This window comes from Oncorhynchus kisutch, linkage group LG3 (genome assembly GCF_002021735.2).
Source record: "Oncorhynchus kisutch isolate 150728-3 linkage group LG3, Okis_V2, whole genome shotgun sequence".
NCBI lineage: Eukaryota > Metazoa > Chordata > Actinopteri > Salmoniformes > Salmonidae > Oncorhynchus > Oncorhynchus kisutch.
This window is the reverse complement of record NC_034176.2, coordinates 63,537,379-63,598,326: the sequence shown is the minus strand read 5'-3', so window position 1 is coordinate 63,598,326 and position 60,948 is coordinate 63,537,379. Positions and strand designations below refer to the sequence as shown.

Here is a 60,948-nt window from a genome sequence, read left to right as displayed (position 1 = left end):
AATGTATTGCATGATATAAAAGTAAGAGAAAAGGTTAGAGGGAAACTATCAAAGGTTTGTGCTGGGGGAAGGAATATTCAATTGTAGTTTAGCCACAGCAAGCTAAACCTCAGCTAATATTTTCTTGATAATGAACACTAGAGGGAGCTGTTGATTATACATGATCTCATCCTCAACTGTCACAGTACACCAAAGATACTGTCTCCTAACTGTGGTTATACTTGTGCTGATGACAGACCCCTCTGATTTCTCTAAATGAAAAAGTGAACTGTTAAAGTGACATGTTGTGGAACTGCCTTGCATGATCAGTAGTATCGTGATGGTAACTACAATTATGTAAAATATCGTCATCATCATCAGATACTATGTGTTTGGGTGAGATGAGTGGAGATTGGAAAGGGTTGAAGCACTGATTTGTTTGAGTGCGTGAGACACGATCATTTTCTGACACATTTGTTACTTACGCAATAATATAACCTTTCAGTCATGGGCATCCCATGAGACACTGCGGCTTCGAGGATGTACGTGCAATTTTAGGTGTGTCTTTCCTGGGATTTTCACATCTCCAACCACCATGATGGGTATACATTTATGCAACTATTGACTATACAGTGAGATTGAGCATAGTGTAACTGAAATGCAGGTGTTTGAATATAAGACCCTATGGTACCCATTCCGATGAGATGTTCAAGAAATTGTACCGCATCCCTGAGTCACATGTCGGCCCCATGCTTCAGAGATGCTTCTCGTTCCTGATTGGACATCAGCGGTATCGCATCACCGCACTTTCATTATGTTCCTTTATGTAAACTTCCCCATGGTTTATAGTTCCAAGCCCTAGTTAACCGGTGGTTTTTTTCGCCAAAGAATACATCAGGAATCATACATAAATACATTCTAAATATGTATGAATTATTGAAACCATATCTTTCGATTGAATTCATTATATACTTGTAAAGCGATTTATTTTTCGCGGATGGATACGTGATGCATCGAACAAAAATAGTTCCGCTTTAGTTCAGGAGATCACCTTGGGCTTCTGGGTGTAAGAGAAATACGTCAGTCTAGCAGTTGTTCATCGATAGAAGGTGAGTATCATCACAAGAGTTGTAGCTAGCTAATGACATGATGTTTTACTGTACTGCTGTCATCAAATTACAATTGTATTCAATTGACGTTATCATGTTCTGTGTTGCCAGCTGTTTTTTTTTTGTGGCGTAGTCCAGGCAAGGGATGGATTCCAAAAGATACCTCTTACTAGGTAGCTAGACAGTTAACAGGAGTTTACACTTTGAACCATCTTAAACCGTTTAAATTTACAAACCATGTGGTGTTGTAGTCATACAAAGAATGGTGTCGTTTGTCAATGACTAACTCAGTGTGATGCAGTTTTCTCCAGCTAACTATTCATACAGGTTAACTACTATTTTTATGATTGCAGTTATTTCTCATGAACTAACATGGTATCAGTCTAAAACATGTGTTTTAAAGCGGAGAGAAACTAACGCGCTCGTATTTTACTAGTCTCGCCTGGTGGGTGTGGTTGCCCGATGAACTTGGAATTCCATTGGCTAGTTTCTCTTCGCGATATCTTAAATTCGTGAAAATGTGACGCAGAAATGGAGACTTGCCCTGTGGCGCATCAGTGGATGCATTGTACTGCAAACTAATGACTGGCCATTCTCATGTTACCAATTTACTGAATCGATTGCTTTTTAATAACAATGTTCAGATATGTGCGGTCCTCCCGGCCCCTGAACAAAGCTGTTATTCACACTGACATTCAGTGGTCTGTTGTCCTTTTGTTGGAAGTAAGTCTACAACAAGCAGTAATGTGGCCTCGCTGACCTGTCAAACTCTAGGGCCCTATAAAATCCGTGAAAGCGGACAGCAAAAAAAAAACTTATATGGCCCTAACTATGTCTGAATGGATTGGCTTTGTTGACACTGGGAGGAGGGGGGGGGGAGTCGGTGCAACCTTCTAGAACCCCTCTTCTGCAGTGCCTGTTTATTGACTAGTCATACATCAATACTGTAGCTCTTTCTATCAGCTAGCCTGCATCAAACCCTGACCTCCTTGGTCAGTTCTTCCACTTCTCCCACCTCCCAAATCAAATGGTCATGTAGAACTTCAGTTTAAAAAACATTTTTTTTATGAAACCTGTCTAGACTTGAACAATTTGCAAATTTCATATCAGAAATGTGTGTGGTTAGTCCGTCTCAGAACTAATTTAGGCTTCAAATGAAGGTTTAGTGCTCCTCCTACGTCTGGTTAGTACTGTTCCTGAGATGCTCAGCCATTATGTAACAGATTCTTCTGGCCCAGAGCCCTGTGAGTGTAGGAGGAAATACAAGCCACCCTGGCCCTATACTTTACACCGCATCAGCCAGGTCGCTTGAGGGAACTGACTTCTATGTTGGGATGCTAGGGCATAGAAGCACTTCTCAGTAGGTTAGGAATCATGTGTTATCAGTGGGGACAGGAGTGGCTATACTATGGTATGTCCCAACATAGTGCTTCTTTTACGGGTGTGAGGCCTAGATTATAATGCATACGTCAGTGCCCTATCTGGCAATCTGCATACCCGGAGTACTGGGCTGAAAGCACGTACGCTGCAAGCCCCACAGTAAATGTCTAAAATACTCCCAGTATTGTGTCACTTTTAGTCATTTCCTGCTGTAACTTTCCAGAGTTTCAAATATCATGCTATAGCCCCTAATGGTCCACAGGGAGAATGACTAGGCACCTCTTCCTCTGAAGTTTGTTCTCAATGAGGTGAAATAAGAACTCAGAATGCCCAGGTTGAAAACCCCACCTATGACTCACTGTTCTGCACAGCATATTCCTGGTCTCCTACTCAACTGCAATTGAGAGTTGACTAAGAAGAAATCTAGCCATGGCTCCTCTTTGAACTGTCCTTAACCTGCTGCAGTGTTGAGGGGTGTAGGCCTACACTGACTGAATTTGTTTTGCTGCAGTAGTCCTGCTGCAGCTAGTGTCACTTTCATGCAGTCTGCCATACATAGTTGTAGTCTTGCCTCCTGCTCTTGGTTATGTCTGGCAATGTGAGACTAGCATAGCGGCTACAGGTGCAGAGTAACGCTAGGCTGCAGCGCAGCAGAACATGGATACTATCTGCTGTGTAATGCAATGCAGCACAGAATGCAAATGTGTCACCCACCCAGTGATGTATGACTACTGCCACCCAATGGCAGCATGAAATGCACTAATCCCAGGCTAGCGTTTTGTCTTCTATACAGGCTTACCATGTGTTATTATTAGAATACACATCCACCATTTTTCGAGCCCTAGGGGTAATATGACCTAGTGCTGCCAGCATAACATGGCTGTGGTAAACGGCAGGTTTGAAGGTCTCATGTATAGCCGCAGTATCAGGGCACACAGCCTGAACTGTGTGTACTGCAGCACATTATCCTCGCTGAAGAGAAGGGGATTTATTCCTGAACCGTGCGTAGGCAAGCGAGTCACTCTACCGGGAGTTCCTGCTTGTCCGGTTAGCGCTGCTGCTGTTCCTGCTGCGCTCTGTGGGGTCCGGGGGTCACACCGACTGGGGATCTTCAGGAGGTCGGTAGCAGCTACGTTCTTGTACGTCCCCAGGAGGAACAGAAAGGTTTACTGGTATGTAATGCCACATAGCTGGATGATGAGACTGAATCAATGTAGCGCAGGGGGAGAGAGCTAGGCTTCTGAGGTCACCAGTGTAGAATTATTGGCTACGTCAGGGTCGTTATGGCTGCTCCTAGGATGTCATGTGATGTCACTCCTGTAAGGCAACCTCTGGCTATGCTGCCAATGCGCAGTGGAGACATCGCACAGTGTGTGCATGCATGTGTGAAAGTGAGGGGAGGGGGCAGTACGTAGGCAGAGGAAGTGCATGGAGAGCGGGGAAGCATATTCTGTTCCAGTGAGAGGTGTTGGAAGGGATTGGGAGGACTGTAGAGCATCTTTTGGCGAGCCATCAGCCCAGCTGTGTGTTATGTGTTAGCCACAGGGAAGGGTTTCCTGCGAAAGCATAGCAGGCTGGGTCATGTCAGAACTAGAGGTCGACCGATTATGGTTTTTCAACGCCGATACCGATTTATTGGAGGACCAAAAAAAGCCCATACCAATTAATCTGCCTTTTTATTATTTATTTTTATTTGTAATAATGACAATTACAACAATACTGAACACTTAACTTAATATAAATCAATTTAGCCTCAAATAAATAATTAAACCTGTTCAATTTGGTTTAAATAATGCAAAAACAGTGTTGGTGAAGAAAGTGAAAGTGCAATCTGTGCCATGTAAGAAAGCTAACGTTTAAGTTCCTTGCTCAGAACATGAGAACATATGAAAGTTGGTGGTTCCTTTTAACATGAGACTTCAATATTCCAAGGTAAGAGGTTTTAGGTTGTAGTTAATATAGTATTTATAGGACTATTTCTCTCTATACCATTTGTATTTCATATACCTTTGACTATTGGATGTTCTTATAGGCACTAGTATTGCCAGTGTAACGGTATAGCTTCTGTCCCTCTCCTCGCCCCTACCTGGGCTCGAACCAGGAACACATCGACAACAGCCACACTCGAAGCAGCGCGCCACAAGCCGCGGCAAACTACTCCAAATCTAAAAGCGAGGGATGTTTGAAACGGTATTAGTGCACACCCAGCTAACTAGCTAGCCATTTACATTGGTTACACCAGCCATTAGGCTTGAAGTCATAAACGGCGCTGTGCTTGCGAAGAGCTGCTGGCAAAACGCACAAGTGCTGTTTGAATGAATGATTACGGGCCTGCTGCTGCTCAGTCAGACTGCTCTATCAAATCAGACTTGTAACATAAAACACAGAAATACGAATGAGCCTTTGGTCATTAATATTTTCGAATCCTGAAACTATCATTTCGAAAACAAAACGTTTATTTCAGTGAAATACGGAACCGTTTGGTATTTTATCTAACTGGTGGCATCCCTAAGTCTAAATATTCTTGTTACATTGCACAACCTTCAATGTTATGTCATAATTACGTAAAATTCTGGCAAATTGTTTCGCAATGAGCCAGGCAGCCCAAACTGTTGCATATACCCTGACTCTGCGTGCAATGAACGCAAGAGAAATGACAATTTCACCTGGTTAATATTGCCTGCTAACCTGGATTAGTAGTTATGACTAGTGATTATTGTTTTTTTATAAGATAAGTTTAATGCTAGCTAGCAACTTACCTTGGCTTCTACTCCATTTGCGTAACAGGCAGGCTCCTCGTGGAGTGCAATGGTTAGAGTGTTGGACTAGTTAACTGTGGTTGCAAGATTGGATCCCCTGAGCTGACATGGTGAAAATCTGTCGTTCTGCCCCTGAACAAGGCAGTTAACCCACCGTTCCTAGGCCGCCATTGAAAATAAGAATTTTTTTTCTTAACTGACTTGCCTAGTTAAATAAAGGTATAAAAATAATTATTTAAAAAATCGGAAATCGGCGCCCAAAAATACAGATTTCCGATTGTTATGAGAACTTAATCGGCCCTAATTAATCGGTCGACCTCTAGTCAGAACTCCCTCGGGCTGTAGGATAATTCCAAACATGTCCCTGTTCATTTGAAGGAAGGAGTAAAGCCATAATGATCATATGAACAGCAATTGCATTATACAATTTACACTGTGCATTATACAATTTACACTGTGCATTTTATGTAGCCAATGGCCCTGATTTCAATGTGCATATTTCATTTGCAAATGTTGATCTTGAGATTGTCAGTTGTTGTTGGCTACCTTACCAGCCTTTGTGTTGACAATGGATGTCAGAGCCCATCCCATGTCTCACCCCCAGTTTGCTGTAAACAGTGTGTTCCAGGGATAAGGATCTAGGCCTCATTTGAGACGAGGCATTGTATGATTTCTGTTTCTCTCTGCAGTCTACACTGTGCTCTACTCTGTCTGGGGGCTGCCCCTGCTGGCTCATGCTGTGTATGCAGTTGGGAGTCTGGAGTGAGCATGATGTGACCTTGCTCACGTACAACACGGGGCTGCTGCCTTTGAGGCGCCGATGCCACTGAGCTGCTGCCCATTGGGTTTTAATGCTGCTGTTTGGCAGGGCCCTGTCCTGATTTATTTACACACTGAAAGAGATGAGCTGAGTGTAGGCCTGGTTCTAGAGGGTAGCCTTCCCTAAATAATAGTGCGGGGGGGGCGCTACAGTTGCATATCGGGATATTGTCAAAAATAATATCACTTTTGCAGGCTGTACCAGAACTCTATTTTTCCTTCAGAGCTTGTTTTCAGAGCTTTTATCTCCATGACTGATTATTTGTTTTCTCATGGTTTTGGGATGCAGAATACAACATTAGCCAAACAAATTTAGCCTCGGCTAATTCAAACTAGCCTGGGAATTTTGAGGGGAGGTATGTGATACGATTGTGCTTTGCAGTAAATGGGGCTACTGAGGAGAATGACATGCTCTCTCTGTCCCTATGCATTCTGCAGATTCTCATCTGTTTTTAAGTAGTGTCTTAGAGGTCTGCCAAACTAGTGAAACTGTTCACTGCAACAAGGTAGACTAACAGATGTAACCTATTAGAAAGCTTAGTATTTCCTAGAAGCTCCACCTTGAAGCAATCAGTGAGCGTGTTCTGTTCATGTGATTGTCACTGTATAACTTAGACTGGGTTAAATTAAACTCTCCACTGGTTAGTGTTTAGGCTAGTCCAGGTTGGTAACCCTGACTTGTCTAGGGCAGCCCTCCAGTGATTTCCCCCCCCCCCCCCTCAGCCTACATACCACAGACGGCAGGTATGACATCCATTGCCACATTCCTTGGTTATGTAACCATGGCAACAGCCCCTGAAGCAGAGTTGACTCGGGACTCTACACTCTCAGATGCTCCACCTTGCACAGAGCTACCATATTGATATTTTTTTTTATTTTTTTTATTTATTTTTGCCTGCCCTAAATCCACTGAGAATTTGGCCTGACATATAGTACCTGTACAAAGAGCCTGTTGTGTAATACTGTCAAGACACACTAGAAAAGGGAAGAGTCTTGAGCAAAATAACTTTATGGTGCTAGTTTACTTCATATTGGGTTTGATGCAGTCCTCATCGAAATGTCCGCTTGTTTTCAACAGCTCTGTATTGAGCCATGTTGAAAGTGATCTGTCCCGGGCTAGGAGGAAATAATGAAAGAACTGCCAGTCAGGGCTGCGGTTGCCATGGGTGACTCAGAGGGGGAGAACACAATGTATAATGTGCAAACAACTCAAAGTGCTCCTCAATGAAAGAATGTTACTGGCTAGGAATAACCTAGACATGTTTCTGTAGCCCAGGCTATGTTATAGATCAAGCGTATCTAGGCCCATGTCTTTGTCTATTGTGCAGCATGAGAACCAGCAGGCAAGGGCTTCAATCACACTTCCTGTTTTTTCAGATGTGGTCCTCTTTTGAATAGGTTCCTCATTCCACAAACAAACGGTTATTTGCACAGATGTCAATTGATTCAAAGCCACACACTGTGCCTCAATAAGCTGTTGTGTGCTAATTCCTAGACTGGTGGCTCTAAAGTTGGTTTCATGAACCAGTGTGGTCATGTGTGTTTAATGTGGCAGTCCAGTCCATGACCTGATAATGCCTGAGATTGGAGACACTGAATTGAGTGAACCATTACTGTCTTAGTACTCCCTTCATATCACCTCATCTCTCTCTTTCCTCCTCCAGGACTTCAAATTCTGCCATCATGCCCGGTTCAAAGTCTCAAGACATGGGCTCTGCCTTCGTCCAGACGCAGCAGCTCGGCGCTGCCATGGCCGACACCTTCCTGGAGCACATGTGCCTGCTGGACATCGACTCTGAACCCACCACCGCCCGCAACACTGGCATCATCTGCACTATTGGTCAGTGGCCACGCTCTCACACTAGGCTTGGGCGGTATCTAGATTGTCATACCTTCATAACGACCTTGTGCCATCCTGGGATATTCGGTAATACCGGCACTGAATACAAGGGCTGCTATTTTCGAACTCCACTGAGCCTCTGTAATCCGAAGGTTAGCAATGCTAACAGGTACATGTAAAATCCCATAGAAAATGCTAACAAACTTATTGTCAATGTCTCTGACCTAAACTATTTGGAGGACTGACATCCCATCTTCAGCTTCAGCTAGATGGCTAACTAGCTACAAAATTAGTAAACCAAATGTACAACTTGAGAGCATTTAGGACATTTTTAGACAATTAACTTAATAGTTATACGGTATCTAGATGTGAATTCCATACTGTAACTAGATCTCCTGGCACGTGCTGCACAACAGTAGGTATCACGGAATATCGCCTAACACAATGGATGTTAGCGTTCAAATGTCTGTAGGCCCTCTACTATAGCATGATGCTGTGAAATACATACTGTATGACATCACACGTGTGTGTGTGTGCTGATTCAACCCACCTCTGTCGTAACAGGGCCAGCCTCCCGCTCTGTGGACATGCTGAAGGAGATGATCAAGTCTGGGATGAACATCGCTCGCATGAACTTCTCCCATGGATCTCACGAGGTGGGTTCCCTAGCATGTCTAGACACCTAGACTTTTGCAGTGGAGGATGATTACACACTTCTACCCAGACTGGATCCAGACCTAAAATCACAGTATCGAATCGTGATACATATCATATCGACACCAAAGTATTGTGATATCGTGTCATGATGTCCCTGGCAATTCCCAGTTCTACTGAATAGCACAAACCCACACAGGCTGTTTTGATGCTTAGGTCAAGGACACTTTTTAAAAAACAAAACATCAATACAAAAGTACATGTGGGAACACGTGTGTGTGTGTGTGTCATATACACATACAAAGGACAATTGGGCTAGGGGGTGAAATATCACGTTACACAAGGACCTTAAGGGACATAAACACTTATTCTAACAGCTTTTTTTGTTGGTAGAGTATTTAAATGTCTTAAAATAGTTACATTTATTTTGTAAAATGTGGTGTTTGTAAATTGAGATTTTGAATATGAAATTTGGCCCCAAAAGTTATGAAATGAATTGTTTCAACTTATTTATATCGTAGTTAAAGAGACCAAGCAGTAATCCAAGCAGTACATCTCTCCATAATAGTGTAAAATCATCAAATGTGTTCAATTATAAAGCTACTGATTCCATGAATACAATGCCCAAAAAATGCAACACCGTTTCTGGGTGGTCATTACAAAAGGTACAATGTGAATTAGTGTTTTTCTTAAACTTTGTATGGTGGTTGGCAGGATAATTAATTATGAAGAATTTAGAAAGGAACTTCATTTAGTTAGTAAGAAGAGAAATCTTTGTTACTGATGAGTCAACAGGGTTAATAAGTAGGTATGTTCTGAGAGTCACGTCTTGACATGTTCCTGAATAATAAAGCAACACCTGAGGGAATGACATCTAAAAGAATTGCAAAATCATGAGGTGTTACAGTGATCTTAAAGTGATAAGAATTACCCTCTGCATTTACAAGGATATTATTTCAGAAACCAATATTCTAAAAACAATTTAAGTTATTTTATACTATGTCCCGATTTTATTCCATATATAATGTGTGGAGAAATTGACGAGAACCTGTCGACGAAAAGCAGAGTTTCACTGGAACTCTGCCAATATTATAATTACAAACCAACATGAAGTGAAAGTCACCAAAAGTAGAGAAGACATGATGAGGAATAAAGTTCTTGGGAATTGATTTATCCAATTGATCTTAAGTATTATTTAAATGAGTTAAGTCGAGTAAATTCAGCCCACCATACTCGTATGTGTTCATTCTAAGTTTCTTTCCTAATGTAATGGGTACGGGTTCTCCACAGAAATTAGAAAAGCATCTGGTTTCTCTTTGCTTATTTTACTGTAAAGATATCTCTATACTAACATATGCTGCTCTAATATGAGTGCAAAGCTGTCATCAAGGCAAAGGGTGGCTACTTTGAAGAATCTCAAATATAAAATGTGTATTTTGATTTGTTCAACACTACTTTTGCTTACTTCATGATTCCTTATGTGTTATTTCATAGTTGATGTCTTCACTATTATTCTATAATGTAGAAAATTAGTAAAAATAAAGAACCCTTGAATGATTAGGTGTCAACTTTTGACTGGTAGTGTGTGTACATTCTTAAGACCGTTCTCACTTAGAAAGAAGTATTAATAGCTGCATAGAACAATAACAGTGTAAAATAAGTCATAATAGATCTGTATGCCTCAGTTACTGTATGCAGAGAAATTAATACAACTTTCAGTCTTCGTGAGTTTGCAAACAAAATAGGCTGCCATCTGGTCATACAAGAGAAAAAAAACAAATAAATGATTGAGGTACCTGAGTCGTGCTGAGAAACTGTCACCCGAGGCTTGTTAGGTAGTCTGTGCAAGGACAATGAGAATACCATGGGTGACACCATCAATTTGTTCCTGCTGGTGAAGTTCTAGGGAGGAATATGGGTTTCCAAACTGTTGGTGAAACCTCGTTCTCCGTAGTAGGCAGCATTTCATGCTTTCTTGATCGTTGGCCACAACTTGTTCTTCGTTTCTATGTCCTCCGGGTTGAGATGCTTGGCGACACACAGACCGTGGCTCTGAAGGAACACGTTCTTCCAAGACAGCATCACTGTAGAATCTGGCAGTGACGAGGATGATACCCCTTAGTCTTGAATTGTTTTGCGTTTTCTTCTTGGCGATGCACAACATCGATGGTCTTCTCTGCAGGCGTTACTTCTTGTCAGATGTGGATAGCCTTGCGCCGCACATCCTCATTCTCCACCTCGGGCATGCCGTAGAGTCAAGATTCATCTTGTGTATTGCTCCAGATTAGTGAGATGGCTATGGTAGACATTGTTATTCTGTTCCACCTTTTTCCACACGCTTTTCAACTTTAGCTACTCATTTTCACATGCAAACTCCAATCTTTTTCCAGCCTTTGATTACCATGGTTGCGAATACCATTTTCTCAATGGCATCAGACCTGGAGTTGATGAGTAAGGAGAGTGGAGGTTTGCACGGAGTAACCGATAAAGAGGGGAAACTCGTCATCTTCAACAGCCTTCAAATGTGTGAAATCATCCATAGGGCAAACGTAGTTATGGCAGTTGTCTATAAGAACGTTCCTCTTGTTTAGCAATAGAACAGCTCGCTTCTTCCTTTCTCTTTTTGTCACGGCTTCGCATGGACATGCCAAAATAAATGATCCACTTATCATTCCACTCACTGGAAAGCTCCTATATCTTGAGCAAGTAAAAACAATAATAGGAATGTCTGGCAACGTTTTATTTCTCTCCACAATCTTTCTGAAGTTTGGTGCGCAACTCGCTAAAGCGTCTGTTCTAGCTGCCATTTTGACCGCCTCCCCTGCTCCAATGTCATAGTGCCACTCGTCATTGTCTGTCAGGCATGCTTTTTTGCAAAGTATCAGCTACCTTCAGAAGATGTCGTTTGAATATGAGATGTACTCTGTGCCACCCAGGGTGTGCAGTTCAAGGGTAGAGTCGGTGTGGAGTTGTCTGCTCAGGATCAAAGGTAGGCCCTAAACTATGCGATGGAGCAGGCAGACCGCAGTGGAAACCTTACCTGAGGTTGCTTGTGCCACTATAAATACTTAATCTGTGCCTTCATCTTGTAGTTTTATCACCCTGCCCAGGGTGCAGGCCTGGAGCGACAGGTGGAGTCCCTCCCACTCCGTCACAGTCACCTGCTTCAATTCCCTGTTCAGTAGAGGTCACTCAGCAGGCCAAAGACTCTTCCTCTGTCTTAACCTGCTACTCTCAGACAGGGGGCCTGAGCCACTCACCTTGTCATCCTGTCTGTCTCCTGGCCCTCTACTGTATCATGGAGGCTTATCAAAATGTTAGAAATAAAGATGTGGAAGTGCACTTCCTATCTTCATGAAATGACATATCCATTCGCTGAAACTATACCCAGTTCTCAGATGACCTGGCTTTGTCTGACTAGCTGCTCTAAGGCATATGCTGTGAATGTAGTTATCTTGGTGTAGTTTGGCACTGTGCACTTGGCTCAATTTGATGCCATGGCTGTTTGTGGCGATACAGTAACAGCAGAATAACTGGGAAGGAGAGAATGGAAATTAAGCCCTATGTGACTACCTGCCAATTAAGTGCTTAGGTGAAGCTCAGGTTACTTTACCCAGATGGGGAGAAGCAGCATGAGCCAATTGGGGCAGCTGTCTCCAAGGGTAGTGCTAGCACTGCCACTCAAGACCATTAGTATAGTTGTGATGCACATGTGGACAGGCAGGTTGTAGTAGTGTGTTTAACTATTTGTACATATCCAGGTCATGCTGTCTGTGACTAAGGTTTTATGTTAACCACAAGTTTACAACTGATAAAGGGTATTGTACTGAGTGTCGTCTAATCTGAAATGGGGACTAGCCATACATCAGGGGTTGACATTAAGCTTTCATGGGCACTTGCTCATCTGGCAAGTTGGGAGCAGTTTTCACATGCCTGAAGATTATGGTTACTTGCCCAACAATTTTATTTGGCTTTGCACATGCCATAAATGGAATTCTTTCATTCCAACGTGGGGGCATGGAATTAACTTTTTGGTGATCCAGCTGGAAAAAAAAAAATCAACTGCCACTGACTTTTTACAGGGGGGTTGTAACCAATTGCTTAATGGCACACTAGCAGTTTGCAAAATAGCACTGGAAAATACACACCAATTATTCACAAAAATGCAGCACGTGGTTGGAACACAGGCCAACTTCAATCCACCAGACCATTTATTTGTGATAAAGCGTTCATGATTTGGCATGTAGTTTGTCCCATCAGATGTTTTATAGGCAGTATTTCTGCAGGCCTAATGGGAGTGTGTGATCTAGAGGGAGCGGTGAGAATTGGGTGAGACATGCAGGGGAAAGGAATGTAGCTTGTCTACAGCTTTGTGTATCCCATCAGATATGTTTTATAGGCAGTATTTCTGCAGGCCTATTGGGAGCGTGTGTGATCTAGAGGGAGCGGTCGGCATTGTAGGGGAAATGACTGTATAATGGCTTGGCCTTGGTTTATTTTTTTGTTGCGATTCGCTAATGAACATTAACAAATGGAACAGTAGAATCAATTTTACCTGTCCAATCGGGTAGCCACACAGATTTTCCCCCTGCTCTACTGTTCAGTTTACCTGCCCAGGGCAATCGGGCAACAGTTAATGTCAACCTCTGCGAAATGCATTTGCCTTCTTGACTCACTGTTTACATAAATGAATTACTCTGTACTGCATGTTGTAGCTGAAAATATGACCAGTTTAAGTGACCTCTTCCTAGAAATCCGGGGAGAATGTTTTCTATTGCGCTTCAGAACATCTTAGCCTTAATTGAAAACCATTTTAACTTTCTCAGTGGTACCTATACAGAGGGTAGCTAGATGGCTGTTTGCGCTACTGGTAACGGTTGTCAAGACTCCAGACCACATCCTGGATTGCGTCATATTTCTCTCACACGTATGACCCTGTTTGTAGTAGTTATAAGCAGTGGTGGGGAAAAAGTACTAAATTGCCATACTTGAGTAAAGATACCTTGTTAGAAAAGGACTCAAGTAAGTCACCCAGTAAAATACTAAAGTAAAAGTATTTGGTTTTAAAAATGATTATCAAAAGTAAATGGAATTGCTGAAATGTACTTATCAAAAGTAAGTGTATATATTTCTAATTCCTTTATATTAAGCAAACCAGGCTGCACTATTTATTTTTGATGTTTAGCCAGGGGCACACTCTAACACTCGTTTACTTGTTTAGCGAGTCTGCCAGATCAGATGTGGTAGGAATGACCAGGGATGTTCTCTTGATAAGTGTGAATAGGACAATTTTACTGTCAAAATGTAATGTTCTTTTGGGTGTCAGGGAACATGTATGGAGTAAGAAGTACATTTTTCTGTTTGGAATGTAGTAAAGTAAAAGTTGCCAAAAATGACTTAAGTAGTATTCTTAAGTACTTTACACCACTGGTTATAAGAATGCATAATCTTCTTATTGCCCTGCCCTGATATGTTGTCAGCTGATTATGTTCAGTTGCGTGACTCATTACACCTACACTAGGTTTCTACCCTCCGACATGAGTTTTCCCATGCCTGTGCCATCTCTCACATTGTCACTGAAATAAAATGTCTATCTGGCTGACATTGTTGCTTTAGTGTTAAATGTAAAAGCCTGTTCATAAATGATTTCCTTCTTATATAATGTTTTATTATTGTTCCTATTGTATTCTCTGTTGCACAGTACCACTGTGAGACTATTAAGAATGTGCGTGAGGCCTGTGAGAGCTTTGAGCCTGGCAGCATCCACTACCGCCCCGTGGCCATCGCTCTGGACACAAAGGGACCTGAGATCAGGACTGGACTTATCAAAGGAGTGAGTAGAACCAACCAACACTTAACTACCATGTTCCCAGCACACATCAACTGATTGGAGGCCCTATCAAATATTTACTACACATTTTGTTGTACTAAATATTGCGTACAGATGTGGGATCTTAATTTGAGCCAGTTTGCTACAGCAGGAAAATAATCCTGCAGCAACGGGGAATGTGGATTATAGTTACTTTGCATTTATATATGGGTTGATCCTCTTTCTTAAGGCAAAATCAAGCCTGAAATTTCATAAGCCTTTTAAACCTCAAATATACAAGTTTTACATTTCCTGCATTGCAGGAAAGTTCTCCTGCAACTGGGTGATCAAATTAAGATCCTACATCTGTATGACATATTGAATGGCTTGTGGTAAAGATATCTTGGACTACTACAAGCTTGAGTGTTTTCTTGACCAATTTCAAAGTCTTCAATGAGCCATTGAGTGGTTCCTATTGAGACTCATCCATGGTCCTTTGTGTGTGTCAGAGTGGTACATCTGAGGTGGAGCTGAAGAAGGGCAACATGATCAAGTTGACCCTGGATGATGCCTACCAGGAGAACTGTGATGAAGACAATCTGTGGCTGGACTACAAGAACATCACCAGGGTGGTGGAGCAGGGCAGCAAGATCTACATCGACGATGGACTCGTGTCCCTCCAGGTCAAGGAGATCGGTGAGTCCATGTCTGGCTCCCACTTAAGAGCTGAATAGACTAGAGAATATTCCTTTGAGGATCTATGAGCCCGAGAATCTCATCACTTACTGAACCTTTGGGTGAGTAAAGAATAGGCAGATGGTCCTTTCCTATTCTTTATTGCCTGGAGATAACAGTTAAGTGTCTCCTCTCCAATGTGTGTCCCCAGGTGGTGACTACCTGATGTGTGAGATTGAGAATGGAGGGACCCTGGGCAGTAAGAAGGGTGTGAACCTGCCTGGTGCTGCTGTGGACCTGCCTGCTGTCTCTGAGAAGGACATCTCTGACCTGACCTTCGGCGTGGAGCAAGGAGTGGACATGGTGTTTGCCTCTTTCATCCGTAAAGCAGCCGACGTGCACGCTGTCAGGAAGGTGCTGGGAGAGAAGGGCAAGAACATCAAGATCATCAGCAAGCTGGAGAACCACGAGGGAGTGCGCAGGTCTGTGTGATGGCATTAAATGCACAGAAATACAAGCCGATTTTGGACCCTTGGATAGTAGAAATTGTGCTCGACTGGCCAGTGCCCAAAATCTTTATGTTCAGCACTAAATTCACATTCACCAACTCGATGGGAATGTTAAATCCGAATACTACATCTGAATCTGGTTTCCTGTCCCCTGTGCAGGTTTGATGAAATCATGGAAGCCAGTGATGGCATCATGGTTGCCCGTGGTGACCTGGGAATTGAGATCCCCACAGAGAAGGTGTTCCTGGCCCAGAAGATGATGATTGGCCGCTGCAACAGAGCCGGCAAGCCAATCACCTGCGCCACACAGGTCAGTTTACTTGTGTTGACAGCTTCTTTTTTTTTATATATATATACGGGAGACGTTTCTATTTCCACAGGGATGCTACAGTTTGTTGTGATGTGAAAGGTTGTGCGTGTTATTACACTGTTGGTAGCCTGACATTGTGAATCCCTGTCCTTTCCACAGATGTTGGAGAGCATGATCAAGAAGCCCAGGCCCACCCGTGCTGAGGGCAGTGACGTGGCCAACGCCGTGCTGGATGGAGCTGACTGCATCATGCTGAGTGGAGAGACCGCCAAGGGAGACTACCCCCTGGAGGCTGTCCGCACACAGCACATGGTGAGACAGTGCCCCCTACAGTTAGCCTCCAGTACTGTCCTTCAGTCTGGATCTCATCAGCCCTCGACTACCGCTAGTCCTGACCTACACTGTGTAGACCTATCAACAGCAGGGTCAGGGCTACTGGAAGTCAAGCACGCATTTCCACTCTTTTATTTGTTTGTGTTTTATGTCATGTGATGTTTGTCAGGGTCAGCAAAAGCAGTCTGGATTCAGCCGGAATTATATTGACTCATAATGATCCATAGAATGGTTGCTCACCTGGTTTTAATAGTACAGAGTGTAGGACATGGGTGGAGAAAGTGGCTGACGCTGCCCTCATTTCCTTCTACTCAGGCCTTTAACAGCTGACTCTAGTTCAGCTGCTGCACTCCTCTCTGGATGCAGGCAGGAGTGACTCAGCAGTCCTTGAGTAGCTGCTTATGGGTTCCCTGCAGCACCAAGTCCTTCACGCTTTAACATGTTTTCACCTCTTAAGAATGCATTGTTTGTCAACTGAAGGCACTGTCCTACGCAAGGGCTGATGTTACGCTCAGACTAACTCTGCCTCTTAACAGCTTCTCTTTTACAGTCTTTGAATGTTTTCCCTCTGGTTAGTTTTTTTTATTAGACTTTGAAAGATGTTTCTTATTCCTCTCATTTCCTGTTTGACTAGCTCTTCATGTGTGACTGTGCAAGGCGTGCATGTTATAACACCAGTTGGCTATAGTTACCTGCCCATCTCATAAAACCTCTTCACAGCTAACTAGTTTGAATGAGCAAAGTCAGTTTGGGTGGTATGTAGAATTATATATTCCGATACTAACTATAGAATTAGCATAGGAGCATAAAAGCCGTTTAGTGTTTTTGTAATGCTGTGATGTGTTAGACGCCATAGCTAAATGCACTGGCTGCGGTGGCCCATTGGCTGTGTTTTAACATGTATGTTTTGTTCTTGTCTCACTAAACTGCACTCTGACTAAACCTACATTTCTGCCCTTTCTCTCTGCCTACCTCCATCTCCTCATCCTATTCCTTTCACCTAAACTTCCTACCCTCCTATCTCATCTCCTATCACTCTTTCCTTATATCCATCTGTCTGGTGTTCTTCCTGTCCGTCTGCTACATCTTGCCCTCGCCTGTGCCAGATCGCTCGCGAGGCAGAGGCAGCCATGTTTCATCGGCAGGTGTTCGAGGACCTGCGGCGCGCCGCACCACACTCTACCGACCCGGCCGAGGCTATCGCCATCGGCGCTGTGGAGGCCTCCTTTAAGATCTTGTCCTCTGCGTTCATTGTGCTCACTAACTCTGGAAGGTAGGCAGGTGGCTGTAGCACAGCTGTTCGGGAGGGGGACTCAGGAGGTTTGAGAAGCCAGAGTAGGGAGAGACAGGGACTGAATGAAAGGCATGGCACACGTTTACAGGTCTTTACGGTCACAACAAACTGGAGACCACTAAAAGTTGAATCCATTATAAGAATGGGGTACATATCTGGTAGTGCCTCTGCTTGACAGCTGTTACATCCACTTAACTCCTTAAATGAACTGGACCAGGACTGGATAAGCGTTTGCCATGCCTCTCAGGTGCGAGGCATGCCTCTTGGTGGTGTGACTAAGTGTAACCCCCGTGCCTCGGGCCCACCCTCATACTCAGATTGCTCGGGAGGCTGAGGCAGCCACCTTTCACAGACAGCTGTTTGAGGAGCTGCGGCGCACCACCCACCTGACCCGGGACCCCTCTGAGGCCGTGGCCTGTGGCGCAGTGGAGTCCTCATTCAAGTGCTGTGCTAGTGCCCTCGTCGTACTCACAAAGACCGGCAGGTAAGAGGGACAGGCAGCGGCAGGGAGGAGAGGGACAGGCGGGTAAGAGGAAGGCAGGGAGGAGAGGGACAGGCAGTGACAGGTCAGGGACTTACAGAACATGCAACTCTGACCCTTAACATCCTTTTCCCCTACTTTAGATTGGTGGGGAACGGTTGCATGGTCCCAGATAGACGTCACCCCTCTGTGTGGGTGGAGACAGTAATGTGAGCTGTAGAAGGGTGGGTGGGGAGTATTATGGGTTGCACAGACCGAGGCCACTCTGTAGAGACAGATCTGTAGATAATAAATACAAGAAGAAAATGTGTGTTATTCATTTTAAGAGTCCTCAATATTATTAGGAACACCACAGATTTCTGTGGCTGTATTGACAAAACACTGCAGGAGTCATTCAATTGTGTTCACCCTCACATCAACCGACCCTTTTGACTGCTCAACCTTGACATTTTCCTAATATTTTTTACTCTCAATGTGCGGACTTTGGTCAAACAATCTAGAGTGACTGTCTTTGTAACCCCAACAGAACCAACCGGATGAAATGTTAACTGTGGCTTGACATCAATGCACACTAGGTTTACGCAAACATTTATTTTACTATAGAGTAGGTCCTCTACTAATCAAATCATTAGTTTCCTAATATTTCAGAAATACATTTTAATTAAAAGTTTCAGAAATCTACCCCCTTTATAGATTTCTGTAGGCTTTGTTCAAGCCATATTGCCAGTATCTGAAATTGGAATGGCAGCAGGCCTTGGGTGTGTCATTGGCTGACAGTCTCTGAGCTGTGTTGTCTGTGTGCAGGTCAGCCCACCTGATCTCCAGGTACAGGCCCCGCGCCCCCATCATTGCTGTGACCCGTAACGGCCAGACCGCCCGCCAGGCCCACCTGTATCGCGGGATCTTCCCCGTCCTCTACAACAAGCCTGCCCACGACGTCTGGGCCGAGGACGTCGACCTCAGGGTCAACTTCGCCATGGAAATGGGTGAGAGTCCACAGCCATTACAAAGATCATTTCATGAGCTGTAAGATCTCCTGGATATTTATGGTATTTTAGTGTTCACCAGAATAAAAGCTCACTCCAGATGGTCTAAACCAGGGGTCTACAATCCTAGGTTTCAAATGGGCACACTTGTCTCCCCTGCAACTCTTCTATGTCATTAGTGTACAAGAGAAAATATTGCACTGTTCTGTCAATATACCTGGTAAAATAGTTAAACAATAAGGCCTGGGGAGATGTGGTAATGGCCAATACTATGGCTACGGGCTGTGTCCAGGCACTCCACGGTGCGCCATGCATAAGAACAGCCCTTAGCCGTGGTATATTGACCATTTATCACAAACCCCTGAGGTGCCTTATTGCTATTATAAACTGGTTTCCAATGTAATTAGAGCACCCTTTGTTCTGTGATAAATTTGGTATACGGCTGTCAGCCAATCAGCATTCAGGGCTCGAACCACCTAGTTTATAATGGTTATTAAAATGCTCAATGGGGGGGCCTATAACCTCTTCTCCCAAATTCTGTTTTTTGTTTAATTTCTTGGTTTAAGACTTAGTTTTTCACTGCATGCATTTGAGTCAACTCTGACAGGTTCAGCTCATGAGCTCCATTAGCATCAGATTTGAATTTGGAATGGAAAAGGAATGTGTGTGTGCAACAAATGCTAGTGTCGTATCACACCGCATCGATTCGTTCCTCTAATCAAACCGAATCACACAGAATAGTTTCAAACTACCACATATCGGAGCCCATGTATCGAATTATCCTGAAAGAGTATTGGAGTGCATCTTCCAACTTTCCTTGCTAGCTTACAGCTTAAGTTAAATCAATTCACTACGCTAGAACTTTTGTTTGATCATATGCATAAAAAAACTAATCTGATCTGATCGTCACCAAAAACATTCACTGGGTTAATCGTCTCTCCCTCGCCGAACTGACTGCAGGTGCCTTATGAATGACTGTCTTAGAAACAGCTTGCACTTTTTAAAAAGATTACTACTTCTATGCAAATGTTGCTCAGTACAATAAAATAAGTCCTGAAGGGAAGCAGATTGTAGCCCCAGGTGACAAACGGTAGTCAGCCAGAAGAAGCTCAACTCAAAGCATCCAGTGAGCCTAGGCGACATCTTGATTTACAGTTTATCAAGACTTACTATTCAAATAAATGACTACTGTCATGTTTTATGTAGTTGGATTGTTTTCACAAGTCTAATTGATTCATACATGACTGTCTCAAATAAATTGACTTATTTTAAACATTCCAAATGTAATCTTGAACTTGAGATGCCCAGAGATTTGCCAGATCAGTGTAGTAGACTAGTTTCTGTCTGGATCAAGTGCTGTTCTTTGACTTTGGATCATCTTTATATATTTTATTTTTTTAGCCATTGTATCGCAATACTAAACCTGGTATCAAAGTCAAAAATCCTGGTGTGGTGACAACACTAGTAGGAGTATGGTGTTGACAACTTTGCTCTTTGTTTTCCAGGCAAGGAGCGAGGGTTCTTCAAGGAGGGAGATGTGGTGATCGTCCTGACCGGTTGGCGCCCAGGCTCTGGCTATACCAACACCATGCGTGTGGTCGTGGTTCCTTGAATTATGACTACCCTCCTTTGCCCTTCTCACCCCTCCACTGTCTTGCCCTCCTTGTCCCTCTGCTCACCGCTCCCTGTCCCAACACCAGGGCTCAGACAGACTTGTACAGCCCACAACAAACACCTGGCCTTTTCTTCCTCCCCAAGAACAGGCCAGTGGTGGTGACTCGACCAATAGGAAATCTCCCCACTACAGTCCACCCCAGGGTTCCCCTCACGTAGGTGTGTTCTGTTCGCCCCCAGTCTCCAGGGTATCTGTACGCGCCCACCAGAAACGGCTGTATTTATTCACACAAACAAAACCATGTATGATTCTTACATTCAAACCAGACTGAAAGAGCTACAACCTAGCCTGTCGGTCTGCGCGTCCCAGGCACCTCTGTTTTGAGGCAGGCGGGGCGGGGCACATCTTAAGAGAGCCTGCTATACTGTAACTTGTAAAAATAAAAACACACACTCCAATTCCTATAACGTGAACAAAATGGTGGCAACCTGACGAACAGCTCTTTAAGGCCCTGTCACAGTTAAACTTTTCCCCCAAACATAGCCCCTTGTTGTGCTGTCTGTTTGCATTGTGTTCTGTATACTTTCTCTGCACTCCCAATCTACTGTAGACAATGTTACATTCTGTATTATACTTGACTTTTGTGAAAGGTGAATTTAGATTCTGGGCATCCAATACTATATATTTTGTCTAACCATAGAAGTCCTATAATAGTTTGACAGGTTACTTTTTTTGTGTTGAATTATTCTTAGAAAGCCCTTACATTTTGGTCATAACTAAGTTGGCACTTAAGAACCACTGTATGTCTGTATGTATGCTGCTACATGGTTCTCTCAAATGAATGATGTATGAATTCAGTACTTTGAGGGTTTTTCAGAGGGCACTGTGTGGGGGGGAGATAAGAAATGAGTTGGACCCCCCCCCTCAACCTCTTCTTTCCTCTTGCTCCTGTCTGTCGGTGACCTAGTGTGTATGTGTCTAAATGTCCAACTGCTTCTTTGATTGTGAGGGTAGGGTGTAACAATGTTAACTGGTGTAATGAGTTGTCCTTTACTACTGGATTTCAATCATTAAAAGAGATGAGCACCTGTCTTGTTCCTGTCATGTTTGTATAACAGTACTCTTAACTGGGTGCCATCTCAGACTGGCTTGGAGCTACTCACCACTGACTAACTGTTGACACTACATAGAATTTACACTCCAAATGTGCCTCAGTTCATTTTCTTAATGGATTCCATAGAATCTATGATATTAGGGAAAGTCAATTAAGTGTTTTGATGACAGACCATTTAGTGGATCATTTTATTAAACAAAGGTCTGTTGGTCACTGGCGGTCCTGGCTGTAAACCACTCCCACCTGCCTGCGTGCCTCTTCCATCACCTCAGCCAGGAGCAGAGAGTCTGCCTGGGACATTCTGGGGCTCTCCTTCAGGCCTACAGGACACAAGAAAATCACTAGAGATTGCATTGTCTGACATGTTGCCAGGAGCCATTAGGCAGAGCTTACATCAAGACATCTGCACTGAAGGTACAACTGTTTTCTGAGGAACACATCAAATAAAATGTTATTGGTCACATGCACTGACTACAACCGGTGTAGACTTTCGAGCCCATTCCCAACAATGCACAGTTGAAGGATGGATGAACTTGGATGGCACTATGGTGTTGAACTCTGAACTGTAGTCATTGAACAGCATTCTCACAAGTGTTTATTTTGTCCAGGTGGGAAAGGGCAGTGTGGAGGGCAAGAGATTGCGTCATCTCTGAATCTGTTGGGGCTCTATGTAAATCATCTCACATATTGTTTCTCCACACAAATACATATTTGTATTATTTCACGAAAAAGCCCATTGTTGAATTTGCCAGTGGTTTGTTTTGTCTGTGGAGTAGTCTCAGGAAACATTACAGAAGTCTTGAGCTAGCTGAATGTCAGACATGTTGAGGGCATTTCAGATGGTTTGCTGCCATCTTGTGATTTCACACAGAGTAAACAAGACATGGGTCTGTAACTGCTTACATTAAGGGAAGGCAGGGAGCAAGTTGAAAGGCAATCCATGTCGCACACTTATATCTACGGTCTCATCAGTGTACCTTTGAGCAGGCACCGGCGCACCTCCTCTGCCTCATAGCGCATCCCAGTGCTGTTGATGAAGTTGAGGGGCAGGTAGGGCTCAGGCAGAGTGTATTGAATCTCCTTCCCATTCACCACCAGGGAGGTAGGACACCATATGTGCTCAGGAACCTAGGTGAATTAACAGTGTACACCACTAGAATACATACTGTATAATTAGACTTATGATTAGTAGGTGCTTTGAATTAGCTACGATGCGACATTGATTCAACGTATCAAATGTGTTTTTGGAGGAGTGTGTCCCTTGTAGAACCTACCCTGATGGTTCCCTTGGTGCCAATGATAACAGCGTCGTTGGGAAGCTCCACAGCAATAGAGCAGGTGAACACTGCCATTCTGTTCCTGGAGAACCTCAGGGTGACCACCATGCCTTCATCCACACCTAGCACAAACACAATGACATGGCTGATAAAGAAATGCACCTGTTAACATGTTCAACACATATTGATACACGTTCCCTCCCTCTAACATTTCAGTAGTCCTTCCATCATGTCATTTCCACAGACCATGTCGTCCATTCAAACTAGAGTGAACACGGGTCTACAGCTCTGCATTGTAATGAACATGCACTTGCTTAGTAGCACTGTCGTTGCAGGGAGTCATTAACATTCCACTTTTGGACTACCTGAATAGCACGACAAAATATTTTCCGACAGTAAAAGTGATAGAGGTGAGAGTGAAGCCTAATCTAAGAAAGACTGGCCCTCTCCCTAGGTTAAACATGACAGAATTTACAGATTCACTAGGTAATACGAAAACAGCTGTTGCACAACTTTTACAGGCTAACCATTGTAAACCTCAAGCTAAACGGTTATAAAGAAGACCATTGTCATTTAAACCTCAGTGGCAATGGAATGACTTCTGAGTGAACCCAAAGAGGGCAACAGAACAGACAGAGTGTAATGGAATGACTTCTGAGTGAACCCAAAGAGGGCAACAGAACAGACAACAGAGTGTAATGGAATGACTTCTGAGTGAACCCAAAGAGGGCAACAGAACAGACAACAGAGTGTAATGGAATGACTTCTGAGTGAACCCAAAGAGGGCAACAGAACAGACAACAGAGTGTAATGGAATGACTTCGGAGTGAACCCAAAGAGGGCAACAGAACAGACAACAGAGTGTAATGGGATGACTTCTGAGTGAACCCAAAGAGGGCAACAGAACAGACAACAGAGTGTAATGGAATGACTTCTGAGTGAACCCAAAGAGGGCAACAGAACAGACAACAGAGTGTAATGGGATGACTTCTGAGTGAACCCAAAGAGGGCAACAGAACAGACAACAGAGTGTAATGGAATGACTTCTGAGTGAACCCAAAGAGGGCAACAGAACAGACAACAGAGTGTAATGGAATGACTTCGGAGTGAACCCAAAGAGGGCAACAGAACAGACAACAGAGTGTAATGGGATGACTTCTGAGTGAACCCAAAGAGGGCAACAGAACAGACAACAGAGTGTAATGGAATGACTTCTGAGTGAACCCAAAGAGGGCAACAGAACAGACAACAGAGTGTAAGCCGTCATTGTAAATAAGAATTTCATTTTAACTGACTTGCCTAGTTAAATAAGAGGTACATTTGAACTGACTTGCCTAGTTAAATAAGAGGTACATTTGAACTGACTTGCCTAGTTAAATAAGAGGTACATTTTTAAATGTTTAAAAACAACAGGGAGAAGACTAACACTGATATCACAGGAATATATATCAGAAGCAGGGAGTTGACACAAGGACTCAAATCTTAAAAGTGGAGGAATATAAAGATATGACCTTAGTGTTCTCTACAATTGCTAGCTGCGGTACTAGGATATCCCCAATAGGTAAAGCACTAGTTATATATCCCCAATAGGTAAAGCACTAGTTATATATCCCCAATAGGTAAAGCACTAGTAATATATCCCCAATAGGTAAAGCACTAGTAATATATCCCCAATAGGTAAAGCACTAGTAATATATCCCCAATAGGTAGATCACTAGTAATATATCCCCAATATGTAGATCACTAGTTATTTATCCCCAATAGGTAAAGCACTAGTAATATATCCCCAATAGGTAAAGCACTAGTAATATATCCCTAATAGGTAAAGCACTAGTAATATATCCCCAATAGGTAAAGCACTAGTAATATATCCCCAATAGGTAAAGCACTAGTAATATATCCCTAATAGGTAAAGCACTAGTAATATATCCCTAATAGGTAAAGCACTAGTAATATATCCCCAATATGTAGATCACTAGTTATTTATCCCCAATAGGTAAAGCACTAGTAATATATCCCTAATAGGTAAAGCACTAGTAATATATCCCCAATAGGTAAAGCACTAGTAATATATCCCTAATAGGTAAAGCACTAGTTATATATCCCCAATAGGTAAAGCACTAGTAATATATCCCCAATAACTACAACTAGTATTCGATCCTAAATGTCCCATCGCTGTCTCACTACCTGTTTCCAGACAGACACCGGTGGCTTGGATGCACTCAGGCTTCTCTCCATTGTACACCATGCATATAAACTGCAGGCAGTAGATGCCGATGTCCAGCAGCGCCCCTCCTCCCAGCTCCTTCTCCACCGCTCTGGGCACGTGCATGAGGGGCACCCCAAAGTCTGCCTTTACCATCTTCACCTCACCCACCTCCCCCCGAGACAGCAGGCGCTCTATCTCCAGAGAAGCTGGGAAGAAGCGGGTCCACACTGCCTGGAGCATCAAGGGAGGAGGAGGGAGAGCACTATGGTTAAACACAAATACATGAACAAAGATGAATGAAGTATTATTTTTTAACACACACGGGGCTGCCTTCACCTGAGTGCTGTTGAAACACTGGCTGGGTATGTGACGTGGTCATAATGACACAGGTGTAACTGTCTGTTTTACCTCCATCAGAAAGACTTTGTTCATCTTAGCAGAGGCCACCAGCTCTTGTACCTCTCTGAGGTTCATGGCCATAGGCTTCTCACACAGCACATTCTTCTGGGCCTTCATGAAGAGCATGCCAACCGGCAGGTGGTATGGGTGGATGGTGCCCACATATACCACCTCTACCCACACACAGTGACAATGAGGAGACAGGATTAAGGATACATTTTAAAGGGTTAGAAGAGGAATACATTGTATTTCTGGACATGAGGCCGTTTAGAAAAATGCCATAATAAAAGGTACTAATAAACACTGTTCTGACGCATATTACACACGCCGAGAGGGACATTAAGCACCTGAGGTGACGGCTAGATTATGTTTGAGACAAGACACTGACCAATCTCTGGATCTCTGGCCAGTTCCTCATAGCTGCCATAGGCTTGAGGGATGCTGTGCTTCTTTGCAAACGCCTCAGCGTCCTGTAGTTTCCGTGCTGCCACAGCAACAATCTAGGGAAGACCAAAAGGTGGGCTTTTTCATTCATTCATCACTTTACATTTGCAACATGTTTGTAGCATGTGACACTTTTAAATAAGCCACTTTCACATTTCGATATTACATTTCCCTACATGCTCATTTAGTTCGAGTTTTACGGTAAATCATTCATTTGTGCTGAGTGTACCGTGTGGCAGTAAACGAGAATGTAATGTCAGCAACTCGAAAAATTCATTACAATGGGCCACATTGTAACTGTTACAATCTACTTAAAGTTAACTACATGGATGCAGTGCAACCTTCTGATTTCTGATCATAAAACGGGTGGGTATAATTTGTTGAACGTTCCAACAGGAATCGGAAACTTCGTAAAGTACAAGGTTGCCAACAAACAACGCATACAACAGTTCAGATCATTCACGTCCATTTGAAACTCCACGCCGACGATAGCAAACTGAGGCTTGAACACGACTACAATAAAGTCTGTTGTGGTGGGTGTCACTGTCTACTGTAAACGGGTACAAGTACCTGATGGTCTCCGGGAGGGAGGGTTTTCAGTGCCACTGTGAAATCATGGCTGATTTTCCCGGCGCTACAGATTCCCCACCTGGTTGCCATATTGGCGTAGAAAACATGTAACTATTCACAGGCAGGTGGAGACAGACTCTGTTTTGATGAAATGACGAGACAGCGTCATTGACGCGAGTAACCAACCAGCCGTGTTCGGAATATTACAAATACATCCGGGTATATGAGGCACACACGTTATATAACACTGGTGTTGCAGTAACGTACATTTACCAACAGATGGCATCAACGTGCCATTTTACACCCATAAAAGACCGAGGTTTGGTGGTGATTTTTATTGTGTCTAATGAATAAATGATATTTTGCATTAGGCCTACAACACTTCAAATCTTTAATATAAAATATTTTAATTACTTTTAGATTACATTATTTCCCCATGTGTTGCTTGGTGTACTGAAACCTAAAAGCTGGCCAAGGTAGCCTATGTTGTCAAATATGCCATATCTAAACATGCTGAATCATCAGGCCTTTTTTCCACCCATGACCTTGGGTAGCAAAGTCATTGGTCGTTGTTTACTCAATATATTCAATATGGGGGTCCGACAAAGTGTCTATGACAATTAGTTTTTTCTCCAATTTCGAATGTATTCTGACTGATGATCACCCTCTTAGGATGATCTTGTCACCTCATGAAATAAACCTCAGCATGACAATCAGTGTCCTTTATTGAACCCATCAATCATACACTTCACTGTGACAGATTTTGGTACTCTTAATTTAACCTGTCAGTCTTAGCAGCTCACAGTAGCCTACTAATCAACTCAGGCTTCCTTGTCTTTATCGTCATCGTGTTCAAATTTGTCTCACATCAGGTGCAAGCTGTATAGGGCTAAGTCGTGAGGGGATCATATACACTCAGGGCTTGATCCCTCTCTCCTGCCTCAAACAGCTCTGTCCATGTCCAGGTCCTGTGGCCCAGGTCAGATGGACCATGGTCGAGTGGCGAGTGAGGGGTGGTTATTGGAGGTCCTGGTTGAAGACCACTCCGACTTGTTTCCTGCACTCATCCATAACCTCAGTGAGCAGGGCCGACTCAGACAGGGGCATTCTGGGGCTCTCCTTCAGTCCTGCGGAAGAGAAGGAGAAATTGACTGACTATTGTAAGCAGAAATCGACTGACTGTATTGTAAGCAAAGGTTCAGGTTGGAAGCAGCATGTATAACAACAATGTTATTGTTTATTTTACTGTTTTTACGGTTTATTTTCTAGGATCTACCAACAGCATTGCAATTGAATTGTTGTTGTATATCTGTTCAAACAAACACTCATCTTAGAACAGAGAAATTGTGTTTTTCTCCGGTAAGACCTTGCGAGCCAGCATACCTTTGAGCAGGCACTGCCTGACTTCCTCAGCCTCGTAGCGCAGCCCAGTGCTGTTAGTGAAGTTCAGAGGTAAAGAGGGCTCAGGCAGGGGGTACTGTGTCGCCTTCCCATTCACCTCCAGTGTGGTGGGACAATGCATGGGACCTAGAACCTGAGAGGACATGAAACAGCCATTATGTTTTATGTGTATACTTATCAGTATATGCATTAATCAATAATACATCTCAATGAAATCTCAATCAGGGACATACTGTAGATAAGACATTGTCTAGCATTTGTCGGCTCTTTCATCAGCATATTACATTTCCCCTAAATGAAGATAAAACAGAGTGGGCAGTTTAAAGGTTGATTCAGTAGCAACATACCCTGATGGTGCCCTTTGTTCCGCTGATGGTGGCGTCGTTAGGCAGTGAAACAGTGATGGAGAAGAAACAGAAAGCCAGCCTGTTCCTGGGAAACTTCATCACCACCACCATGGACTCATCCACTCCTGTCAAACATCAACAGGTCAAACGGAAAGTTCGCCCTTTACACTTCAATAAGTAATGAATTATTGTCGTAGGCCTAGTTAATACTGACCCCAATGTTAATCTGATCCTTGGGTTGTGCCCAATTCCAAACTCATTGTCCCCGTCCCACCCTCTCTGGTTTACTTGATCGGTACTTGGTTTACATGACCAGTGAGTAGTATCTTGTGATAGATTGTTAGCTGGCCAGCACGCACAGGATATTTGGTACTACATGTAGGTGCCAAGATTAATACCTGAGTTGAGAAGAACTCCAGTGGCATGGATGGACTCTGGCCTCTCCCCGTTGAACACCATCAACACAAACTGCAAGGTGTAGACCCCAATGTCCAGCAGAGCGCCTCCTCCGAGCTCCTTCTCCACCGAGCGGGGGATGTGAAGCTGAGGGGAGCCAAAAGAGGCCTTCACCAGCTTTACGTCGCCGATGGCATCCTCAGCCAGCAGCCTGCGAACCTCCCTGTGCAGTGGGAAACAACGGGACCAGATGGCCTGGGAGAGGACAGAGAGAGACCATCACCTCACAGAGTGGACAGACAGTTCCTTTCTATACCTCAACAGCCCTCATATGATCAACAAAATCCGGCCATATATTTGCCAGACCTTTGTTCCAATATATGTGTATTTGAGGATCTGGTATTTAAAATACTTTTTTTCTGTATTTGAGTATTTTCAAATACACAGCCCAAAACAAGTACTTTTATTTGAATATTTCAGTGGTTATTTGTAAACACCAAATAGTCTACCAAATTGTATTTGACAGTATTTTTAAATACCTTTTCAAATAATATATTCAAATACCTGGGTTAAACGTGTGGGAGTGTATTTGAGTATTTTCAAATACTTTGCAAGTGTATTTCCAAATACTTAGCTACCTGTCTTTTCAAATAAAAGATATCTGAATACTTACTTTGCATGTACAGCATGTAATTTAGATATTTTAAATAGTATTTGAGCCCAGGTCTGATATTTGCTACAACAATGTGACAACAGTACAAATGGTGAGAATCAAGCAATAAATCATGTTAACAGACTGAGACACGTTGATGGAACCCCCAACTCTCATTGAGCCTTTCCCACACCTCCATGAGAAAGACGTTGGACTTCTTGGAGGCAGCAATGAGGTCCCCCACCTCCCTGGAGTTCATGGCGAAGGGCTTCTCACACAGCATGTTCTTCCCTGCGTGGAGTACCAGCAGGCCCAGGCGCCAGTGCTCCGTATGCAGCACGCCCAGGTACACCATGTCTGCAGGGACAGTCACACAGTACACAGACTGGAGGCTGATTTTCAAACAGTTACGTCCTTAAGCCATTATCTGTGGCTGCACAGACAGGCCCTCCGAGTCTGTTAACCCACCAATCTCTGGGTCGCTGGCCAGCTCTTCATAGCTCCCATAGGCCTTGGGGATGCTGTGCTTCTTGGCAAACTCCCGGGCACGTTCCAGACTCCTCGCAGCCACCGCCACTATCTGGAACGAGAGGGGAAAACACACAGACATTCATCACTTCTAGGCAAGCTGTCAGTGCCGACGAAGAGAGAGAGAGAGAGAGAGAGAGGCAGGAGGAAGAGAGACATCCAGCATGTGAATCACAATAGAATGTGTTTGTTTGGGTGGATGAGTGGGTGGGTGGGTGGAGTGGGGTACCTGGTGGTCTCCAGGAGGAAGGGTTTTCATGGCCACACTAAAGTCATGGCTGATCTTCCCTGCACCGCAGAGTCCCCACCGGGTCGCCATCTTGAACAGATGGTAGTTGGCAGGTAAGAGGGGCTGTGCCTGGGCCTCCGGTCAGAGCTGAGGAGAGCGGTTGTGACCTTGTGGAGTGCCGGATCGTCAGATGTAGTGGAGCTCCACAGAGCTGGTAGCTTCACCCTGGAGAGCTGCTGCTTCATTTATATGCTGGAGAGGCTGGGAATACCAGCTCTCCACTCTGCTGCCCCTCGAGAGGCTGGGAATACCAGCTCTCCACTCTGCTGCCCCTCGAGAGGCTGGGAATACCAGCTCTCCACTCTGCTGCCCCTCGAGAGGCTGGGAATACCAGCTCTCCACTCTGCTGCCCCTCGAGAGGCTGGGAATACCAGCTCTCCACTCTGCTGCCCCTCGAGAGGCTGGGAATACCAGCTCTCCACTCTGCTGCCCCTCGAGAGGCTGGGAATACCAGCTCTCCACTCTGCTGCCCCTCGAGAGGCTGGGAATACCAGCTCTCCACTCTGCTGCCCCTCGAGAGGCGGGAGTATCACACACACTCATACATATGTGTAAGCCTACACACACGCACACACACATATGACACACACACAACCCTCGGAGCACCACCACAGGTTCATACAGTCATGTAATGCTGTTGCTGATACAAGTCTTACAACCAGGCCAAAGTGGTTTGTACCGGTTGTCTCTGACAATCTGTAACAGAACAGTTCAATGGAATTCTCCAGCAACATTAGCATCATGGGGATCTGGATGGTTTAATGTGTAGAGACATACTCACTTTGCCCTCACATAATCACTGTCCCAGAACGCTGCAGGTCAACCCGGGGAAGCTGGGACTATTAGGAAGGAGGTAGGGGGCTGTGATTAGGCATTGATTAGCCTGCAAGGGCTTGACAGCAGCACACAGGCCAATGGTTAAACTGGAGCCCCACAGGGACCACTGGGGTGAACAAGTAGGCTATGCAGTGTTCACAAGATCCCATAGGAACACACAGTACAGCCAAACACAGTTGTTTAGCTGCTGGTCAATACACTGAGCTAGGAAGACTATGGAAATGAGAGAGCTCAGTTGCCCCTGGGCTAAACATCAAACAGTTATGACAGATTCATTACCAGAACGGATAAACAGATGGATTACCAGAACGGACCACTAGATGGCAACATGTTATAAGTGTAGTTCAGGGATCCTGCAAAGCTCTGAGAATTTCAAATGGATTATTGTTGTGTGTTACATTATAAAAGCATCATCAGGTATCAAACAAGTGTCAACCCAAAAATACAATTGTTGACATTTTTGGAAATGGCCATAGCATCTGATTAGAGAAAAACATACATTTATTTTGTTTTCTAATTGTTGTGCAACTTATACCATTATTGTATTTCAGACTGATGTATGTATGAATATTTTCACATTTTATATGATAATAATATGTCCCAATAAGCCAAAAAATAAATATATATCTATTTATTTTTTCCACATATTTATTACACAGTGTACTTTCTTCCTCTATCTTAATTCAATTTCAAACAGATACATAGAGATTGGATTCAAATGAGAACATTGTTGAAAACAATTCTCATTGTGAAAAAAAAATACATTTTTATCAATGACTCTGACTCTGCTGGTCGGCTGCTTTGCCTTTGTGTCACTTCCAAAGGCATTCTGGGAGCTGTGTGCCGTTGTCATAACGACAAGGTACCAGCTGGGCAATTTGTATGCAAATGGCGTCAGGCTTGGCCTAATCTCCCTGCCTATACCACATGACCTGGTTGCCATGGGAATGCCCATCTCCGCCTTGGGTGAAATGTTACACTTTCTTTGTGTAAACGTTGTGTGCAGCAGGAAAGGTGCACATAGTGATGTTACTGCCTGGTGGGTAGGGAGAGAAAGAGAGAGAGGGAGAGAAGCAGGAGGAGTGAGTGTCAGTCAGGGCCGTACCTGAGAGGACTCGTCCATCTGGGTGTTGGAGGTATGGAGGGGAGGACAGGGCCTGGTGGCACTGTGGCAGTGGCAGATGATGGGGGCAAGAGAAATAACCTAGAGTCTCAGGTGGTCTGCTATGGACATTCTGGACAGGGCTGGTGCAGAGAAGAAGCCAGGTACTGGGACCCAACTTCCTCCCTCCAAGCTGTGACACTGCCAGCCATAAGAGGGAATGAAAAGACAAACTTTCTTTGCTGAGACTCGTCAAGACATCTTTCTCTGTTTCCAGCATGGCTCTCAAGGTCAAGAAGAGGGCATGCGTGCCTCTGAACTGAAGACGAAACAGGCAGGCTCACAGATCTGACAGAGATGGGCTGAAGGACAGGAGGGTTGGCATGGTGTGGGGTGGGACCAGGGGCCCTGTGGGGATTGTGCTTGAGATTGGAACACGAGACGTCATACAGTAAAGATGGAGTTGGCTCCAGGAACAGAGACTGCTGATGAGATGAGCCGAGTCAGGACGTTGGCATGCAGGAAGCCAGGCGGGGGCTTCATTAATTCACAGCAGCCAGGACGATTGCCTTCCATTCCTATCACTTCTCACTGAGTGCTTATTTGATTAAAATTTCATGCATCATCTCTGTCTGACTGTGTCCCTGGCTTTGTCACTGACAAGGCTGGGGGAGTGTTGGGGGCTGGGTGGCTATCAGAGATGTCACCGTGGTTGGTATCCATGGCAGGAGCCATGTTGTTGTTGTTGTGTGAAGGTGGCTGATCACAACAGACACTTTTGTCTTTGCACTCCATCACATCACTTTATCTTAGCTTTCAGCTGTCAGTAGAAGTGCCCTACTTATGGAGCTGCAATAGCTGTGCAGCTATAGACTTCATCCTACAAAACAACATTTCATCTCTGACTTGAGCTTAATGGGAAATAAAACTGTCCATGCAGGGAGAGACTGTATAATCCTGTTTTGATTTAAAGGGTTTCTATTTCCTCTTAGACACAGCTGCCCATAAGTGTGCAAATACTTAAGTGTGCAAACACCTAGCTCTAGATATACTGTATATCTAGAGCTAGGTGAATTTGGTGGGACTAGTATCGCTGTACTAAAGGAGCTACCATCTCTCCATCTGTAACTCAAGGTCACTGCAGAGGGAGGAGGGGTGACAGCCAGGCAAGGAGAGGGAGGCGAGCGCCGGACTGGTGAGGAGAGGATGTGCCGAGGGCAGGGGATTTTGAGGTGGAGGGAGGCTGGGAGGAGAGCTTGATGAATGTGGGGGGAGAGCAAAGTGTGCAGGGGACCAATAAGTCAGTTTGTCAATGGAACGGGATGTACTGACGTTTGGGGCTGCAGTTTTTCCTTTCCATTATAAAAAGTGTGATAGAGCAGAAGGATAGAGCTGAGGAAGAGACGAGAAGAGACGAGCTAGAAGGCTGTAATGGCAGTCTTTGAGCTTCTGCACTGTGCCAACCCTATCGGAATCTTATCTGTGTCTGCAGCACATACCCATTGGATGAGACTATACCTCAGCTCACTTAGCAGTCAGCAGGGAAAGAGAAAGTACAGCCAGCTATAAAGAGAGAGAGAGAAAGAGAGAGAGACAATGCATTCACCCTGCACACCATAATTGACAAATAAAAACAAACAAACCAAAACAAAGGCAAAGTGTTCTCATGCTTTGTTGATTTCAAAATAGCTTTTGACTCAATTTGGCATGAGGGTCTGCTATAGAAATGGATGTTAGGCAGTGTTGGGGGGAAAATATACAACATTATAAAATTCATGTACACAAACAACAAGTATACAGTTAAAATTGGCAAAAAAAACAACTTTTCGGGCTCCTGAGTGGCACAGCGGTCTAAGGCACTGCATCGCAGTGCTTGAGGTGTCACTACAGACCCAGGTTCGATCCCGGGCCATATCACAACCGGCCGTGATCGGGGGTCCCATAGGGCGGTGCACAATTGGCCCAGCGACGTCCGGGTTAGGGCTTTATTTGGCTCATCGTGCTCTAGAGAGTCCATGTGGTGGGCCGGGCGTCAGGTGAATGGTGTTTCCTCAGACACATTGGTGCGGCTGGCTTCCGGGTTAAGCGGGCAGGTGTTAAGAAGAGCTGTTTATCGGGTCCTGTTTCGGAGGACGCATGACTTGACCTTCCATTCCCGAGCCCGTTAGGGAGTTACAGCGATGAGACAAGATTGAAATTGGGGAGAAAATACAAAAATACAAAAACACACACATTGCTTTCCACAGGGCCGTGGGGTGAGACAGGGATGCTCACCCTAATCAGTTATAGAACCCATTTCCCTTCATGGTTGTGAGGTCTGTGGTCCACTCATCAACCAAGAACTCACAAAATGGGACAAACACCAAATTGAGACTCGGCTTGCAGAATTCTGCTAAAATATCCTCAGCGTACAACTTAAAACACCAAATAATGCATGCAGAGCAGAATTAGGCCTATACCCGCTAATGATCAAAATCCAGAAAAGAGACGTTAAATTCTGCAACCACCTAAGAGGAAGTGATTCCCAAACCTTCCATAACAAAGCCATTACCTAAAGAGAAATTAACCCCAAGAAGGGTCCTAAGCAAGCTGATCCTGAGGCTCTGTTCATAAACACAAACAGACCCCACAGAGCCCCAGGACAGCAATAGCAACACAATTAGACCCAAACAAATCATGAGAAAACTAAAAGATAATTACTTGACACATTGGAAAGAATTTACCAAAAAAACTGAACAAACTGGAATGCGTTTTGCTCCTGAACAGAGAGTACACACAGTATACCTTCCCAAAGGGTTGGTCAGTATACCTGACCACTGTGACTGACCCTAAATTAAGGAAAGCTTTGACTATGTACAGATTCAGTGAGCATGGCCTTGCTATTGAGAAAGGTCACCGTAGGCAGACCTTGCTCTCAAGAGAAAACAGGCTATGTGCACACTGCCCACAAAATTCGGTGGAAACTGAGCTGCACTTCCCAACTTCCTGCCAAATGTATGACCATATTAGAGACATATATTTCCTTCAGATTACACAGACCCACAAATAACATTTTGATAAACACCCATATCTATTGGGTAAAATACCAGTGTGCAATCACAGCAGCAAGGTTTGTGACCTGTTACCACAAGAAAAGGGCAACCAATGTAGAACAAACACTATTGTAAATACAACCCATATTTGTGTTGATTTATTTTCCCTTTTGTACTTTAACTATTTGCGCATCATTATAACACTGTACATAAATGCCATAATATGACATTTGAAATGTGTATATTCCTTTGAAACTTTGTAATGTTTGTAATGTTTACTGTTAATTTTTGATTGATTATTTCACTTTAGTTTATTCTCTATTTCACTTGCTTTGGCAATGTAAACAAATGTTTCCCATGCCAATAAAGCCCATTGAATTGAATTGAGAGAGAGCGAGAGAGAGAGGGTGGGTTGGTGGGTGGGTGAGTGGGTGGGTGGGGGATAGATGATGTGAGTGCTGTTATTAGCTGCTGCTGGTGGAAAGACATCCACATATATAGATATGACATTTCCTGGCTTGCCATGGATAACGTGCGGTTTCCATAGGTTTGATGTGTTTGATATCATTCCATTTATTCCATTTCAGCCATTACAATGAGCCATTACAATGAGCCCGTCCTCCTATAGCTCCTCCCACCAGCCTCTTCTGCTACTATCTGTGGCCACTCGCCTGTGCAGACACTCCTATATGGATTTCACCCAAATGCACATTATCCACGGCAGGCCAGGAAGAGTCATGTCAGGTGTCACTCTCCGGATGTGGTGTGATATGGATGTCCTTCCACCAGCAGAGGCTGATAACAGAACTCACATCATAGCAGGAGACAGGAATAAATATTCCGGACTCCGCAGTAGTGATAGGTGCTAGAGGTTTCCTGAGTTGAGGTTAGAGGTGCTTCTCTTTTCTCATCTCCCTCAGAGACGTGGAAATGTGATACTGTGGTTTATTATCTTTTGTACCAGCCTGTAGTAAATGTTAACAAAGCACAAACCTGCTCCTCTTATTCTCTGTCCCCAACGCTCTAGGCGACCAGTTTTGATAGCCTTTAGCCGCACCCTCATACTACTCCTTCTCTGTTCCGCGGGTGATGTGGAGGTAAACCCAGGCCCTGCATGTCCCCAGGCACCCTCATTTGTTGACTTCTGTGATCGAAAAAGCCTTGGTTTCATGCATGTCAACATCAGAAGCCTCCTCCCTAAGTTTGTCTTACTCACTGCTTTAGCACACTCTGCTAACCCTGATGTCCTTGCTGTGTCTGAATCCTGGCTCAGGAAGGCCACCAAAAATTCAGAGATTTCCATACCCAACTATAACATCTTCCGTCAAGATAGAACTGCCAAAGGGGGAGGAGTTGCAGTTTACTGCAGAGATAGCCTGCAAAGTAATGTCATACTTTCCAGGTCCATACCCAAACAGTTCGAACTACTAATTTTGAAAATTACTCTCTCCAGAAATAAGTCTCTCACGGTTGCCGCCTGCTACCGACCCCCCTCAGCTCCCAGCTGTGCCCTGGACACCATTTGTAAATTGATCGCCCCCCATCTAGCTTCAGAGTTTGTTCTGTTAGGTGACCTAAACTGGGATATGCTTAACACCCCGCCAGTCCTACAATCTAAGCTAGATGCCCTCAATCTCACACAAATCATCAAGGAACCCACCAGGTACAACCCTAACTCTGTAAACAAGGGCACCCTCATAGACGTCATCCTGACCAACTGGCCCTCCAAATACACCTCCGCTGTCTTCAACCAGGATCACTGCCTCATTGCCTGTATCCGCTACGGAGCCGCAGTCAAACGACCACCCCTCATCACTGTCAAACGCTCCGTAAAACACTTCTGTGAGCAGGCCTTTCTAATCGACCTGGCCCGGGTATCCTGGAAGGACATTGACCTCATCCCGTCAGTTGAGGATGCCTGGTCATTCTTTAAAAGTAACTTCCTCACCATTTTAGATAAGCATGCTCCGTTCAAAAAATGCAGAACTAAGAACAGATACAGCCCTTGGTTCACCCCAGACCTGACTGCCCTCGACCAGCACAAAAACATCCTGTGGCGGACTGCAATAGCATCGAATAGTCCCCGTGATATGCAACTGTTCAGGGAAGTCCGGAACCAATACACGCAGTCAGTCAGGAAAGCTAAGGCCAGCTTCTTCAGGCAGAAGTTTGCATCCTGTAGCTCCAACTCCAAAAAGTTCTGGGACACTGTGAAGTCCATGGAGAACAAGAGCACCTCCTCCCAGCTGCCCACTGCACTGAGGCTAGGTAACACGGTCACCACTGATAAATCCATGATTATCGAAAACTTCAATAAGCATTTCTCAACGGCTGGCCATGCCTTCCGCCTGGCTACTTCAACCTCGGCCAACAGCTCCGCCCCCCCCGCAGCTCCTCGCCCAAGCCTCTCCAGGTTCTCCTTTACCCAAATCCAGATAGCAGATGTTCTGAAAGAGCTGCAAAACCTGGACCCGTACAAATCAGCTGGGCTTGACAATCTGGACCCTCTATTTCTGAAACTATCTGCCACCATTGTCGCAACCCCTATTACCAGCCTGTTCAACCTCTCTTTCATCTCGTCTGAGATCCCCAAGGATTGGAAAGCTGCTGCAGTCATCCACCTCTTCAAAGGGGGAGACACCCTGGACCCAAACTGTTACAGACCTATATCCATCCTGCCCTGCCTATCTAAGGTCTTCGAAAGCCAAGTCAACAAACAGGTCACTGACCATCTCGAATCCCACCGTACCTTCTCCGCTGTGCAATCTGGTTTCCGAGCCGGTCATGGGTGCACCTCAGCCACACTCAAGGTACTAAACGATATCATAACCGCCATCGATAAAAGACAGTACTGTGCAGCCGTCTTCATCGACCTTGCCAAGGCTTTCGACTCTGTCAATCACCATATTCTTATCGGCAGACTCAGTAGCCTCGGTTTTTCGGATGACTGCCTTGCCTGGTTCACCAATTACTTTGCAGACAGAGTTCAGTGTGTCAAATCGGAGGGCATGCTGTCCGGTCCTCTGGCAGTCTCTATGGGGGTGCCACAGGGTACAATTCTCGGGCTGACTCTTTTCTCTGTGTATATCAATGATGTTGCTCTTGCTGCGGGCGATTCCCTGATCCACCTCTACGCAGACGACACCATTTTATATACTTTCGGCCCGTCTTTGGACACTGTGCTATCTAACCTCCAAACAAGCTTCAATGCCATACAACACTCCTTCCGTGGCCTCCAACTGCTCTTAAACGCTAGTAAAACCAAATGCATGCTTTTCAACCGGTCGCTGCCTGCACCTGCATGCCCGACTAGCATCACCACCCTGGATGGTTCCGACCTAGAATATGTGGACGTCTATAAGTACCTAGGTGTCTGGCTAGACTGCACACTCTCCTTCCAGACTCATATCAAACATCTCCAATCGAAAATCAAATCAAGAGTCGGCTTTCTATTCCGCAACAAAGCCTCCTTCACTCACGCCGCCAAGCTTACCCTAGTAAAACTGACCAACCTACCGATCCTCGACTTCGGCGATGTCATCTACAAAATGGCTTCCAACACTCTACTCAGCAAACTGGATGCAGTCTATCACAGTGCCATCCGTTTTGTCACTAAAGCACCTTATACCACCCACCACTGCGACTTGTATGCTCTAGTCGGCTGGCCCTCGCTACATATTCGTCGCCAGACCCACTGGCTCCAGGTCATCTACAAGTCTATGCTAGGTAAAGCTCCGCCTTATCTCAGCTCACTGGTCACGATGGCAACACCCATCCGTAGCACGCGCTCCAGCAGGTGTATCTCACTGATCATCCCTAAAGCCAACACCTCATTTGGCCGCCTTTCGTTCCAGTACTCTGCTGCCTGTGACTGGAACGAATTGCAAAAATCGCTGAAGTTGGAGACTTTTATCTCCCTCACCAACTTCAAACATCAGCTATCTGAGCAGCTAACCGATCGCTGCAGCTGTACATAGTCTATTGGTAAATAGCCCACCCTTTTCACCTACCTCATCCCCATACTGTTTTTATTTATTTACTTTTCTGCTCTTCTGCACACCAATATCTCTACCTGTACATGACCATCTGATCATTTATCACTCCAGTGTTAATCTGCAAAATTGTAATTATTTGCCTACCTCCTCATGCCTTTTGCACACATTGTATATAGACCCCCCCTTTGTTTTCTACTGTGTTATTGACTTGTTAATTGTTTACTCCATGTGTAACTCTTTGTTGTATGCTCACACTGCTATGCTTTATCTTGGCCAGGTCGCAGTTGTAAATGAGAACTTGTTCTCAACTAGCCTACCTGGTTAAATAAAGGTGTTCTCAACTAGCCTACCTGGTTAAATAAAGGTGTTCTCAACTAGCCTACCTGGTTAAATAAAGGTGTTCTCAACTAGCCTACCTGGTTAAATAAAGGTGTTCTCAACTAGCCTACCTGGTTAAATAAAGGTGAAATAAAAAAATAAAAATAAAACAGATGCAACTAGTATCTGTCTGTGTCATTAAATGGAGCCTGTCCTACAGAAACTCTTGTCTGTGACTGTCACGACTTGCACCGAAGTTGGCTCCCCTGCCTGTTGGGGCGGTGCTCGGCGGTCGTTGTCACCGGCCTACTAGAAGTTGGCTCCCCTGCCTGTTCGGGCGGTGCTCGGCGGTCGTTGTCACCGGCCTACTAGCCGCCACCGATCCCTTTTTCGTTGTCTGTTTGTTTTGTCTCATTAGTTGCACCTGTCTATTTGTGTGCTTGATTGGCTTCCCTTTTTATAGTACGTTTACCCGCCGTTGTTTCATGCGGGATTACTCGTATGTTGCGTGTGTATGTTTTTTTGGTGTTCGTGCTCTGGACCTGGTACCCTGTTGTGTTGGGTTGGTCCACATTTTCCGCGCCCTGTTTTGTTGGGCATTATTTTCTGTGCGATATTAAAAGTGCACGTCTTCCTGTGGAACTATATGCTCTCTGCGCCTGATTCTTCCCTCACGCACCAAGTTACTGAAACACACACAGTACACAATTTGAGCCCTTCCATAAAAACAGCTGTGTCACTACTATCCCAGTGTACAGTGGAGACACTAGTATCTGCAGACTGACTGAGTGCAGATTGTGTAAGGAGATACAGTTGAAGTTGGAAGTTTACATACACTTAAATTGGAGTCATTAAAGCTAGTTTTTCAACCATTCCACAAATGTCTTGTTAACAAACTATATCAAATCAAATCAAATGTATTTATATAGCCCTTCGTACATCAGCTGATATCTCAAAGTGCTGTACAGAAACCCAGCCTAAAACCCCAAACAGCAAGCAATGCACGTGTAGAAGCACGGTGGCTAGGAAAAACTCCCTAGAAAGGCCAAAACCTAGGAAGAAACCTAGAGAGGAACCAGGCTATGTGGGGTGGCCAGTCCTCTTCTGGCTGTGCCGGGTGGAGATTATAACAGAACATGGCCAAGATGTTCAAATGTTCATAAATGACCAGCATGGTCAAATAATAATAATCACAGACAGAACAGTTGAAACTGGAGCAGCAGCACGGCCAGGTGGACTGGGGACAGCAAGGAGTCATCATGCCAAGTAGTCCTTCATGCATGGTCCTAGGGCTCAGGTCCTCCGAGAGAGAGAGAAAGAAAGAGAGAAAGAGAGAATTAGAGAGAGCATACTTAAATTCACACTGGACACCGGATAGGACAGGAGAAGTACTCCAGATATAACAAACTGACCCTAGCCCCCTGACACATAAACTACTGCAGCATAAATACTGGAGGCTGAGACAGGAGGGGTCATGAGACACTGTTGCCCCATCCGATGACACCCCCGGACAGGGCCAAACAGGAAGGATATAAGTCGGTTAGGACATGTACTTTGTGCATGACACATGTCATTTTTCCACCCATTGTTTACAGAAATATTATTTCACTTATAAATCACTGTATCACAATTCCAGTGGGTCAGAAGTTTACATACACTAAGTTGACTGTGCCTTTAAACAGCTTGGAAAATTCCATAAAATTATGTCATGGCTTTAGAAGCTTCTGATAGGCCAATTGGCATCATTTGAGTCAATTGGAGGTGTACCTGTAGATGTATTTCAAGGCCTACTTTCAAACTCAGTGCCTGTTTGCTTGACATCATGGGAAAATCAAAAGAAATCAGCCAAGACCTCAGAAGAAAATTGTAGACCTCCACAAGTCTGGTTCATCCTTGGGAGCAATTTCCAAATGCCTGAAGGTATCACATTAATATGTACAAACAATAGGAGGCAAGTATAAACACCATGGGACCATGCAGACCCGTTCTGTCTCCTAGAGATGAGTGTACTTTGGTGCGACAAGTGCAAATCAATCCCAGATCAACAGCAAAGGACCTTGTGAAGATACTGGAGGAAACAGGTACAAAAGTATCTCTACCCACAGTAAAACGAGTCCTATATCAACATAACCTGAAATGCCACTGCTCCAAAACCGCCATAAAAAAAAGCCAGACTACGGTTTGCAACTGCACATAGGGACAAAGATCATACTTTTTGGAGAAATGTCCTCTGGTCTGATTAAACATAAATAGAACTGTTTGGCCATAATGACCATCGTTATGTTTGGAGGAAAAAGGTGGAGGCTTGTAAGCCGAGGAACACCATCCCAACCGTGAAGCAGGGGGTGCCAGCAGCATGTTCTGCGGGTGCTTTGCTGCAAGAGGGACTGGTGCACTTCACAAAATAGATGGCATCATGAGGGAGAAAAATTATGTGGATGTATTGAAGCAACTTCTCAAGACATCAGTCAGGAAGTTAAAGCTTCGTCGCAAGTGCGTCTTCCATATGGACAATGACCCCAAGCATTCTTCCACAGTTGTGGCAAAATGGCTTAAGGACAACAAAGTCAAGGTATTGGAGTGGCCATCACAAAGCCCTGACCTCAATCCTATAGAAAATGTGTGGGCAGAACTGAAAAAGCGTGTGCGAGCAAGGAGGCCTACAAACCTGACTCAGTTACACCATCTCTGTCAGGAGGAATGGGCCAAAATTCACCCAACGTATTGTGGGAGGCTTGTGGAAGGCTACCCCAAACATTTGACCCAAGTAAAACAATTTAAAGGCAATTCTACCAAATACTAATTGAGTGTAAACTTCTGACCCACTGGGAATGTGATGAAAGAATTAAAAGCTGAAAGAAATCATTCTCTCTACTATTATTCTGATATTTCACATTATTAAAATAAGTGGTGATCCTAACTGACCTAAGACAGGACATGTTTACTAGGATTAAATGTCAGGAATTGTGAAAAACTGAGTTTAAATGTATTTGGCTAAGGTGTATATAAACCCCCAACTTCAACTGTATATACAGAGTCCATCACTAGGCTCCCACTGGGGAGGGAGTGTCAGACATTAGGAGAGCCAAGAAGACACAGAGCAAATACCAACTCCTATCAACCGGTTGATAACAATGTCCTCTTCAGCTTCGGGAGCTACCATTATGTCGACCTATCAACCAGTTGATGTGAACATATCAAACAGTAATCTACCAACCAGTTGATAATGTGCCAAGAAACAAGGCTAATGTCAATCTCTATCAACCAGTTGATAGTAATGTCCTCCAGTGTTTGGGAAATGTCCATAACCTCCAGGTCCAGAGTGGTGTATAGAAGTGTTGTATTGGGCATGTCAGTACTCTTCCTGCAGCCTTTCTGGAGCCCTCTTGCTCTGCCCACTCATCTGAACCCTTCTGTGGGAGTGAGAACCATCAAATAGTCCCCACACTTAGCTGTGTTTTAGTGTTTAATTGCCTGATATGGCCTGTAATGTTTTTATCAGCCGACCTGTGGCGCAGGGGTTCCATGGGAGGAAGAGTGAGGCCCTGCGTGTGTGTCATGCCTCGATACACCCCTGACAGCAAAGAGGGAGCTGCCTGCCTCCCTACCTGCGCTTCATGCACCTGTAAAGTAAAACACGGACCCAGCACCTCACCCGTGGCACATCACAGAACATCCATACTCAAAATAAGCCTATGCTTTATAGAGCTCTAAAATCATCCTTTCAGAGCTCATTGTGGGTTATTTACTTGCACAGTTCTAATGATTGATTGTTATGATGGAAGGATGTTTACTGTACATGTTCTATTGACATGGAAGAGACTGCGTCTGCCTCAGGGTTTGGCACACACACACACACACACACACACACACACACACACACACACACACACACACCTTCCCACTGGCTGCCAGTTTTATTAACTGTATGCTTGTCCACAGTCATAGTCGGTTAAGGCTTCCGAGGCTGGTGGAGGAAGAGGTGTCGCTGAGAGCACCAGCGATAGAAGAGAAAGAGAGAGAGAGAGAGAGAGAGAGAGAGAGAGAGAGAGAGAGAGAGAGAGAGCGGGGGGGTAGAGAGAGGAAGAGAGAGAGAGAGAGAGAGAGAGAGAGAGAGAGAGAGAGAGAGAAGGGGAGGGATGGAGGGAGAGGACACAGAGGAGCCTGTAATGGAATGCCTGAGCCCACTAACTGTGGACCAAGATAAAAACAGGAAAAACCAATTCTCTCCTTTTGCCAACTGAGCTGCGGCAGGGATTAGAAACTGGAGTCTGCTTCCAGTGTATCTCCCCAGAAATGTGAGCTGTGTTTTATGTGGGAATTATTGAAATCGTTCGTCGTCTCACTCAGTGGCGGCCTGGGTAATTTGATGACGTTAGCTCCACACTCTGATTGGACATAGTAAGTTAGTCACGCCGTCTTACAAAGCTACCATCCCTCAACAAAGTGGGCCAAGCCAGAGAGATATCATGCAAAATATGCCAAACAGAAATAATAAAAGTCAATCAGTGGAATTCATGACTGAAGCTCATCAATGGAACAAATGCACCAAAACATATCCCCCATGTGTCATTATAACATCTTGGCTAGAAATGTGTGTTTGGGATCTTAACAAAAGCTGAAGAACATATGCAAATCCAGGTACTTTCCGTAGGTGCTTTCCATTTGTTTGGGATCTTAACCCATTACAGTCGTGGAAATTGGCCTATGTGGATCGGGCCATATGTAAATGTTTGTGGTTTTTGTTTGGAACACAGCCCATCACACAATTACTGTTGTTGTTAACGCAATCCAAAAAGGTTCCATTATAAAATCGCCATTTGGTTAGGTGGGCATCATTTGAAAGTTTATTCTATTGTCAACATGACTAGCTAAGTTATAAAATGCGATCTGACAGTATAAGGCTTTCAAAAGGCACTTCAGACAGATTGTCATTTTGGTGTGCATAGAATGGAGTCATGAGTGCATTCACGTGTGTGTTCTGTGGTTAACTTTCTTCACAATACCACAAACATAGACTCATTCTTGCTAGCAGCATACCACTCTGCATACCACTGCTGGCTTGCTTCTGATGCTAAGCAGGGTTGGTCCTGGTCAGTTCCTGGATGGGAGACCAGATGCTGCTGGAAGTGGTTTTGGAGGGCCAGTAGGAGGCACTCTTTCCTCTGGTAAAAAAAAAAGTCCCAATGCCCCAGGGCAGTGATTGGGGACACTGCCCTATATAGGGTGCCGTCTTTCAGATGGGACGTTAAACGGGGGTCCTGACTCTCTGAGGTCATTAAAGATCCCATGGCATTTATTGTAGGGGTGTTAACCCCAGTGTCCTGGCTAAATTCCCAATCTGTCCCTCAAACCATCATGGTCACCTAACAATCCCCAGTTTACAATTGGCTCATTAATCCCCCTCCTCTCCCCTGTAACTATTCCCCCAGGTTGTTGCTGCAAATGAGAACATGTTCTCAGTCAACTTACCTGGTAAAATAATGGATAAATTAAAAAACTCTGTTCAGGACAACACAGGGTAAATTACATGAGCTTTCAAATCTGGAAATGTGAAGTGCACATTTGGACTCATGGGTGTGTGGTTTGCTTGTATGACATCTGTATTTATTGTAATTCTCAACGTCTCATCTTTTAGAACCTATCGATTCCTCTCGATTAACAGCATGTTCCACTCACACAAGAACAAATGTGCAAAAGTAGCCCAATTAGCTGGAGGGATAGGGGCATCTTGTTGTGCTTGTTGCTTAAGTTTATAACGGCTGTCAATCAAAACCCATACAGCACTGTTAAATGGAGAACCTGAACTCTGACATCATGTGTAGCGTGTTACTGTACAGTCACTGTGTTCCAATTTATTTATAAGTGTTCCAACTTATTAATGACTAAATCTGCCATTTTCAACCGGTATATGGGATGACAAGGGCTATGAGTGGAAAGGTCTTGTCAGCTTGTTGATTTAAGCATTAAGACATGTATGTTTCTTATACTGTACGAATATACAGTGTAAACTCTTTCAATCCAGTCACCAAAGTACCAGAGGTATATCACACTTCAAAAAAAGAGGTCCCTTGAATATGTAAATCAAAAAAAAATAAAACCACATGAATGGGGCAACACGCATGGAACCGACATTCCTCAACAGACCCAGAAACATTGTATTCTCTTTCAAGAAAATGAAACAAATAGGATGTGCATTAATTATCTGAATCCCTGTGTGGTTGACTCATAACAATCATGAAATATTCAGAGATTAACAGTCTCCCTTTTAATCCCAACGGCTGGGGCAGGATAATAACAACCAGAACTGGATGCTCAAAAACACAGCCTCTCTCCCTCCATCTCTCTCTCTTCCACGTCTCTCTCCCTCTCTCTCTCTCCCTCTCTCTCTCTCTCTCTCTCTCTCTCTCTCTCTCTCTCTCTCTCTCTCTCTCATATTCATATTCTCCCACAAACTCGGTCCCCTCACAATCCCCTCTGCTCTATTTTCTGGGTCATTTTGTTCTGATACTCTCCCTGCCCTCTCACCCACCTTAACCCCCCCCCCCCATTTCTATCCACTCCTCCCTCTCACCCAGTTCATATTGTTCTGGGGTCTTGGTATAGTAAGACATCATACTGTGAGATGTGTGGTTTAACATAAATGCTACTGAATGAGTAATGCAAGCAAAGACAACCCCTGAAGCCCACCAGAAACACCAGCAGTAGTAACATCAAAGGACGCTTGGAATATATTAGTTCTAAGAATAGTTGAAGCTAACTATTTTATGCAAATGATGATCTTCATATTTCAATGCAATACATGCTGTAATGTTAATGGTTCATCCCTGGGTCTGGCCAGCTCATTTCAGGGGGATCATACAGTCAATCAACCAGAGAGGAAGAAGCAAAGCTTGGAACCCAGATGTGAAAGTAAGCGCCTACAATCTACCCAGATCAATCAGCTTCAAGGCAAGGAATTGAGTTGCGGCACACCGGGGTGGGCGAACTCACAGGGGGTGTTGACTATACAGCAGCATCACACGGTGAAACATTGGAAGCCATTAATTTTCAATGGAAGTAAAGCGAAGAGAAACTGAGTGGGCGGGGGACCGATTAGCGATGCGAGCATGGGCGAGGGAGCTGAACAGGGTGGGACTAGAGTTAGGGAAAGCTGTACTTTATGCAAATCGTCTGCAATATCGTGGCGCGAGTGACCAATCACCACTGACCTTTTACCTTTTCAACCAAAAGATAACACATTTGTTATTGACAACTACAGCCTTATCAATGTGGATAATGTAGCTAGTTTGACTATAGTGTTAATGTTAAGCAAGCTAGCTAACTTTATTACTAACAATGTTAGCAAGCTTATCATGCTAGCAATTCCCAGTTTCCTATTTGCCATGAGCACGTGAAGCCAGCCTGAATAAAGATGTCCCATCAAGGCCATTTACCATTGAAAGAAATGGTCACAGTTCTAGTCTACTTAAACCAGGGGTGGCTCTCTCCATAGACAGAGGACTCGTGCCCAAATGCTAGTTTTAGCATGGGCAACATCATTAGGGCTTCTCACCATCTGGGTGAGACTTCCTATGGGTTAAGGAAAGGTCACATAATTTAATCCAGGTCATCAAGAGGGATCATCCAATTAATTATACTCGTGAGCAAACATTTCATAACTGCAGATGGTAGTAAATCGCCAACCTTGACATTGTAGCTGTTCAAACAACACACTCCAGGTGGCAGTATGCACCTTTTCAGTTTGTTTACCAACTCATAGAAGTATTAGAAGAAGACACATTTTTACCTACCTCATCCCCATACTGTTTTTATTTATTTACTTTTCTGCTCTTTTGCACACCAATATCTCTACCTGTACATGACCATCTGATCATTTATCACTCCAGTATTAATCTGCAAAATTGTAATTATTCTCCTACCTCCTCATGCCTTTTGCACACAATGTATATAGACTCCCCTTTTTTTCTACTGTGTTATTGACTTGTTAATTGTTTACTCCATGTGTAACTCTGTGTTGTCTGTTCACACTGCTATGCTTTATCTTGGCCAGGTCGCAGTTGCAAATGAGAACTTGTTCTCAACTAGCCTACCTGGTTAAATAAAGGTGTTCTCAACTAGCCTACCTGGTTAAATAAAGGTGTTCTCAACTAGCCTACCTGGTTAAATAAAGGTGTTCTCAACTAGCCTACCTGGTTAAATAAAGGTGTTCTCAACTAGCCTACCTGGTTAAATAAAGGTGTTCTCAACTAGCCTACCTGGTTAACTAAAGGTGTTCTCAACTAGCCTACCTGGTTAAATAAAGGTGTTCTCAACTAGCCTACCTGGTTAAATAAAGGTGTTCTCAACTAGCCTACCTGGTTAAATAAAGGTGTTCTCAACTAGCCTACCTGGTTAAATAAAGGTGTTCTCAACTAGCCTACCTGGTTAAATAAAGGTGTTCTCAACTAGCCTACCTGGTTAACTAAAGGTGTTCTCAACTAGCCTACCTGGTTAACTAAAGGTGTTCTCAACTAGCCTACCTGGTTAAATAAAGGTGAAATAAAAAATATAAATAAAAAATGCCGCAAAGATCGGTTTGAACATTAACATGCATTGCTTGTTTTGGAAGCACCTTTCATATCAGAGATAAATATTTTTCCCCCTAAAAAAGGTTAAATTGATACACAACTTGATAGGGTTAATTAACCTCTACAGGATCTGTGTCACCCCCGCGGGACGGTTGAGCTAACTTAGACTAATGTGATTACCATGAAGATGTAAGTAACAAGAACATTTCCCAGGACATAGACATATCTGATATGGGCAGAAATCTTAAATTCTTGTTAATCTAACTGCACTGTCCAATTTACAGTAGCTATTACAGTGAAATAATACCATGCTATTGTTTGGGGAAAGTGCACAGTTATGAACTTGAATATGAATTAATAAACCAATTAGGCACATTTGGGCAGTTTTGATACAACATTCTGAACAGAAATGCAATGGTTCATTTGATCAGTCTAAAACTTTGCACTTACACTGCTGCAATCTATTGGCCAAAATCTAAATTGCACCTGGGCTGGAAAATACATGATGGCCTTTCTCTTGCATTTTAAAGATGATGGTACCAGATCTAATCTCTTAAATTCTATTCTCCTACATTACAGTGCCTTGCGAAAGTATTCGGCCCCCTTGAACTTTGCGACCTTTTGCCACATTTCAGGCTTCAAATATAAATTTATAAAACTGTATTTTTTTGTGAAGAATCAACAACAAGTGGGACACAATCATGAAGTGGAACAACATTTATTGGATATTTCAAACTTTTTTAACAAATCAAAAACTGAAAAATTGGGCGTGCAAAATTTTTCAGCCCCTTTACTTTCAGTGCAGCAAACTCTCTCCAGAAGTTCAGTGAGGATCTCTGAATGATCCAATGTTGACCTAAATGACTAATGATGATAAATACAATCCACCTGTGTGTAATCAAGTCTCCGTATAAATGCGCCTGCACTGTGATAGTCTCAGAGGTCCGTTAAAAGCGCAGAGAGCATCATGAAGAACAAGGAACACACCAGGCAGGTCCGAGATACTGTTGTGAAGAAGTTTAAAGCCGGATTTGGATACAAAAAGATTTCCCAAGCTTTAAACATCCCAAGGAGCACTGTGCAAGCGATAATATTGAAATGGAAGGAGTATCAGACCACTGCAAATCTACCAAGACCTGGCCGTCCCTCTAAACTTTCAGCTCATACAAGGAGAAGACTGATCAGAGATGCAGCCAAGAGGCCCATGATCACTCTGGATGAACTGTAGAGATCTACAGCTGAGGTGGGAGACTCTGTCCATAGGACAACAATCAGTCGTATATTGCACAAATCTGGCCTTTATGGAAGAGTGGCAAGAAGAAAGCCATTTCTTAAAAATATCCATAAAAAGTGTAGTTTAAAGTTTGCCACAAGCCACCTGGGAGACACACCAAACATGTGGAAGAAGGTGCTCTGGTCAGATGAAACCAAAATGGAACTTCTTGGCAACAATGCAAAACGTTATGTTTGGCGTAAAAGCAACACAGCTCATCACCCTGAACACACCATCCCCACTGTCAAACATGGTGGTGGCAGCATCATGGTTTGGGCCTGCTTTTCTTCAGCAGGGACAGGGAAGATGGTTAAAATTGATGGGAAGATGGATGCAGCCAAATACAGGACCATTCTGGAAGAAAACCTGATGGAGTCTGCAAAAGACCTGAGACTGGGACGGAGATTTGTCTTCCAACAAGACAATGATCCAAAACATAAAGCAAAATCTAAAATGGAATGGTTCAAAAATAAACATATCCAGGTGTTAGAATGGCCAAGTCAAAGTCCAGACCTGAATCCAATCGAGAATCTGTGGAAAGAACTGAAAACTGCTGTTCACAAATGCTCTCCATCCAACCTCACTGAGCTCGAGCTGTTTTGCAAGGAGGAATGGGAAAAAAATTCAGTCTCTCGATGTGCAAAACTGATAGAGACATACCCCAAGCGACTTACAGCTGTAATCGCAGCAAAAGGTGGCGCTACAAAGTATTAACTTAAGGGGGCTGAATAATTTTGCACGCCCAATTTTTCCGTTTGTGAAATATCCAATAAATGTCGTTCCACTTCATGATTGTGTCCCACTTGTTGTTGATTCTTCACAAAAAAATACAGTTTTATATCTTTATGTTTGAAGCCTGAAATGTGGCAAAAGGTCGCAAAGTTCAAGGGGGCCGAATACTTTCGCAAGGCACTGTAGCTAAATGTGGAAAAGTGTTCTTCTGACTATGCTCTTCAAGAGGTGACGATATTAAAAACAAATAGTTCTAACATTTATTTAACACTCCCTTGAAAACGGTACGTAGTTGCCAATGGTTTTAGCGTAGCTGAGGACTCCTTGCCCCCCAGCAGGTAAATCGAATGCTCTGTACTTTTTTCTTTCCATTTTTTCTCCCCAATTGGTAGTTACAGTCTTGTCCCACCGCTGCAACTCCGGTACGGACTCGAGAGAGGTGATGGTAAAAGCCGCACTGCTCGCTTAACACGGAAGCCAGCCGCACCAACGTGTCGGAGGAAACACCATACAGCAAGCGTGCATGCGCCCGGCCGACACAAGGAGTCGCTAGAGCGCGATGGGACAAGGACATCCCAGCCGGCCAAACCCTGCCCTAACCCGAACGACGCTGGGTCAATTGTGCACTGCCTCATGGTTCTCCCGGTATCGGTCGGCTGCGACATAGGCCCGGGATCGAACCCGGATCTGTAGTGATGCCTCTAGCACTGTGATGCAGAGCATTAGACAGCTGCATCACTCGGGAGGCCCGGTCTGCACCTTCTTGTGATGTTTTATTGATAACGCCTTATATAGTTACTACTGTTTGGTTATTGCATATTAGCCCATTTCAAAATGCCCTTTACAACAGAGGCCAGAGGCCCAGGCTAGGTCAATAAAATGAATGTCAATCAGTAGCTAGTATACCATCATTTAGACCTTGTATAGTCATTACCTTGCACTTAATTGTCCCCCACAATGACATCGGGGATGGGACTGTGTATCTGTCTCTGTACATTTGTTCATGTGTTTGTTAGTTCCACGCAATATCTTCGACAGCACTGAGTCGATTTTGACTTGGGTGAATGATGGGTGAATAAAACTTGGGTGAATGATGCGTCTTGCCGTAGAGATCCGGCATATGCAAAATGAAACAGATTGATTGGTCTTAGGCAGGAGTTACAGTGATGAACTGAAATTTGTTCGTCAAATGCAACATCTCAATTGGCCCAAGGGGGGGCGCTGCATCCTTCGTGGGGGATGACATGTTGGCTGTTGCCTTGTTACTCAAGCTCAAGGTCTTTCCCCTCTCTCTCAACCGTCTCTCCTCTCTCTTTCACTTCTTGTCCTATCCCTTTTGTATCTTTCATCATCCCTCTGTCTCTTCTCCTCCACAGCCTGCTCATATTGAAAGGTCCCCTGTTTAACTTCCCTGTCTATTGTCTATTCTATTTTGGACTCCTATGAATATCGCCAGTCACTATTGGGGGAGAATGTATGCCGTGTCAGTAAAGACATCTTTTGTCTCTTCTGTGACCACCTCGGAACACCAGGCTCCGTCCTTCACCTCCTTCACCTCTCTTCTCTCCTCCATCTCTCGGTAAGTGTTTCTGGGGCTTCAGTCACTCCTAACAATATCTCAGACAATTCAAACTAATTTGATTTCAGCCCTTCTAGGCTCTCTGACATAATATAACATGACATATAACATGAGATGACGTTGAACAGAAACTTTCCCTCAGGCTACATATATTCACATGCACCGCATCACGTCCACTCTGGTGTCTGTGTCTGTTCATGTTGTGGGACTAGGTTAACGAAGTACATCATGGCTACACATTTCAGAGCACATCAAAATGGGGAAAGATTTCCGACATCAATGTCACGGTCGGTTCACCTCCTCTCGGATGGATGGATGATGTTTGTTTGTTTATAGGATGAATGGAGCAGAATAAATTGGTCTCTGACCCATGTGAATTAAGTTAATGAGGCCTTTAGGTTTGCTTTCTGTTTTTTTAATATCCATCAAATTCTCTATGGAATTTGATTTCACAACATAAATAGCATGTTTTTTTGTCTATCCTGATGGCTGGCTGGGTTATTAATTTGAGCAACAGGGTCAAGAGGTGCATTACAGTCTAGGTCAGAAATATACAGGTTAAGACAACATCATCATAAATCTGGGACCAGCACTGTTGCTAACTAGCATAGCTGGTCCCATCGTTGCAAAGAGTTATGGGATATTAGAATCCTGTTGTCTTAACCTTTGTCATCTTCAAACTAGACTACAGTGACATCCATGACGCTGGCTCTGGCTGACAACAAAATGGTTCCCCTCCCTCTCCTTTCCAAGAGAAACTGCTGCTCTGCTCTGCTTTGCTCAGTGGAGTGTGGTACTTCTGCCAAACTAATTATGGGAGTCATTGATGGCACTTCAAACAACCTTAATTGTTCTGCACAATGAGCGGATAGCCCTGCACATGTAATTAAGCCCCTCTAGATGCACACTGACGATAATTATTTGATTACCCGGCTAGCTCTTCCTGCTATCCTTCCCTAGCTTGGCCCAAATGAAATTAGATTTCTATATTTCTTAATTAAGGCCAACAATGGATGAGAAAATAACACTAAATTATATATAAAGATGAACGCAATCCTTTTACTGCTACATTATCCACATGCATTTATCATGAGATTGATATTCAAAAATATTGATGGGAGATGGAACCTGATCCATTATGTTATATAAGTGTGCTCATAATAACGTATTCTCTATTGCACATATACTCTATAGCAAGTCTCATGAGAGAAAAAGAGACAACATTGCATATCATACAATTCCCCCCCACTCTGTCACAGCATGTGAGGTGGCAGAGGTTCACACACAGAAAGGTGTTCACATACATGCAGTCACCTCCAAAATGATTGGAACCCTTGATAAAGATGAGCAAAAAAAGACTGCATGAAATAAAGCAGACAAATACTGAGCTGTATTCATCCCAGTGTGTTCTCCAATCTCATTAAACATGACAGAAAACGGCTGAGTGCAGTTATCCTCGCGAGGGGAGGGTGTATTAGTATTAACAAAATGCCTAAAGACAAATTGAAGCAAACAATATTATTATTATTATTGTATTGTATGCTCCAATTTGTCTTTATACCTTCTTTTATTGTCATATAATTGCTCAGATAAATATATTTTGTTTTACAAGTAATATTGTTTTCTCAAAAAGATAGGGTATCAAAATCCTTGGCCTCCCTGCTTTCTATACTTTGTGCACCCTCCCCTTGCGAGGTTAACTGCACTTAGCCTTTTTCTGTAATGTTTAATGAGATTGGAGAACACACCGGGATGAATCTTTTCTCCATACAGAATCTTTCCAGATCCTTCATGTCCTTCGGTCTGTGCTTATGGACGGCCCTCCTCAATTCAAATCACAGGTGTTTAGTTTTCAACGGGGTCCGGAGGCTGAGATGGCCATTGCAAAATATTGATTTTGTGGTCAATTTAACGAACCATTTTTATGTGTGCTTGGGATCATTGTCTTGCTGGAAGATTCACTTATGGCCAAGTTTCAGCCTTCTGACAGAGGCAACCAGGTCTTTGGCTAAAAATATCCTATTACTTAGTAGAGTTCATGATGCCGTTGACCTTAACAAGTGCCCTCGGACCAGTGGAAGCAAAACAGCCCCATAACATCAAATATCCGCCATATTTTACAGTAGGTTTGAGGTTCATTTCTGCACATGCATCCATCTTTTGACACCATACCCACCGCTAAGAACTCTATTTTCGTCTCATATCACCATAGCACCTGGTTCCAATTCAAGTGCCAATACCATTTAGCAAGTTCCAGGTGTTTACATTTGTTGGTTACTCTCAATAAAGGCTTTTTTTCTAGCAACCCCTCTAAAGAGCATATTGGCATGGAGGTGGCCTCTAATAGCAGATTAAGAGACTTGGTGACCCCAAGATGTGACCAAGTTCTGTAATTCTCCAGCTGTGGCACTTGGACTTTTCTTTGCCTACAGAACCATCTTCCTCACAAGATACACATGCATCCTCTACCAAGCAAGTTTACCTCTGTTCCAGTGGTTTTAAAATTACTTATAGGTCTTGAAAAGTTTTTAAAAACAGGCTGGCCTCTTGAGTGGAGCAGTGGTCTATGGCACGGCATTGCAGTACTTGAGGTGTCACTAGAGACCTGGGTTCGATCCCGGGCTGTGTCGCAGCCGGACCGCGACTGGGAGACCCATGAGACAGTGCACAATTGGTCCAGGTTAGGGGAAGGTTTGTCCAGCCGGGATGTCCTTGTCCCATCGTGCTCTAGTGCCTCCTGTTCCTCCGACACATTGGTGCTTCTGGGTTAAGTGAGCAGTGTGTCAAGAAGCAGTACGGCTTGGCAGGGTTGTGTTTCGGAGGACGAATGGCTCTTGACCTTTGCCTCTCTTGAGTCTGTACGAAGTTGCAGTGATAAGACAAGACTGTAACTAACAATTGAGGAGAAAAAGGTGCATTTCCAAAAAAATAAAGACAGGCTGAGTGGGCAGGAAGTTATATTCATGAGGTCACCTTGAATGACAGCTCATTGAAATGCCTATATCAAGCAACTTGGATGCAGTGTTGCAGTAAACTCATCTCAAGCAAACTTGGTGATATACAAAGCAACTCTAACAATGTTGAAAATGCATCAATGATATACAGTATATTCTTTATAGATCTCCCGTTTGGCATGTGGTTCACAGCAGCACTGATGGATGTGTGAGTTTTGAACGACCTGTCCACCCCTGTTGTTCATGCTGGCTGAAGACCTAGCTAGCCAGTAACTAGCGAACACCAGACACAGATGAAAGGGGAAACCTATAAGTATCTTTTCCATAGATTAAAAAGGGTAAACTTTTAATTACATTTGCTGACACCCTACAGTAAAATGTTGGCACCAGTAGAGTAGCTATCGAGCTATATAAACTACACCCCTCTTCAAACACACCTTCTCCGATGTTGGTTACAAGGCGGTACTTATTTAAATTAGGTAAGAGAATATCATGTTACCATTGGTGTATTAAAATGAGGTAACGTGATGTCACCTTGTCCCCTTAATAATTAATCCAAGTGTTCGGCATGGGGGAGGGGACCAGTAACTTTATGTTCAAACTTTATCAACGTAAAAGCAACAGTCATTTATCATACATTTGTCATCATACTTTGATCAGGTTTCCATCAAATATCATCTGAGTACATGAAAAAATTGATTTTGACCTTTGACCTTTAATTATTGCCTTAGTAGTAGTAAGTGGTATATTTAGTTTTTAGATATTGTTTTGTACACAAACTGCTAAAATAGCAGTTTTATTATATCTATAGTTGTTGTTGTTTTGATCCTAATAAAATACTAAGGTCAAAAAGCATTGTCTCTTTTCGTTTGTGAATTCTTTGCCTTTTCCCATGGGGATGGATGACAAATGGATTTTACATGTGTGTTACCTGATTTTTATACCCCAGTGGCACAGGCACTCACACATACACACATATTGGTGCCACATACACACACAAATGATCACACATGTACAGTATACATACACATATACTGTACACTGCTGCTACTTTCACTCTTATTAATATCTAGACGATGCTTAGTCCCGTTACCCCTGCCTACATGTACATATCTACCTCAATTACCACGTATCCCTGCACATTGATGTGGTATTGGTAGTCCTTGTATATAGCTTTTTTTGTTCATCTTTTTCTCTCATCATTTTACAAGGGAAAGACCTTGTAAATAAGCACTTCACTGTAAGGTCTACACCTGTGGTATTCGGCGCATTGAAGCCATGGAAGTCCACAATACAGTTTCTTATGAAGAGATTAACTTATAAAACCGAACATACATTTTTTTATCAAGGCTGACACTAATTTGAGGTGACTGTATAAGAACACACAATGGGATTATTCAAATCTCTCTTCACCCCACTTGTGTGATGACACTTGTGCATGTCTGTCACTTTCGATTTCTCTTAGAACGTCTGATGCCCTTAAATGTGTGTCTGTGGTGATTGTGATGAATGTGCGCTGTTTTCAGTCCCCCCACTTCTCACTGATAAGCGGTGAAAGAGAGACAGATGGAAATTGTGGGCTCTGTGTATCAGAAGCGATTGGTAATCCTCTCCTCAGATGCTCTAAACTGCTTCTTCTGGGGCTCAGATGTTGAGATAGAGAAAGAGGCTGTTTTCTCCCCCTGAATAGTGGAAATAACAGAAGGGTAAAGGCACCATTTCAGGGACACAGGCCTCCTTTACAGGTGCTCCAGAAGCTCTGCTACAGTAGGTGATATTGGTGTACAAGACAAGGCTATTTACGCTTTCTTCAAATGATTTGAGTCTACGTGATTTATGGTATGGCCATCTAGCCACCCAGGTCTATTTTCTCCCGCTCAGTTCAAGGAAGACCCTGTTACAGAGAAGCTCAAGAGCTTGGGCTAGTGTGATAAGCAGGGAACTGGGAGCAGGGGACAGTGGAGACGTCTGTTGAGTAGCATTTACCTTCCGCCACAAACAGAGTGAGAGAGGAGGGTCAGAAGAGAGGAATCTTTCCAGAGCAGAGCCATGGGGGAGAAGAAAGGCTATTGAGATGGGAACTCCTTCCTCACAATGTCCAGGTCTTAGCTCAGGAAGGTGGGAGGAGGAGGAGGAGAACACTGTGCTGGGATCACCAGCCACGAAGGATTATTGTTATTGAAGTGAAACTAAATAAGAAAATGTTTCTCAAACCAATTTAGTCTATTTCATTTTTTACTCCAAAGTCGCCAATTTTAGAAGTTGACTGAATTATATGGAAATTATCCAGAACCCAAGAAAATAGTCAAACAAATTAACTGTAGCCAATGAGTTATAACAAACAGACAGGCAGTCAGAACTAGGGTTTTAGCATTACAGTACCAGGGATGAGTTTATATAGAAGCATTCCTAGAAAAAAGGCAGACGGGCTATGTAAGGCGAGCATTAACAGACAGGTCACCGTGTAGATTAGTAGCGTGTAAGGTTTAGTAGTGAACATGGGTTGAAAGGCATGAATATGTGAGCTTAGCATAATATATCAGAATTAGCTCCTACCTGTTATACTGAATTTCTTATCACTTAAACTCTGTATGTATTTCTTAATGTGTTTTCTTCTTTTGAGTGGCAGCCTATGGGTACATGCTTTATAAACTTATAATTTGAAATAGATAATGTACATGTAACCCCACCCCCACAAAAAATGTATTCTGTGGGGTTAGCATTAGTGAGCTAGATAGCTACAGTAGTATTGTGTGCTGCCTGAGTGAGGCAGGCAGGCTTTCATAAACAGACAGTGAGGACTGTTAGCAGACGCGAGGGTAATGATTTGAGCAGTTTGTCCTCGTGTTGCCATCTCTCAGGGGAATGCAGCTCAAGACAGAACATCATTTCTGAAATGGTCCATGAGACAGTGCTATACAGTAGCTGCTGGGACCTCGGATGAATTGAGCACAAGCACATTCAAAGAGATACTATCTACAATGATTCTAATACTGACCCATGACCTGTACAATAGTAAAATACACCCTAACCTACAATAAAGCTTATGAGTTACGGCATAGCTCCTATGTTGAGCTAATGCTCATGCGAAATGTCACACAATTCCCAGAGCAGCACACGTCATAACAGTAAAGACCTTTTCCCTAAAGTGGACCAACTCACAGATAGTCCAGTTATGTCACTTGTTTCTTTCTCCTAATTCTAAATAGGGCAGGCATGTACCCATCCATGACCATTGACAAGTTTTATAGGGACAAATTACAATTTTTGTGTGAAACTGGGGATCAGGTTGGATGGCCTGTGACCATCTTAATCTCAAGGTTTATCATGCATACACTTCCCTGAACCCTAATAACCCAAGGAGCTACCCCACAAAATGAACACATCGACACCAAAAAAATGAAAAACTTTCAGCCGTGCGCATCAAAGGCTGGAGCCTTGCTAAGTTGGCCTTTTGACAATATTTGTGAACATGCTGGCAGATGTCAAAAGGCTTTGACGGTAGGATTTTATAGGGGTAAAAAAACACTAATACGGATGTGCTGTAGTTTCTGTGTGTGTTACTGAGTGTTCCATGTCTGGGACTGCCAAAAAACAACGGGGCAGGCCAGCATGCTTCAGAACGAGTGTGAGAAGATCTGCAGAAACGGAATGAGTAGTCGACCCAAAGCCAGTCTTCTCCTTTTACAAGGGGAACCGTATAATGATGAATCTTTGTTGTGCTCATGTGAATTTCTATAATGATAGGTTATTCCTTTTGATCCAGAGCAGAACTGTAGCATAGCTCTTAGACTTTTAGCATACTTAAATTTCATCCCTCTGGTTTGTTGAAATCCACTCTAATCCCCATGTCCCCTGAAATGCCACTATGAAAACATTTTAATTTATGTAAAAGTCAAGGCCTGCTTACCGCCCCCTCCACGACCACAGAATGCTCCGACATAGAGAAAGAGAGAGAGTCTAAATGGTCATCTGGAAAGGAGGGAAGACTTGAGAGAAACAGACACACACACAGCCGCTCTACCCCAGCCTCGGCCTCACAGGGCAATGAGTGGGATTAATTACTGTTGAGTTTGAACCAAGGAGGCCCAGAACAGATTATCCCAGATGCTTCACAAAAAGGCATTAGCACTAGCTGTCCATCCCACCATGGCAGGAGAAATCGAGATGACGGGCAGTGCGATGGAAGTCACTGTGGAGGCACACATATATCCACAGTCGGAGGATATGAGAGTCTCACATCGGAGAAGTGCTACTCACTTGCTGGCTTGCTTGCTATGCAGAGTTTTGTCTCATTTCTGAACATGGGGTTAGTAGGCATGAGTATGCCAATCTCTGCACACTCCTCACAGCAGGCGTATATCACGAGAGGAGAATTCTGTATAATTAAAAGAGACCATCTAAAACAAAAGGCCTTCACTTTCAATGAGTCCCTCTCTCTCCTCTCCCCTCCTCCCAGGGAAGGTTACCTCAAGGGGGAATTCTAATGAAACAGATGGCTGAGTGCTCACAGGGGCAGAGTTAGACAGTCCCCCTTTTACAGTCTGCCATGCAGCATAGCATTCTGAGGAGCTGCACTTCTTCTCACTGCCTGCCTGTGTGCATGTGCATAAGAGAGAGAGAGAAAGTAAAAGAGAGAGGGGGAAAAAGTGAGAGAGAGAGGTGCTGAGTGGTGATGAGAACATGTGAAAGGCAGGAGTGTGTACTGAACTGTGGCTACATGTACTAGTGAATGTATTGGTTAGGGAATGTGTGGCACATTCTACAGCAAACACTGAATAAGACAATGAATGGAGAAAACACTCAAAGCAGTTGTTCCTTATATTTTATTCGATACCTTTTTAATATTATCCAGTATGTGTGCTTATCAACAACCCCATTTATGCTTTGTTCCACCCCCCCCCCTCTCATCATCCACATTGTTACTGGACAGCGCTGGTCGTGCTGATAGCACAGTGCCTGGTAAACACAGCCAGTCACAACATACCTGTACATCTCCCTTATTGCTATATCCCATGGTTCCCATTTTAAACACAGCAAATATATATTGATATCCATTGATCAATAGCAACGCAGTCAAAAATACTGTCCTCCGCAGAGATGTGTCTGTGTGAGAGCTGTGGGACTGTCACTGCGGTTACAAAACAGAACAAAGCCATCTGATAGAAAGTGATGTACCGTAGCGCGTCATGTCCCACTCCTGCACATTACCAAAGTCAAAGAGATTATACAATGCAAACAATGTGTTTCGTTTAAAAACCATAATGATGATATGAATCTGTACATACACAGTTTGGTGAACATTGCTTATCTTTATCATGGTGATGATGACGTCACTTAAGAATCTAAAATAAATACAGAAATATAAATAGGTCCTATGGAAATATATAAATCTGTATACGTAAATATACATTGACATATGATCCTAAGTATCATCAGAGTATGTGAGATATACATAGTTCAGCAAAACGAAAGCTACAGTAAGAGAGAGAAGCAGGTTGGTTCACCTCCACTCCATGTACTGTATGCCCTTTCCCCCCTAAGCCAGTGAGGAGGACTGGAGGGTCTTGCTCCAAAGCAGCCTTGTTTGACTAACACCCATGACGCCTCTGTGTTGCTAGGTGATGCGGTTCTGAATTGCACACTCATGCGTACCACCCATCCTTGATTTGACGCACTCATATTTGCTACACTCTCACTAAACTGGGCCATATCCGGGTTGCACCCTTAACACTGCTCCCAACAGCATACTTAGGGATTAAACTCACATCATTTTCATGTTATTCTATCTGACCGAAGTAGAGTGGAAAAGAGGTCAGTTGCATCAGGCCCTGCCATAAACAGTAGTTTTAACCACATTCGATTTCTCTATTTGAAATATGTTGCTACATGTGTCCCTGCCTCAGATGCCTACATAGGCTGGGATGGTTTGTTTGTTGAAGGTTAAGAATGAATCTGTGGTTCTAAATGAGTTATGAAGGCGTCTAGTAAACACAACGGTTTCTCTCCTCCCAGCCTCCGAAATAGCAGGTTCAATTCTGCTGCTGTTACCTCTAATCCTCAATCACTGCAGCTGATTTCCTTTTAGTGTGCACCACTGGATTCCCCCACCCACATTCACGGCCCAGTAATACAGCACAATGGGAAGTGGGGAGGCAAAGATTAGGTTCGGAAATTGGGAGTGGTCCAAATGGAATCAAAATGTGTTGTGTTACAGAGACCGCCCTGAATTGGAAATGCTGCTGGGTATGCCAGGAGAAGCTTCTCCAAGTCTCCCATACAGACAAGAGTCCGGGATGAAGCACTACAACAGCAGCACAGAATCCCATTCCCTCCACTTCCTCCAGCTCTCCAGCCCTGGCTAGTGCTAGGACCAGA

The 60,948-nt window shown here is 43.8% G+C and overlaps 4 protein-coding genes across 7 annotated transcripts in view; 1 reads left to right on the top strand and 3 right to left on the bottom strand.

The window, feature by feature from the left end:
• Positions 1-478: 478 nt before the first annotated feature.
• Positions 479-21,640, top strand: pkma (pyruvate kinase M1/2a). 4 transcript variants are annotated; one of them, XM_031810449.1, is made up of 11 exons: positions 479-1,088; positions 7,711-7,886; positions 8,451-8,542; positions 14,242-14,373; positions 14,859-15,045; positions 15,236-15,506; positions 15,693-15,843; positions 16,003-16,155; positions 17,283-17,449; positions 18,756-18,937; positions 20,443-21,640. In XM_031810449.1, exons 2-11 carry the CDS (start codon positions 7,730-7,732, stop codon positions 20,547-20,549), a joined length of 1,599 nt encoding a protein of 532 aa, XP_031666309.1. In that variant the 5' UTR covers positions 479-1,088; positions 7,711-7,729; the 3' UTR covers positions 20,550-21,640. The 4 variants fall into 4 exon arrangements, with proteins under 4 accessions (XP_031666309.1, XP_031666315.1, XP_031666304.1 ...); XM_031810455.1 differs by lacking the exon at positions 17,283-17,449 and adding an exon at positions 17,788-17,954 and having other exon boundaries at positions 961-1,088; XM_031810444.1 differs by lacking the exons at positions 479-1,088; positions 17,283-17,449 and adding exons at positions 3,330-3,640; positions 17,788-17,954.
• Positions 21,641-21,822: 182 nt separating this feature from the next.
• Positions 21,823-26,838, bottom strand: dhdh.2 (dihydrodiol dehydrogenase, tandem duplicate 2). Its single transcript, XM_020478651.2, has 7 exons — positions 26,566-26,838; positions 25,940-26,051; positions 25,561-25,724; positions 25,131-25,383; positions 22,941-23,065; positions 22,644-22,794; positions 21,823-21,986 (listed from the first exon to the last, which is right to left on the bottom strand). The coding sequence occupies exons 1-7, from the start codon at positions 26,653-26,655 to the stop codon at positions 21,877-21,879; spliced, it is 1,005 nt and encodes a 334-aa protein (XP_020334240.1). The 5' UTR covers positions 26,656-26,838; the 3' UTR covers positions 21,823-21,876.
• A 434-nt stretch (positions 26,839-27,272) lies between these two features.
• On the bottom strand, positions 27,273-30,706 carry LOC109887167 (trans-1,2-dihydrobenzene-1,2-diol dehydrogenase). The gene is made up of 7 exons (XM_020478644.2): positions 30,119-30,706; positions 29,830-29,941; positions 29,555-29,718; positions 28,712-28,964; positions 28,314-28,438; positions 27,949-28,099; positions 27,273-27,692 (listed from the first exon to the last, which is right to left on the bottom strand). The coding sequence occupies exons 1-7, from the start codon at positions 30,206-30,208 to the stop codon at positions 27,583-27,585; spliced, it is 1,005 nt and encodes a 334-aa protein (XP_020334233.1). The 5' UTR covers positions 30,209-30,706; the 3' UTR covers positions 27,273-27,582.
• Positions 30,707-59,378: 28,672 nt separating this feature from the next.
• Positions 59,379-60,948, bottom strand: part of LOC109874509 (potassium/sodium hyperpolarization-activated cyclic nucleotide-gated channel 4-like) — a 101,942-nt gene continuing 100,372 nt past the window's right edge. The window contains exon 8 of the mRNA XM_031815710.1: positions 59,379-60,948. This exon is cut by the window's right edge and continues 6,435 nt beyond it. The gene's annotated coding sequence lies outside the window, so the exon portion shown is untranslated.

Coding starts and splice junctions, on each gene's coding strand:
- pkma (XM_031810444.1), top strand. CDS start 3,345: ATGGCTGTGGTAAACGGCAGGTTTGAAGGTCTCATGTATAGCCGCAGT. Junction 8,543..14,241: donor TCTCCCATGGATCTCACGAG/GTGGGTTCCCTA, acceptor TCTGTTGCACAG/TACCACTGTGAGACTATTAA. Junction 15,046..15,235: donor CCTCCAGGTCAAGGAGATCG/GTGAGTCCATGT, acceptor GTGTGTCCCCAG/GTGGTGACTACCTGATGTGT.
- dhdh.2 (XM_020478651.2), bottom strand. CDS start 26,655: ATGGCAACCAGGTGGGGAATCTGTAGCGCCGGGAAAATCAGCCATGAT. Junction 26,052..26,565: donor TCCCTCCCGGAGACCATCAG/GTACTTGTACCC, acceptor GGTCTTCCCTAG/ATTGTTGCTGTGGCAGCACG. Junction 23,066..25,130: donor CGGTGTCTGTCTGGAAACAG/GTAGTGAGACAG, acceptor TGTTTGTGCTAG/GTGTGGATGAAGGCATGGTG.
- LOC109887167 (XM_020478644.2), bottom strand. CDS start 30,208: ATGGCGACCCGGTGGGGACTCTGCGGTGCAGGGAAGATCAGCCATGAC. Junction 29,719..29,829: donor GGCCAGCGACCCAGAGATTG/GTGGGTTAACAG, acceptor CTGTCCCTGCAG/ACATGGTGTACCTGGGCGTG. Junction 27,693..27,948: donor CAGGCAGTGCCTGCTCAAAG/GTATGCTGGCTC, acceptor TCTCTTCCGCAG/GACTGAAGGAGAGCCCCAGA.